The sequence below is a fragment of the Meriones unguiculatus genome, chromosome 7 (assembly GCF_030254825.1).
Source record: "Meriones unguiculatus strain TT.TT164.6M chromosome 7, Bangor_MerUng_6.1, whole genome shotgun sequence".
Taxonomy (NCBI): domain Eukaryota; kingdom Metazoa; phylum Chordata; class Mammalia; order Rodentia; family Muridae; genus Meriones; species Meriones unguiculatus.
In genome coordinates this window covers 12,152,067-12,224,155 of record NC_083355.1, presented here as the reverse complement: position 1 = coordinate 12,224,155, position 72,089 = coordinate 12,152,067, and the positions used below count along the sequence as shown (strand labels likewise).

At 44.1% G+C, this 72,089-nt stretch overlaps 1 protein-coding gene across 1 annotated transcript; it reads right to left on the bottom strand.

Annotated features, from left to right (window-relative positions):
* Positions 1-24,441: 24,441 nt before the first annotated feature.
* LOC110561937 (uncharacterized) lies at positions 24,442-54,499 on the bottom strand. Its single transcript, XM_021658530.2, has 5 exons — positions 54,302-54,499; positions 44,246-44,442; positions 29,461-29,594; positions 26,196-26,369; positions 24,442-24,685 (listed from the first exon to the last, which is right to left on the bottom strand). Exons 1-5 carry the CDS (start codon positions 54,367-54,369, stop codon positions 24,455-24,457), a joined length of 804 nt encoding a protein of 267 aa, XP_021514205.1. The 5' UTR covers positions 54,370-54,499; the 3' UTR covers positions 24,442-24,454.
* Positions 54,500-72,089: the final 17,590 nt, after the last annotated feature.

Genomic DNA, 72,089 nt, shown 5'->3' with positions numbered 1-72,089 from the left:
ACGCGTGAACTGGGCTGACTGCACAGTAAATCATGTTCGAAGTATTGCTGAATATCGCGGTCTATTTTGTTGGAAAAGAAACAGAAATATCTCTCACTTTCCACCTCGTTACTGTTTAGTCTGAAAACTGATCTGTTGTTTCTCTGGGCTGGAAGCGCTGGCTGTGGTAATTACGTGCCGCTTTTTGAATACCCTATTATTGCAATTTAAAATATTTTTATATGCTTTGTAACAGTATCATGTACAGTTTTATTATGGTTTGGTGCTGCGTCTGGTGGGGGAAAATGTGCCTAAAATTCTCACAATTTTGGAATGAAACTAGATGTAGCAAAAATGCTCTAGGAGCGACCAGATAGTGTTTGTGACGAACTGTAATGGCTTTTCAGAAGAACAGATAGTGAAGAAAATCAAGGGCACTGGAGGTTAAAAAAAAAAAATCAAACAGTACTTTACAGAGTGTAGGAAAGACTTAGGTTTAAATTTTTTTTTTTTGAAATTAAACAAAATAATGGCAAAAGTAGAAAATGGACAGCTACGTTCTAGGAACAGTTTTGCTTGTAGCCGTGTGTGTTCATAGAGTTTGTAATGCCGAAAAGCCAAATATTCCATATGTCCCTGTGGCGTAATGGGCCATGAGGTATGTGAGGCCAAGAAATGAGTTTCTTGTACAGAACGCGGCTGGAGAGGAGCATGTCGGCATATGGCTCTGCTGGGAGCAGAGGACGAGGGAGGATCCCTGGTGGCACAGGGGAGAGGAGCGAAGACTGCCCGCTGATGCAGGGGGCCGCCGTGGAAAGTCTGCAGCCTCTGCTAAGTTCTAGCATTTGCCTTGGTTAAGCGTGGAGAAGCCACTGCCAGTTGTCACGAGGGTGGTTGCCTAATTCGTTCTTTCTCTTGCTGTAATTGGATACCTGCACCCACTCACACTTGCTTAGCATCTGGCGAGGGTTTTCCTGATGTATCCTGCCGCGGTGGAGGGTACCACATGGTGAGACACAGTAAAGAGGCGAGCTTCAGTCTCTTCCCTGGCATGCAGATCTACACCACGAGACTCCTACCCTCTCCTCTATTCCTCTCCCAGAGATACGCAACACATTTTATGCTAGGAGCTTGGTTTCTTGCTTTGGATATCTTACAACTGTAGGAGCATGTATATGTTCTGTGTCAGACTATCAGACTTTCCCTGGGGAGATACAACACACACACACACACACACACACACACACACACACACACTCAGAGAAAGAGATAGGAGGGAAAGAGAGAACTCTGTTTACTCCAGAATGGAATACATGTTTACACCAAAGTTCAATTTGGTGAATAAACGGAGTTTTTTTTTTTAATTAAAATTTTTTAATATTAGTTACAATTTATTTACTTTGTACCCCAGCTGTAGCCCCATCCCTCATCCTCTGCCAATCCCACCCTCCCTTCCTTATCTCCTCCCTGCCCCTCTCTAAGTCCACTGATAGGGGAGGTTCTCCTCCCCTTCCATCTGACCCTAGCTTATCAGGTCTCTTCAGGACTGGCTGCAATGTCCTCCTCTGTGGCCTAGCAAGGCTGCTCCTCCCTCGGTGGGGGCAGGGGTGGAGTCAAAGAGCCAGCCACTGAATTCATGTCAGAAACAGTCCCTGTTCCCCTTACTAGGATACCTACTTGGATACTGAGCTGCCATGGGCTACATCTGAGCAGGGGTTCTAGGTTATATCCATACATGGTCCTTGGTTGGAGAAACAGTCTCAGAAAAGACCCCTGTGCCCAGATGTATTTGGTCCTTGTGGAGCTCCTGTCCTCTCAAGGTCATACTAACTCTCCCTTCTTTCATATGATTCCCTATATTCTGCCTAAGGTTTGGTTACTAGATCTATAAGGTAGGATAAACATACTAAATTCTGTATACCCGACGAAGATAAATAAGAAAGAGGACCCAGGGTAAAATGATCAATCCTCACTTAGAAAGACAAATGGAAAACATTGGAAGTAGGAAAAAACAACTAACAGGACAAGAGGCTACCACAGAGGGCCCTGTACACAAAGCGGCCCTCTGTGTATGTGAAAGACTCTGCCTAGCAGTGTATCAAAGGAGTTGAAGAGACTCATAAATGGAGTTTTTATTGGCATTATTAACAAGAGCATGGGTAAGGGGCCACTAACGGTGGCAGGAAGGACTTAAAAGCAGCCACACCACTGCCGACGTGACCACTCACGAAAGCTGAAACCCTGAAGCCCGCTGCACAGCTTGCTGGCATCTCCACGGTCTCTCTGTAGTTGGGGTGGTCAGTCTCTTCTTCCCCATCAGTCGTTTCTTCCTTTTTATAGGTGGGGAGATGGCCCAGTGGGTAGAGAGCTTGCCTTGTAAGCATTAGGACCTGAGCTCCATCCCCAGCACCATGCATGGTGGGGTGCACTTGCATTCCCAGTGCTGGGGGGAGGTGGAGACCGGAGGGTGCTTGAGGCTTTCTGGGCTGCACCTCTAATCTAACTGGTGAGCGCCAGGTCCCAGTGAGATGCTGTCTCAGCAAACAAGGTGGACACGCTCTGAGGAACAGGATTCAGCTTGGCTTCTGGCTTCCAGGTGTAGGTGCACACACAGGTATCCGCACCCTTACACACATAAGCACGTACATGCACACTCGTGCACACGCACGCACATTCACTCGTGCACACTCCCAGTATGTGAACTTTTAGGGGATGCATCCAAACTGTGAGAACAGATGGTGCTGTTGCTGGGATTTTAGGGGCTCAGCAGAGCCGAGGGGTTATTGAATCGAATGGTGGATGAGAAAGTCGCCAGCACCTTTAGAGCTAAGATGAACCTAATCCCTGAGATCCAAAAGAGGCACGCTCAGGAAACTGCTGCCAATGTGAGGTGTCCCTCAAGCCCAACTGCCTTCCCTGAGCTGGCAGCGACAGCTTCTTGTAGTCAGTTTCTGGACCACCAGAACTCCGGGAAAGCTGCTTGAACTGTCTGTCTTGGAGAAATGAAAATGCTTTTCTTCGTAAACTTGGGTTTGTTGTGACAGACCGCCACAGCTGTTTTCAAAATCAACAATCAGTTTGTTAGGTTATTCTTATGGCCTGTGTTGGGGTAATCACTTCTGGAAAGCATCTGTTCTATAATTAGAAAATGAAGATTTTGTCACTTCAATAGAGGGTAATTACTTCCAGGCATCAGGGGGAGAATTTTAATATTGTCATGAGAATTCAGTGGGATTACTCACAGGGAATTTTTTTTTCCTTCTAACTTTTTCTAAAGTGACTGGGAGAGCATGGGGAAAAAATCCATACATACTTGCATCTTATAGGATGCAATAGAGTGTATTATAACACCCAAATATGAATGAGTTTTTTCATACAAACAACTCCTCTGAGTTCGGCCTAACCAGTTCAAAGCAATTTTATTCTGCAAAAGAGTGAGGGGATCCTAGAGTACCAAAGGTCTTTTCTGGCAAGTTCAGTCAGTACTGGGGAGCCTCCTCGCTTCTCCTTCCTTATGTGGCCTGGAAGTTCTTTCTGTTGGTGACAACACAGCTTGCCTTCATTTCTTCATTCACACTGTCCTCTTCTATTTGTGATGTCAGTATCTAAATTGTCCTGTTCTTATAGAGACAGCAGTCATTATACTGGGACCTCTGCAGCTCAGTGTGGCCCTGTGTGAAGTTTTTATGTATAAAGGCCCTACTTCTAAACCGTTAACACTCACAGGAACTACTCTATCTAGTACACCTATCTCAGTTTCCTGAAGCTCAAATACTCCAGAAGGGGTTCATTTTATACCACTGAACTGATTCTTCATCCAAGGACCCCTTCATCAGTGACTGGTACTGTTGTCATCCCAGCTGCCCAAGCCTTAAGCCCAGGAGCCTCTCTTAACTCTTTCATTGCTTCCCATCTCTAACCCAACGTCAAGTTCTGCAAACAGGACTTACATGTCTGCCTTAGCATCCAGCCCAGAGTTCATCACCAAGGTCATACCATCTATCTTCCAGATGTCTGTAGCAGTCTCACAGTTGGTCCCGATCCTTACCTGGGAAGCAAGGTATCCTCAGAGGTGACCTCATCACACCCTATTCCCTTGCTCAGACCACTGTCTGACACAGTGGCTGCCACCCACAAAAAAGGCCTGTGTCAGGAATGGCCACCAGAGAGAGGGGACAAGTTTCTCTGTCTTAGATGTGCCAGTGTTCTGTGACACCCCCTCTGCCTGCTCCCAAGGTCGTCACAGCTCATTTCCACATCTATTCACAGTCTCCTGTGTCTGTGAGTTCAGAACAGCCCCACGTGTCACAGAGTGAAAGCTCCTGGTGTAGCCCTCAGATTCCTATTCCTACTGAAATGCTTGACGCCATCCCCGTTGTGGACAATGACGCTGAATCCAGTCTGTGGCGGGGGAAGCCTGGAGAGTGTAACCTCCTCTGTTCCACTTCAGACAAGAGGCCCCTTGAGTTCACCCTTTGCTTGTTTGCCTGCATCACCTGACACTGGGGCATGGTGGAGTGTGCCAGGATTCTATTTCATCCCGGGAAAACATCTTCACATTCACTAAGTCTGCTGCCCGCAATAACCACCTTTGGAGTCAACCTGCCTGTAGCTCAGAAGATACAGGTCCTGCATTCTGAAGCACATGAGCTGAACTCTCAGTTGTGATGGTATCAGTAGCCCTCTGCTTTCTGGGTAAAGAAGACTCTCCTATCTCAACATGGAGGTGGAGGCATGAGTAATACAGGTTTATCTTATTTATAATTAATTGTAGCTATTATTTTATAAATATAATTAACTATAGTTAATTCATTTAGTCAAGCATTATGCATGGGATGGAGAGATAGCTTGGAAGTAAAGAACCTATTTTGGTTTGCAGAGGACCCAAATTTGGCTCTTAGCCCATATATCAGGCAGCTGACAACCACCTATAACTCTAGTGTCAGGGCATTCAATGGCCTCTGTTGGCCTTTGTAGGCACCTGCAATGTGCAAGCACGAATTCACAGACAAACACATCTCTATGTAATTAAAAAGAAAATATCTCAAAAACCAGTAATTAAAAGTATGTTCTGTAATCCACACTATTATTAAGACAGCAAAAATACATGAAAATATCTTCTGAGTAGGGGAGGTGGTCCTATACAATTTAACAGGACTATAAAACATTACATGAAGATAGCTCCTGTAAAGGAAGGTAAATCGGGGCAAGGAGGTAGAATGATGGGGCATCGCTCCCAATGCGGTGTCCAGGAAACCTTCCTGAACAGGTAACGTTTGAAATGACATCTGAAGGAAGTGAGGGAGGGAGACTGGTTTCCATTCCAAGAAGTTGGGAGCAGCAGGGACAAAGGCTTGAGGGCAGCAGAAAGTTCAGAGTGTGCTTAGGCAACGAGGAAGGAGGCCAGGACACCTGTAGCGCACAGAAAGGGAGAGGAAAGGCAGAGGAGTATATGGACAGTCAACCAAGGGAGCCCCCAGGCTATCGAAGGGCTTTTTCTGCTTTGTTGTTATTACCATATGTACATGCATGAGCATGTGGGTGCATGTGTGTAACACCTACATGTGTATGTGCATGCATGTGGAGACCAGAAGAGGACGGTGAGTGTCTCCATCTATTATTTCCAGCCTGAGAAATGGCCTCTCACTGAAATGGGCGCTTTCCATTTTGGCTAGAGTATCTGGCCATTGAGCACTCAGGACCTACCTGTTTCTACCCAGCCTGCTGGGGTCTCAGGCACACAAAGCTATGCCCAGCTTTTCGCACAGGTGTTGGCGATGCTAACTCGGTTCCTTATGCTTGTAGAGTACATGCCCTTACCCATCACCCAGCTTTTATGAAGGGCTTTGGAATTTATTTTTAAGAAGCCGAGAAGCCACTGGACAGTTCGGAGGAGATGTCTGTCTAGGGCATGGCAGAGAAGACCCCAGGAGGGTAAGGAGAGCAACAGGGAGACCAGAGAGGAAGCTGTTGACGTAAGTGTAATCCTGAAAACTGGCTCCGAAAAAGAAAACTATTTTCTAGTGTTTTTGAAGGAAATTTTCAATAAACCTTTGTATAAAGTGAAAACCATTTTTTCCTTAACATGTAACATACCAGACACTTGCCACACAAGGCTTGCAGCTTTCTGTATGTATTCACTCATTCAATCCCCACAACAGCCAAAGAAGGAACTTTAAAAATTTTATCATTTGTTTAAATTTTATCATTTGCTTGCATGTATGTCTGTACCTATGTTGTGCAGTGCCCTCAAAGGCCAGAAGAGGGCATCAGATGTTCTAGAACTTGGGTGACAGACAGTTGTGAGCTGCCATGTGGGTGCTGGGTATAGAACCTGCAAGATTGGCAGAGCTTTTAACCACTGAGCAATCTCTCCAGCCCGAGAACTGGACCTTCGGCAGCAACATAGAACAGTGAAAACAGAGAAGGTAGATGAGTTGTCCCAACTTGCAAAGCTGCTAAGTGGGAGAGCCAGCATTTGAATGATGCAGAGAATGCCGACATGAAAGCATTGAACCTCTACTCTAAGTTTCACACATGCTCGGCTCACCGACTTATCTGTGCTAAGCTGTAGGCATTATTGTTTCCATGTTGTATTAGAAAACTGAGATCAGAACAGGCAAATAACCAACAAATCAAATGCAACCTATGAAAGAACAAATTAAAACCTTCTGCTGGGCTGAGAATGCAGTTCAGTTGGTAGACTGTTTGCCTGCATGAAGCCTCAAGTGTCATCTGTCAAACCTCATAGTGTTGGTATGATGATAAGCAACTTTAACCTCAGCACTGAGGAAGCAGGGGCAGGAAGGTCAGAAACTCAGTGTCATCACAAGCTAGGTGTGATTCCTAGCACCGTAAAACCTCAGGGCGAGGTACTTGTACCATATTTTGCGTTCCCATCAGCCTTAGACTGTCCAGTGGCTGCCTATGCTTTTCTGTCCCATCTTTCCACAATTCTATTTTCTTTCATTTGTTCCTTATTCTTTCTACCCCATCCCCCATGTTCTCTGGAATTTCCAGGCATTACCCCCCAATTCCCCTATGCACTCTATCTCTCTATAGACTGCATTTATGTGATTATACTTACCTAATCAAAAACATTTTCCATGCTTACCCAAATAGCCACCGGACTCTAACAAGTTCCATATTTCACAGGGAGCTTACAGACTATATATGTACAGGACTCTTCATCATTCCCCTCAAATATATTCTTTTCTTTATTCTGCTTTTTTAGAAATGGAGCTGTAATCTATATACACATTTGTCATTCAATGAGTTAATATTTTAGCCTAGCTAAGCCTTGTGTCTAGACATAACTCTCTACTATGAAGGGTGGCACTTGCAAGGGGTCTAATGTGGGGGAGTGTATGGTTAGCCATATCAGGCTACGCTCCAGGTCTCTGTTGTTCAGACTTCGGTCAAACTCCAAGACTTTGCTAAGTAACATAGCAATACTAGACATGCTAATAGCTAGTTGATTTGCTTTGACGATCAGAAGTGACCTCTCAGTAGAGAAATGAAAGAATCCAGGTTTTGTGTGTTGACTGTTTTATGGCCACCTCTTATTCTTGGTGACCAGTATGCAAACTTACAAGATTCATAGCTTTTGACCTTAGTGGTATATCTGAGGTCAGGTGGCCACGTGGCCATTGTCCACATCCGACTTTGAACCGTTTTCTTATTGTTTGAACTAAGCAAGAGTTACTGAATCTTGCTTATGGAATGTTCTGTCTTGACAAAACCTTAGCTCAAAGTTATATATTCAAGGTTCAAAAAGTCACCAGGCTTCTTTTAGGTCTACAGAAACAATTGTTTTGAGCTGGCTTATCAATAAATGGCTCTTAAATAAATATCTCTGCAATAGAACAGATGAAGTCTGAGACAGGCTCCTCAATATCCTAGGAATATTGAATTCAGTGCAGAGAAGACTTTGGCTAAGAAAAGCATGTGCCATTGCAATTAGGTTTGCCGATTAATGTTTATGACATTTCTGTCTCTTAAATTAGTGTCAGACATGATTCAGGGATGAGGAGGAACTTAAGAGCAGTGATCTTCCAGTTAAGGTCAGAGTCATCTGGTCTGAGGAAACAGCAATTAAAGGTCGAGTTCAACCTCATCACTGACACACTGACTTTCCATTCTGCATTTCTTTTGGTTTGAGACTAAAGTCAGTACTTAAGGGATTAAAAAAAAAATCACAAATGACACACAGAAGATTTTATTCCTGGGTAAATGACTTGACCAATCAAATGTTTAACTGTATAGTTTAATGTCTACATAGTAGCAAGTATGAGAGATGGTTAAATGAAGGAAGGTTTAGCCTCCTTGGGTCTTAGAATAAACTACTAGATTTTAGATATCTGTGGTTTGAATGAGAATGGCCTCCATAGGTTCACAGATTTGAATATTTTGTTTCCAGAGAGTGGCATTATTTGAAAACATTAGGGGGTGTGGCTTTGTTGGAGGAAGTGTGTCACTGGGGTGTGGACTTTGAAGTTTCAATAAAACCCATTCTAAGTCCAGAATCTCTCTCTTCTTGCTGCACTAGGATCTTGGATGTAGAACTCTCAGCCACCTCTCCAGTGCCATGTCTGCCTGTGTGCCGCCATGCTCTCTGCCATGATAAAAATGGGCTAAACCTCTGAAATTGTAAGCAAGCCCCAATTAAACGCTTTCCTTTATAAGAGTTGGTCTTGGTGTCTCTTTGAAGTAGTAGAACACTGGACTAACGCAGTACCTTTATGAACAACAAAAATCTCTCTCTCTCTCGCACTTCTGGAGACTAAAGTGTAAGATGAAGTTGGGGTCTGGTGAAGGCCATCAAGGCTGCAGCCATCAGTGGGCTTCTCCTCAAGAAAGCTCTCATTATGTGACAAAAATCAACATAAGGAAAGAGGGGTTTATTCTGGCTCACAGTTTGAGGTGGAGTCCATCATTGTGGGGGAAGGCACGGCAGTAGCACGAGGCAGCAGATCACGTGGCATCTGTAGTCAGGACCCAGAGAGCAATGAATGATGGTGCTTAGCTTGCTTAACCTGGGACTCTAGCTCAGAAGAATGTGTTTTTGTGCTGAGTCTAAATCCCATCAAGTTGACAATGAAATTTAACCATCACGGGCACTATACCCATCCACAAGGTCTCTACTCTCACTAACGAATTACTTCCCAGAGACCCCACCTCTTAATTCCATCACACCAGGGATAAGGGTTCTGGCCTACAAATTTCACAAGGATACAAATATATGATTGATCACACCAAATTAACCAAATTATCCTGCAGCTTATGAATATATGCTGTCTGTAGTTCCAGGAGGCAATGAAAGGTTTCCCATCTGGAAGGAAAGGAGATGAAGGGACGGGTGGTGCTGTTTTGATGACTCAGAAAGGGCAGCACACTCTCTTGAAGGCTACAGCTGTTTCCTTTCTATGTGTGAGACCCTCCACCTTAAAAAAAACAAAAAAACCCAAAACACAGCAGCTCAGGGAGGAGAGACCTGACATGGGGTCCAGCCTGGAGGCAAGCCAGCTGGGTGTCTCTGTCTGAGACAGTGACGAACCTGTGGACTCCTTTCCATCCCTGTCTGTGTGGCAGGCTGACATCTTTATGTACGACCGGATGAGTCTCTGGAAATGCCAAGTTTCTTCCTGTGCAGTTGTCCCCGCTGCCAAACAGCCGTTCCCAGAGCCTGGAGCGCAGACCTTCTTTTCTAATGTTTAAAAGTTTTTATTAGCCCCGATAAATTATGTATAATAACAGGTTTCATTTTATTTCCATACATGAATATTTTGGTCACATTTACTCCCCCTGTTACTTTTGCCCTCTGCCACTCCTGCTGGTGCCCCTCCACTTCCCAATTCTAGACTACCTTTCAGAGATAAACTCCAAATCCCAGGGAGGCCTTGCAACTTGTTCCTCTACTTTGTAAAAGAAGCAACGAAATTTTAAGCCTGAGGTGACTGGGCTGTTAGTGCCAAAGCTGAGACTAGAACCACAGAGTCTTTCAGTCTCCTCCCTAGACTGGCCACCGCCTTCTGGCTTCTTAGCCTGGCGTTCCCTGATGAACGTCCTACTGATTTCATAGCAGGATTCATTGACTAGTAATGTACACTTCCCACTCAAGTGTTTCCAGAATCTTCCTTGTAGACGTGAGGAGAGAAGGCGCTCCATAGACTAGTTATGGTATGGAGGCAAGAAGGCATTCTCAAAGGAACTAGGTTGCACTTAGAGGTCAAAGGACACAGGCCCAAAACTTCTCTTCCTCTCATTCCTCCTTGTGGAAGGTCCTTAGGATTAAGTCCGAGTTTGAGGTGTCAACATGGAGTCTAAATGGACCTATATTACAGCTGGGTGTCAATAACTCTATAACTCTATGGTGGGTTTCAGGTAACAAAACCATGGCCATGGAAGCTCTGACCGAGGGAAGGGACTCTTCCAAGTTGTTAGCGAGGCTGGGGATGTTTGGGGGATGCCTGAACCTGTTTTCAAACAACAAACCAATAGCAACCACAACATGCCACCAGACCATTTTTCTGTAGAGAGCAGTGACCGGAACTGAAACCTTTGTGTCTTCCACTTAATGTTTCTGAACAGCCTCCCTACCTTGGTCTTGCCTGCCTCCTCCTTGGGTCTCAGCCCAAGGTGTGCCTTTCTGTCTGGCTTGGTTGTCTGGGTGTTGCAGGTGCTGGAATTCCTTTTGGCATTCTCCTATCCTGTATGAGTCACACTCCTCATTGCCATACTCATTATTTGCTTGTGTCCTAACATGGATGGGAAGATTCAGAAGTCTGAGGTTTTGTCTTTCTGCATATTCCTGTGTCTCTACCACTCAACACAGTGCATTGGGAAGAGCAGGACTTTAAGTGGTAATGGAAAACAAAAACAAAAACAAAACAACAAAAGAAACCTTACTTTATTCCTTTTGGCTGAGGAGATGAGGCCTCCATATATCTGTGGGATCCAGGAATTCACAGTCTTGAACACAGTTAACTTGCTCCTGTGGTCTGGAGACACAGTGCAGTTGGCAGAGGGCTTTCCCAGCATGCAATGAAGGCCTGGGTTCAACCCAGAGCAGCACACAGTCTAGGTATGCTGCCCCGTGTTTGTAATTCCAGCACGAAGGAGGTGAAGGCAGAAGAATCAGAAGAGCCAGGTCATCCTCCATTATATAGCAAGAAGTCAAGGCCATCCTGAGCTACATGAGTTCTTTAGTGAAAAAAAAAATTAAAATTCAGTGTTGCTTCTGAGGTACAAAAGCTGCTCATGTTTATTATCTGACAGGATTCCCCAGTCTTGTTCCATTTATTGTCAACCAGCATTGGTTCGAGCTCACTGCTGTCTTGGCTCTAAACTGTCAAGCTCACCTTGCCCATAACTCCCTTGTTCACAACATCAATACATAAATCAGTGAGCGATCTGTGTGAGTGATACCCCACCATATTATGTCAAAAAGTCCTTTAGGGGCACAAAAGTCCTTGTGTTCACAGATAAACACCAGGGAAAGTGGAAATGTTAAACGCACAGGGCTGTATCTTCAAAGAAAAGTGTGTACAAGAAGGCTGGAAATGACTGCGGCTGGTGACCTCTTTGCTGTCTGTGTGGCTAGGCCACACCTGGCGCCTCCAGACTCTCATGTTTATCTCAGTCATGCTCCACAGACCCTTATCTTCAGCATTGCTTCTCAGTCAGTAGAGATATGTTTATGAGATATGTCACATGTACTTTACAAATGGAAGTAGAAATGGCGACCTTTGTCCTATCCGTATGACCAAGACTATACCAGATCCTCCCATAGACCCTTAAAAGATGTCACATGCCGTAAATCTAGAACTCATCTTTATGGGAGAGGTCACATGTACTTTATGAAAAGCTTCAGTGTAGTCATGCCTTAAGCTTTATTGGGCACATAGGATTGAGCTAATTATTAGCAGAAAACTCCACCCCCCCAATTATGCTGTACTTAAGTGCCTAAAATAAACTGCCTAGTATCAGATTCTCAAAGTCTGAACCAACACTGGCTATTGAATGGTGTTGAACTTTGCTTTCTTCTTATTCACAAGGCCAGCACTCTGCTGGCCTTGGTGGTAGTGGAGACCACGGAAAAACCCACCTCCCAATTTCCAATGGTTGAGATTCTTTGTTCTGGTCAGTTTTCCATGCTCTGGAGATTTCACACTTTGCTACATTGAGAACAGTGGTGACTTGATTTCTGAAATGTTTAGAACGTCAGCATCCTGGGTATATAGGAAGAGAACAGAATCAAGACCTAGATTCTTCTAAGGGGATAAAAACCTCATGACTACTGCAGCTTAATGCATTTTACTTTAACCCAGATGTCCCCACAATGGATTTCTTTTTTTCCTTATGCAAATACACATTGGGTATTTCCCTAACCTTTCTGTCATTGTTAAGCTATAATGCTACAGTTATATCCACAGTGGGCAGGTATATCTGAAGAGGAAGACAGACAGGTGACCGGCCATAGACTACAGAAGAGAGCCACACATCACGGCTCCCAAGAGGGTGTGGGGAGCTCAGGGCAAGCAGGAGCAAGGCTAGGTTGAGCTGGTGCTTTTCATGGCAGACCAGTCAAATTATATCTCTTGCGCTGAGATCCTCATTAAAGGTCTGCACCTTGGAGACATTTTGGCCTACCAAGGTGCATCATTAAGGCAGGCTGGGCATAATAACAGTAATTCCAATGAGTTTAAAGAGCGGTCTAAATTAGAACACGCATTCATGTCTCTCCGGGAGAGTCTATTGGATAAAGGAAGTTCACTGAAGGAATCATTAGCATAATAACCAGGTGAAGGTGAGCATGGCCAGTCATCATGCATAAGAGCTAAGAATACACAGTACATCCCATGAATTTGGTTCTTGTGTCTTCTCCAACATCATTTCCTTACGGAAAAGTTCTCACATCCACTGGTCTACCTGGTGATTCAGTAATGCGATGTCAGGACTTCTCTGTAAGGCTGCCTTGTCTCTACTGGCATGAGTGCGTTCATAAGTAAATCTTTGCATTTGCTAAATGTGCTAGTTATGTGGCTCTCTGCTAGAGATGATTCTCTTGAAATATCTTGGAAGGAGGGTGGGTCATTTCCCCCATCATTAGCTGAGTTTCACTGCAATCTTTCACTCACTAGGGTAACAGTATGATAGCTTCTTGGAGAAGGGGTGGGGCGAGTTATTTTCCTGTACCATATAATACAGAACAGAGGAAACGCATTGGCATGAGTGTGGGAGTTTGGCTAACTTATGGTAAAAAATAAACATGGTTTCCTGTCTGACTCCTATTTTCACTCTCTCTTTACTCATCTCATTCTTATTTTTTTTTCTGAGTGGCTGGCAGGTACTTCCTGTCAGGACTAACATTTATATTCAGGCAATGAAGGTATCATTTAAGAACTAAAAATACCAGCCCCTGAAATTTTCCAAAAATTCTCACCTTTCACTCAGCATCTTTTCTTAAAACAATACTTTTAATTTGACCTAACTCATTGTTATTTGTGTCGAATAAAGCACTGTAATTTTGAAGCCTTACTGTCCAATAGTATGTCTCGTTAGTTTGAAGAGCTGTCATATCTATAGAACATTCAGCTGTCTATTGCCCATCCATCATCTGTCATTCATCACCCATCCATCCATCCATCCATCCATCCATCCATCCATCCATCCATCCCTCCATCCAAAGAAGGGGTAGTGTTCTATACTGAGGGGACAGTGGGAGCATTGGGCCCCAACGAACAGCAAGATCAACATTCCAAAGCAGGTGGTGGTAGTGGTGGTGGAGGGAGTATATTACTAACTGAAGCATAGTGAGAAACGGGAAGGGGAGGTAGGAGGTGGAAGAGGATACAGAAGGGAAGAGGGAGAAGACTTGGGGATACAGTCATGGAAATTTGTATAGACCATGGGTGAAGAATCCTGATGACTTTTTAAGTATGATGGGACCATGATAGTGGGCTCTAACACAAAGGGTGACACAGTGCTATTTATAGTTCATAAGCATTCTTCTGCCTGCTATTTTGGAAAGTAACCTTAGGAGGCAAAAACAACAATGACAACAACAAACAAACAAAAAACCCAGAGGCTACAGGTTCCAAAAGACATGGAGAGAGCAGGGGAAATATTCAGGCTATGAAACAACAACCACCACAACAAAAAGACACAGAGAGGAGGAAAGAGAGTTATTACTTATGGTGCCTGGGTATATGGCTAGAGTAATTAGTATGGACATTGCTAGCTAGAACAGAAAACACTGATGGCATGATCAGACTTTATACACACACATATGCGTGTACACACACACACACACACACACATATACACACACTCATATTACTTCCATGAATCCTTGGAGGGAAGGCAAAGGATATGCAAGACTCGCACTGGCTTGCAGAATATATTCAAAGCTGTTAGACCACAAAAGTTTACCTTGAAGGAAGTATGGGCAAGGGATATCTCTCTAGCAGCAGCTAGAGATTGGTAAGAAGGGGAGGGGCCAGCAGAGAAGGTGTCTTTGTCAGCTTGGTTTTGGGTTGGCGGACTTGGGAAAGTCATCAGTGAGTCAATAGACAGTCCTTATTGAGTTGTGAAAGACTGAATTCTCACACCAGAAATCAACATTGGGAGCTACGTTGTCTGCCAAGGCATGTCAGATAGATGGGTTACTTTGTACAATTTGTGAATTGCTTAGAGTAGGTTGAAACTTTGGGAAGAAAAATAAGATTTAAATTTTTATTTTATTTTATTTTTGTATGTGAGTATGTACGTATGAATGCATATTTGTGTGTCTGTGCATTTGTATGTCTGTGTTCATGCTTGGAGGTCAGAAGAGGATGTCCTCTACCATGATGTACTAACATCTTTAAAAGTTTTAATTTATTTTTAATGGTTTGTGTGTATGTGTGCTTGTGTAAGTTTATGTGTATTAGGCCTGTGGAGGCCAGAAGCTGGCACTGGGTTACCACCCTGCCATGGACATTGCTATATGTGTTGAACCATCTCCTGTATCCATGTGATGTAAGGAATGCTCCCTAAATATTGGTTAATAAAGTTGTTGATAGCATGGGCTGGGCAGAAGAGATGTAGGTGGAGTTTAGGTTCCTGGGCTTGGGGTCAGGAGGAGGACAGACCATGAGGAGGAGGAGAGGGAGCAGAAGATGTAGCAGAAGAGAAGATGGGGATGGAGAGGAGAGAGAAGAAAGAATGAGCTTGGAGTCCGGACATGATGGACTAGGAGCATGAGGTCAAGGGAAGTGTGCCATAAGGACAGACTGATGGAGCAGAAGCCACCCAGGAGTCATCAGATTGGTAAGTGATTGATGTTTATGTGGGTTTTAAGGGTAGGATTAGAATAGCTCAAATATCTTCCCAGCTCTAATACTTTAAGGCTTATTATGAATTTAACAAGTTTCTGTGCCTTTTATTTGGATACCAGCTGGTTTACGAATAACTGCCAAGAGGACCAGGCCTGGCCACCTCCCCCAAAATTCACCAGTCCCAGGAACTAGGCCACAGGTCACCAATTCCAGGAACAAGACAATAAAATTCCCTACCCAAGCAATAGCCTGGAAGTAACCACAAGAATGGGAAGTTATCTTATCTCTGGATGGGGCATCTGTGCTGGGTAGCCCACCACCTTATAGTAGAACATCCTATCACAGAATACCTGACATTCCTGAAGCCTGTAGATAGCTCGCTCAGTGTTAGTTATGTTAGTTAGCCAATCACTTTGTAACAAGCTTGCCCTTGCTGAATGTCACCCAGTCATGTAACTGCTAAGCTGGAATTTCCTGAACATTTCTGTAATCCTAAATAAGAACCCCTCTCTCCTGATCTCAAGGCTCTACACTCAAGAACCACTGCATTGGTGATAGTGTGGGCCCAAGCTCAAGCTTATAATAAAGACCCTACTACGTTTGCATCGGAATCGGCTCCTTGGTGGTCTTTGGGGTCCACGAGACTTGAGCATAACACTGCTGCTATAACAACTTCCTGCATTTAATTAATGTACATACAAAATAACTAATATATTATGCAAGAACTGGAGTTACAGATAGTTGTAAGCCAACAACTGGATGCTGAGAACCAAACTCTGTCCCCCTGATAAAAGCAGTAAGTACTCCTAACCACTGAACTATCTCTCTAGTTCTAACTCTCTACCTATTCCTTTTGAGGCAGGGTCTCTCTCCCTGTACCCAAGGCTCATGTTTTCTAGTCTAGACTGAAAGTTAGCAAGCTGTAATGATCCTCCTGTCTCTGCCCATCTCCCTTAAATCTGGGTTTATAGGCCTTTATGGGGGTGCCTAACTTGTTATGCTGGTCCTCAGGATTGTGGAGCAAGTGTTCTCAGCTGTGGAACTGTCTCTCCAGTTCTGAAGAAGATTTCTAACATTTTCTAGTGTTCCTGTGACAAAATACTTGACCAAAGATAACTTGCTGGCAATAAAAAAGTGGGTGTTGTGCTATATAATGGTATTTATTATTAGCCTGATAATTATTGCGGTGGTACTATCTAACCCGCTATCACAAATAATAAGACACAGATACCTGTTAGATTTTATAATTGCCTCTTTACCTTGGGCCAGGAAGATATTTCTGTCTATGCTATCTCAATAACCTCAGTATCCACCTCCCAGCCCCCACCCAATGCCATCTGCCTTAACTATCCTTATCTGGGCTACCTTCCATTCATAATCTTATGAATTCTTGATTATATTTGTGTGTTTTTTTTTTTCTTCCATCCATACCATCCTTGGAGTCCTTCATCCCAACCTAAGTAGTTTCTCCATGGATTCTCCATGCTAACCCACTGTGGCATCCTCCTTCCTCCTCTCTACCCTTCTGTCTGTTTCCTGTGATTCTCTTGAACCCAAAGCCAGGGAGCCTTAGCCACACCTACTCCATTTTGCCCTGCCCAGGTTTTAAGCCTGTAATCAACCAATCAGGTATAATGTCTTAGGCAGGTTTACACAACAAGGTGAGGCTTATCCAGGCAGTAACCAGATCTTCAGGGCCAGTAATTAGCATAAAAATAAAAGCATCAGACCAATCCCCAACAGATAACTTAAAGGAGTTAGTTTAGCTCACAGTTTGAGGGTACAGTCTGCATTCACAGAAGCTTGGGGATACCAGCCATATCACATCTGCTCTTAGAAAATGGAGAGAGATGAACACTGGTCCTTGTTTTCTCCTTTTTATTTGGCACAGGACCACAGCCCGTGAAATGGTGCCACATTTTAAGGCAGGTCTTCTTACCCACATTAAACCAATCCCCAAGTTCCCTTACAGACTTGTCAAATGTTTGTCTTCTAAGCAATTATAGTTCCTGTCAGGTTGACAATATTAGCCTTCAAACCTAGTAAGCTATCCTGGGAAAATCAGCTTTATGGAAGTCAAGGTGTTGCTAATCCTATTGTTTACCCAATTAGTCAGTGCGGGGTTTTAAAGGTGTCAACATGCTGGATTCCAGTCCTGTTTCTGTCATCTCCTGGCTTGGGACCTTAGGCAAGTTACTTAACCTTCCTCAGCCTCACTTCTCTAACACGCCATTTTGAGTTATTAGCAGTGATCTCACTGACTGTGAGTGCATACGTGCACATAAGGAGCAGTAGAGACAACAGAGGAGAGAGCTTGGGGCTCTGAACCGTTCATCTAGCTGTGATAGTGACCAGCAGCACCTTCCTCTTCTGAGATGGTATTTTTCTGCCTCACAGTGTACAATCTTTACTGTTTTATGGTTTCCTTCATATTGCAGGGTTTTTTTTTTGTTTGTTTGTTTTTCAGTCTTTCTGTCCTGCCTTTCTATTTCATATCTGTATCTTGTGTGTGGGGATGGGTGGGTGGGGGTTTCTTTCTCTTTTTAGCCAAAGATAACACTGAATTTCTTTGATTCTCCTGACTTCACAAGTGTGCCATCATGCTTTGCTCTGGTTGGTGCTGTGATTAAACTGAGGACTTCACAATGCATTGCAAGTACACTGATAACTGAGCTATGTCCCCAGCCCTGCATCTTTTTGTTTTTACAACTGTAATCAATAACCAAGAAATATGTTCACCTGTTGTGTCAGGCACTGGAAACATTGCACTTTTCCTTAAATATACCAACTTACCATCCATCCATCCATCCATCCATCCATCCATCCACCCACCCACACATGCACCCATGCATGTAGTCATCCATCCATCCATCCATCCATCCATCCATCCATCCATCCATCCATCCATCCATCTTTCCATCCCTCTATCTATTCAACCATTCTTCTCCGTGGTGTTTCTTAGTCTCCACTGATCTTCTACAATAAATATAACATTGATTTTATGTAGTCTTGTGACTCCTATACGTTGTAGGTGTGTATTATTTGCTTCCTTAAATGTCTATAATTTCTTGAGAAAAAGGAGAACATCTACTACATGAGAAAAACACAGGACAAAACAGAGAGCCAAACTCAATGAGCATACAATGTACTCATGTTAAAATAAAAAATGATTTGGCCAGCCTGGCTGGGGAATTCTTTCTAGGATAGCCCTCTCCCTGATTCGCTGCCAGATGGCTGGCTGCAGCATGGCCATTTTCTGACTGAGATTTCTAAGATGGGCAGAAATGCTTCAATTACACAAATCACACATTGCTGCCTAAGGAAAATGACTGCCAATTTCAGGGGAGTCTGCTGACGTTTCAGTTTCGTTTGTTGCAGGTTTCAAACATCCCATTTGCCCTCACCCATGGAAGCATTCACTTTCAAGTCACCCTGTGCTGTGTCTGACACCTTCCTCCACCCCTAGCAACGGCAGCTGTCACAGTGCACAGCCACACCCAATGTCTTGCTGCCTGAGTGCCATTTCCCCCAAATACTTACTATCAAGACACTTAATGAGTAGCCTTTGGGGACCTGGCATTGAAATTCGATGGAGGAATACAATGATGAATAATCCATGATCATCATTGGCAAAGAAATTAGAGCCCTCAACGTGGAAACAGACAACCCTAAATGATCATGATAAATAAGAGGACAAAACAGAGAATAACTGTTTTTATATGTAAGTTTTGAGAAGCTTCATGGTGGTGATGGGGAGCAGGGGTCCTCAAGGAGGCATGGAAATGAAGGACAGTTGGGGAAGAGGGAATGTTGTCTGCAAACACATGGTAGCCAATGGTGTAAAGGCAAATGTGGGTAGGAGCCAGAGAGTGAAAGACAACAGTGGAAAGAAAGAGATGAAGCTGGAGCTAGTGAAAATGCGACCTTTGTGGTACACCAAGGGTTTGGGCTCACTGCAAAACATGGGGCCGTTGAGGCCGTTGTTTTTATTTTTATTTATTTATTTTTTTGTGAAGTTCAGATTACAGGGTAGCCCAGCTGCAACTCTGGGACTCAACCAGATAAAACTGACCTAGGAGAAAGAAAGGAAGAAAGAAAGAAAGAAAGAAAGAAAGAAAGAAAGAAAGAAAGAAAGAAGAAAAAAAAAGAAGAAAGAAGAAACAATCCTCAAATATGCAAACGTTAGACATTTTCTGAACATATGGCAGTGTTTAGCGCTAGTCAGCAAGAAATAGGAACAAAACAAAACAAAGTCCCAACTGTGAACAAGGCTGCTTTTTTCTCTCTGTTTTGTTTGGCTTCTAAACTATGTGGCTGCCTGAGAACCAGGCTTGGTTATCCAGGGCAAGCCTGGCCTGAAAACACCTGTATTGATTAAATGGTAGAAGTACAGGCTCCCTGCAACTTCTGTCTGTGTGGTTCCTGGGTTCCCATGTCTCAGGATACCCTTGGGACAACTGTCCCACCTCAGAGCTGGGATACCTTCCCAACCCTCGGAGTTGTGAGTTTCCCGGACAGTCCCACCCAATCAGGAAGGCCAACAACCCACAGCAACAACACTCCCAACATCCACCCCTTTGCTTAAGCCAGAAGCCAGTTCAGAAACATTTTTAGTGCTACCGGTGCTAGCCACTCCTACATCTGGTAGGACAAGTTTGCCTAAACCTGTCTCTGACATCTTGCCCTCTCCCCATAACATTGGCATGCTAACAGGGACCTCTTGTCTCCAGTGCTCTCACATTCCACGAGATATGTTAGGGTCGTTCTTTATCATACAAGGTTACATAAGCCCATTTCCCTCCAAGTATATAATTGTACTTTGGGCACCATAGCCCTCCCCTCTTCTCATCCTTTCTGTTAGTCCCCTTTGTTCCTCGGACAGACTTTTCATCCCTAAATACATGATTTTGTGGATCTGTTAAGTCTCAGATGCGCAAATGAGAGAAAGCATATGATATCAGTCTTCTGGACTTAATTTGCATAACCATCTTCTCTTAGATCCCTTTTCTTTAAGGCTGAAAAACACTTGAGGTCTGTATATAACAACACCTTATTTCCGTCCATTCATTTGCTGGTGAACATTTAGGTTAGAGAGCTAAGTTAGTGCCCTTCTTTTGATAGGCAGAACCCCACCATGCCCCCTCTGTGCTTAAAGTCTTCCCCTGGGCTCCTGCTGTCCTGTGGATAATGGGTGGCATCTTTATCTTGACCTCTGGCCACATTCCTCCTTATCTGGAGTTAATTTTCCTCATTTCATCAATTCCTGGTCTAGCCTCCTTGGCCCCACTTCATTGTGTTTTCCATGACTCATCTTGCTTTCAATTTATTTTTGTTATGTATTTTTAGTTAAAAAAAAACCTTAGAAATAGAATTACATAATTTTCCTCTCCCTTTCCTTTCCTCCTCCCGTTTCTCCACTCATATCTGCACCTGTTCAGAAATTCACTGCCTCCTCTTCTTTAACCATTGCTGTTACATACACATATATACAAATAAACAGATTCAGCCTGCTCAATGTTGCCTGCATGTATATGTTTCTAGAGTTGACTGCTTTGTATTGAATAACCAATTAAGAGGCTCATCCTTAGGGAAGACTAATTCTTCGCCTCTTGGAAATTGCTAATTGCCTCTAGCTATTCATCTAGGAGTGGGACCCTGTGATATTTTCTGCATCCACATTAGAATGGCAGCTGGCATTGGAATTGTTCAGGTAGCTCTGCTGTTGAGTTATCGTGAGTATAGTTTGCCCGTCCTAGCTAGAGGGCACAATCTCACAGCAGAACTTAAAATCATAAGCCAAATATAACATAAAGGTTACCCTCTTAACCCTTTGAAACATATTTTGTTAACTGTGAGAATTTCACATGTACATAAGATGTCTTTCAATAATATTATCTCCCACTCTCCCTCCTATTTCCTCCCAGGCCCACCCCCACCTTTTCACACTCTTTCAGTTTTAAGTCCTCTTACAAGACTACAACAACCCATCTAGTCCAATTTGTGCTGTCTAAAAATAGTAAAATAGATTCATTGGCAATTGTGAAGGGAACCGACAATTCTTTTTGGCCTTGGGCATATGGTCAAAGTGTTGGAAATCTATCCTGTGTCTCTCATGTTTTTGTTTCATTCCATTAGAATTGTTCAGAGCTTTAAGCCATCTTGGCTTCTGGGTAGAGGGCTACACTTTGTTTAAAAGAAATCATACAAGTAAGCCCCACCCCCGATTCCTACATGGGGCAGAACTATGTGTGGGAAATCACTCTTCTCTTAAGCAGGTAGAGGAGTGAGTGGTTCGTGCCAACGGGAGAGACAGGAGCCTTCACACCAGCAGCCGGGTCTCGCACAGAATGTGCAGAATGGTTTCTTTGTACAGAGGCCAAGCTAAGTTGCCTGCAGGCAGGGAAATAAGGTCGTGGCTGGGACATTCTCAGCGGATGTCCACTCTAGGCCCTTCTAGGAAAGACCTGGATAAACTCTTGGCTTCTTTTGCCAACAGTGTGATCTCTGAGCGGGTAGAGGAGGAAACATAGAAGGCTTCTGTTTGAGGCTTCAGTCAGGAGGGAGGCACTGGTTGGGAACACAAGGAAGAGGGGTGCTTTAGGGAAGGACGCCCCACAGGCCATGCGGGACAGCAGAGTGCTGAGTACTCAGGGGCAGCGACCACGCCTCGTAGGTCCAGCAGCTGGGTCTGCCACTTACTGGCTCTGTGCTTTTATGTTGCTGACCTTTGTTTTCTCCTCCGTAAAATGGGGATAATGCTATCCCCTCGTTCATAGCATGGTTACAGAATTAAGTGGATCAATACACTTAGTATAAGGGAAGTGTTCAGCTAATGTTGGTACTAGTGACGCTTGACTTCACACTTGTAAATAGGAAGCTTAGATGGACACAGTCAGGGACTTACACTTAAGGGAGGCAAAAATAGGCTAAACTGAGTGTAAATGACATATTTTCATTCTAATTTTAAAATTCAGAGCTAAGACATTTAGAAACTGCAGAGAGGAGCTTGCCTTAGGACAATGTGGCAAGCGTCTAGAAAGGGTGAGAGAGTCAGTATTTTTGGCTATGAGCCGTGGAGTCTTCTTGGCAACTAGTTACGTGAGGAGTAGCCCTGTCACATCAATACAATGTGTTAACAAATGGGTAGGTCTGTGCTCTGACAAAACTTTATTTATAAAACAGCTGTGCATTCTTGTTGCTAAACCCTCGGGCTAAGGGGAATGAGAAACACACACATACATATGCCTGTTGATGATGCTTTTGAGAAGTAAAGCAAGAAGACACATGAATCCACAGAGCTGTAAAGGAACTATATCAAAAAGGAGGGGGCTGTGGTGTCCTCCACCTCATGTGATTCAGAAATAAACACATCATAGTGCTCTCTCTCTCTCTTTCTGTGTGTGTTTGTGTTAGATTCCTAAAGCTTTTCAGCCCTAAAGCTAACCACCAAGGTCTATTCCGTTCGGCCACTTCCTTATGCCTGACTAAAACTCTAAGATCTAGCTATCAAAACATCAAGGTCCAGCAATCGAAATTCATTATTTAGCTGCACTGACTACCAAGTCTTTGTCTGATCCAGAGGCAGGCCACTCCTCCTTCCCACCCCCATCCCTCCGTGATAATAAATCCCCTCTGTTCGGAGAATTTGGTCTCTGAAGGTGTTCTGTGCTGACTCCCAGGCCCCTTCAAGAACCAATCCACTGAGACTTCTACAAGGCTCCTTAACTGATCAGGATGTTAATGATTCTGAAAGGTTGCAATGTTGCAGTCTAGAGCGTAATTACAATTTTTCTTGGGCTATCTTTAGCCCCTTAGTAGCAATTTTTTTGCCCACCTCTCTGACCTAACATCCTTGTGACTGGCAAATTAAACCTGTTGGAATTTATTAAGAGAACACAAGATTCTCCCAACAGAGAGGCTGAGAATGCTGTCAGATGGCGTCTGTGGCCTATAGTGGAGATCTCTCCATTTTGCTTTAAGCTGCCCACACGACATCTCAAAAATGGATTTGAAGTGGTCCTCATTTACTATTTCCAAATTGTTACCAGTTAGAGTATAAAATATGTGGAAATGTGAATTTGTGTTTCTTGGCTATAGTTTCTTATATTAGTTTCTAAAATAAACTATTTCTCTCTTTTTCTCTCTCTCTTTTTGAGGCAAGGTATTTGCTTTTATGTCCATGTGGTCTAGAGTTTTACTGATTACCTGGAAGTGAAACCGATGATCCAGAACCTGGTGACCCTTTGAGAAATGTTGGTTAATGATGCCATAAGACAACTCAGTGTAAACCATGGAAACAGACCTTGGCGCAAGCACAGCCTTAGTTTTGTCAGTGAGGATAAGGCATTAACAGGTGATCTAAAATTTCTAGGTTCAAGCACACACTGTCTCCAAATACTGAAATTCATGGTAATTACTCTTAAAAATACTTTTGCATTGTTTCTATTATGAACATATATCACTTTTAAACATTCAAAGGAAACGGAAGCCATTTAGAGTGGAAGAGTTCATTTAGGAGAACAGTGTTAATTTTGGTGTTTATAAATCGTCAAAGACTTGTTTTCATTCAGCTTAAACAGACATCTGTCTTTATAATGGTCTGATTTATGAACCACTGAATGTCCCAGATCTTAATTGCTTTCCCTTCAGCCATGTTCCCTTCTTTTCATGATACTAGATCTCGTCTCCCAATACATTCCCAATATGATTTTCATTAGCTTCCTTTGTAGTTAGGGTAGAGATGAGCCATCCCATCCCAGCCAAGGAAGAACTTTCTATGAACCGGGGAAGAACAGACTCTCTTTCTCTCTCTCTCTCATAGCCTAAGTACAGTATTCAGTACACTCTGTGATCAGCTACATTGTGAGAAACTAAACCCACATCTGATATCCCAGGTGGAATAGCAGACGGTGGAAAGAGCAGGACGTGGGGCATGGGATGGCAGCCTTCTCCTCCCTTACTTTTCAAGCTTCTGAGGAAAGCTGGGTCTGGTTGTGCCTTTTACACTTTCCACATAGGGCATGGTACGATCGTTTCTTAGACTATCTAAACACCGTCATAGGTGAGGCCGGCTCAACAGTCTAGGATCCCTGGATGCCAGTTGTTTTCATGTAAAACCTTGCAGCAACAAAGGACCACAATGCAGTTTTGCAATTTTATTTCATGTCATTATATTTTGTTGCCTTAACTATCGGGGGGAATAAAGGCGTTTTAATATGGCTCACTGGTTTCTCTTTTTCTTGATGGTTGTCATTCTTTCCCAAGCTCAGCTCTTTGGGAGACAGGGGTAAATCCTGGAGATTCATGTCACTGAGGGATGAAGAACTTATTCTCTGCGAATGAGAACTCATGGGTAGGTCTCGAGGCAATACCAGCTTTCGCATTTCCTACGAGGGGAGAGGAATCAGGATGAGAAAAAGCATGGGGGTTGAGAGCACTGGGGTTGACATCGCCAAAGGGAGCTGCTAATGGGATTGCCCTGTAGAATCTCCCCAGGTTCAAACCCCGGCCTTGCCACGGAATACTAACAGCCGCAGACTGTTTTTCTACCTACATGTCATTTGTGAAGAGTGAGCATGATGCTCATTTGTCAGAGTGCATGAGAAACTGAGTTTCAGTGTCTCACCTGGGTGGTAGTTTGAGTGAGAAATGGCCTCAATGGGCTCACGTATTTGAACACTCTGAGTGGTGCAGTTTGGGGAGGCTGTGGAACTGTTTTGAGGGGGAGAAGTACATCACTTGAGGGGGAGGGTGGACTCTGAGAGTTTATGGCCTCACTCCACTTCCTGTTCTCTCTTTCTGCTCCCTGTGTGTGGAAAAATGTCCCCAGCCAGTTTCCTGTGGCCACCATGCTGCGGCATCCCTGCCAACGTGGTCTCTGCCCTCCGGAGCCATAAGCCCCAAGGAAACCCTTTCTTCCTTACGCTGTGTTTTGTCAACGCATGTTTATCACAGCAATGGAAAAGTCACTACCACAACATGACATGTAAGAACTTAACAGGCGGGCAATGTTCCTTCTAGCACAGGAGAGGTAGTCTCTTCCCACAGGGAAGGCATCCATTTCTAGGGACTTGTTCTGCATCAAGACCGTGTGTGTGTGTGTGTGTGTGTGTGTGTGTGTGTGTGTGTGTGTGTATGTGTGTGTGCATCCATGGGTACATAGAAGCCAGAAGAGGGTGGTAGATGTCCTGCTGAATTATTCTCTTGAGACAAAGTCTCTCATTGAACCCATAGCTCAACTGATATCACTAAGCTCCAGAGATCCTCCAGTTTCCTCCCCTTCCTGCCAATAATGCTAGCTTATAGGCATGGTGGGGCCATGCTCAGCTTTTTTATGCAGATGCTTGGGAATTTAAACTCAGGCCCTCATGCTTTCACAGCTCAGTGAGTCATCTTTATAGCCCCTGGAATCTACATTTCAATCAGTCTTTTCAAATAGTGCAGACACACACACACTCACATTTTTGGACCACAGGAATGTATAACAACTGCCCCCGCCTCCTTCCCCGTCTATTTCTTTCCTTGAAATTATCTCCTCTCTGAACATCAAAGCTGCAGCCACTGCCTTCTAATCTTCCCCTGGACTTCTCTGACAGGTCATTGTCCCCCAGGACACGAGAGGCAGATGTAGTAGCGGATGGGAGGATGAATCTCGACTCTTCACTCCCTCCTGTTCTGTGAGTTGGTGGTGAGCAAAAGCAGAAGGAGCAGATTCTCAGGAGAACAGATGCTTGCCATGCTAAGATACTGAGCTCTGGGGTTTAGTTGTGAGTCTTTGTTACTCAGCATTACTGGGGTCAGAACTGACTAACACACTCCTGAAAAGGACAAAGGACCCACTGAGGTTTGGCACAGGTGCCCAACCCCCCCCCCACAACGACTTAATCTGAAACTCACCGTGGTAGCCAGAGCCTGGAAAGGAGAGAAGATCTGCCCAAATGGATAGCATTTGTGCACGTTGATGTCACCGAAGCGGCTGCGCCGTTCCTTCCAGCCTGCCAGTCTCTTCTCTGTCTTCATGTCCAGAAGGTGCCGGAAAGGACCCTGCTGGGGTAGACGGGCCATCCTAGCCTGCAAAGAACAAGTTACCATGGACACGTCGTAAGACGAGCTGCACCCTACAGCAGGCAGCTCTTGTTTGTGCTCTTGTGGATGAGATGGACTTTCATTGACTTTTGCCTTCTGCTGACTTGAGAGATGGAGAAAAGAGCCATGCCCTCCACTTCTTGCCAGGAGTCTAGTGCCGGGCACCGGGAGCATTGACTGAGCTCCATCGCAAACTGTACCAATTTGCTATGGGACCTTGACTCTTCACCCAGCTCCACGAGGACTATTATCAATGTTTTTTACTCCAACTCTTGATGTGGCATAACTAGATGAAAAGTGACATATTGGGCTCAGTTTTACAGTAAAGTGTTTGCTGCACCTGCGTGAGGCTCTGAGTTTGGATACCCAGCACTCAAGTAAAAAGCTGGATATGCAGTCACATGGTATGCAGTCCTGGTGCTGCATCACCATGCCAACAAACCCAGGGCATATCTGTGGACCATTTTCTTTTTTTAATTAATTTTTTTTTTACTAATTACAATTTATTCACTTTGTATCCCAGTTGTAGCCCTGTCCCTCATCCCCTCCCAATCCTGCCCTCCCTCCTTCTTCTTCTATACCCCTTCCCCAGTCCACTGATAGGGGAGGTCCTCCTCCCCTTCCCTCTGACCCTAGCCTATCAGGTCTCATCAGGACTGGCTGCATTGTCTTCCTCTGTGGCCTGGTCAGAGAGCCTGCCACTGAGTTCATGTCAGAGACAGCCCCTGTTCCCCTTACTAGGGAACCTGTGGGCCATTTTCTACATTAGATGGAGTGGGAAGATCCACCCTAAATGTGGGTGATAGTGTTCTGTGGGCTGGGATCCTGGACTGAATAAAAAGCACGGTATCAAAGAAGCACCGTTGCTTCATACTTTTGCAACCAAGCTTTCCTCCCCATAGTAGACTATACCCTGAACTGTGAGCCAACATAACACCCTTCCCCCACAACTTGATTGTACCAGCTATTTTGCCACAGTAATTAAAAAAAATAACTCATATGCTTTGCCTCCACACTTTTTCTAGTTTCTGGCTATATTAACCTCATCTCAATTCTCTCTTCTTGCCTTACCCATTTGGACTATCAACAGTTCCCAAATTCTTCTGGAACAACGGGAGATTCCCTTGTGCAATTAATACCTCCTCTTGATCTGTCCACAGGCGGCCAGTGGGGGAGTATCTCCTCACCGGGAGACTTTTCCCAGGAACACTTGGCTCCCTTGTTAATGGAGGAATCCCAGAAATTACTATCTTTATCCACATCTTGAATTCTTTTTGTTTCCACAAAGCCAGGGATATGGCCAGTAACCGAGATTGGTGGCTGATGGCTTTGTGCTGCTGGCAGCTGAGTGTCCCCCTCCTTCCAACTAGGCATCTGACAGGGTGAGGATGTGCTGGGGAATGGGAGGCTGGACTCACCACAGGAACTTGGTTCCAGCGAGGGAGTTAAACCACATCCTGTCTCCCACATGGCAGAAACTAAGACCATGTTTTGTTTCTTCCAACACTGACCAAAAAAAAAAAAAAAAAAGACTGTGCATGGCGAGTGAGATAGCCACCCCAGAAGCAGGACACAGGAGCAGACAAACGTCAGAGGCCAATAGGACCTTAGAGATCAAGCCTTCTTCCTTCCCGGATGGGGAAACTGAGAGGCAAGGTGAAAGGGACTTCTCTAGGTCCCGTCTCCTTCTCCAGCATCAGATTTAAGTGTCTACATGTAGCTTCGGGGTAGAGACTCTTTCAAAGGAAGGATGTTCTCAGGGTTTGCCCGCTTGTTGACAACGGACAGAGATCAACCTCGTCAGCCCTGATGAGAGCTGACCTCTTGCGGAGCTCTCTCCGCAGTGAAAACTGAGTGAGCCTTCCGTCTCTCACCACCTCCAGCTCTGCTGTTTCCCCCAACTTGTCATGTTGACTTTCTTTAGAAGACTCACCATCACCACCATCACCATCATCCTCATCACTACCAGCACCACCGTCACCACCATCACCATCACTACCAGCACCCTGTTACCACCATTGTCACCCTCATTGCCACCATCATTCACCATCGTTGTATTTTTTAGTACAGGACCCAAGTTTACATCTTCTCTGATGACATCCTACTCATCCTTTGCTTCCATTGTTCTCTTGCCTTCTTCCTTACTCCCATCTTCTAAGGCCCTGATTTTGTATTCCTATCACCTCTGCTGGAAAACCATTCTGAACTCTTAACTGAGTTAGCTTCCCTCAGGACTCTCACAGCACTCTCTCAAAGGGTCTGTTACCGTGTGATACCGCTAATGTCTCTCTGTTTGAATCTGTTCCAATCAGACCATAAGGTCCTTGTGAGCAGGACCTGTGTTTTACCCACCTATATACATGGCTTACACATCGGGTAGGAAGTTCCCCACAGAAATTTGTCACCCAGGTGAGTAATTGTATTTGGATTTTTTTGAATATATATTATATATTTCTATATTATCTAAATAGATACATTATGTAAATATATGTATATAAAGATAATATATAAAATATGTATTATTATATATATTTCTGGAATATATATGTATATATGTGTGTGTGAGTGTGTATGTGTGTATTAGGGATAAAGATTCAAAATAATTTTGAAGTGTTAGAGAAACACGTTTCCCACAAAATGAAATGAACCTATTACCTTTGGGAAAGACAGTTAACCCATCAATGGCAGGAAGGACAAGAGGGCTTCTGGGGCATCAAGAGGTAAAGACCTTAAGCAGTAGATACACACACACACACACACACACACACACACACACACACAGCAGCAGCAGCAGCAGCAGCAGCAGCAGTAGCAGCAACAGCAGCAACAGCAGCAACTCAGGACATGGAGGCAGAACCGAGGAACCCCAGGGTGGAAAATGCCTCCAGGAACTTCAGAGAACTGTGCACTCTGGAGAGATTTTTTTCTTTTGTGATGCTTACACTTCATTTTCACACTCGCACACTGGTGGATGGGTGACAGGGTGGGGGTGGGGATCCTGGTGTGAGTCAAAATCACTCACTCCTGCCTGATGCATTCCCACCCCAAACCCCTGCTCCTCCTTTCCTCAGCTCACCCTTCTGTGGGGATACATCTTCTCAGTCTGCATTGGGTAAGGAGAGAGAGGACTCACGTCGTATATTCGGAAACTCTTTGCTGTAGGAGAGGATGATCCACGATTTCGTCCTGTGGCTTTGCTGTCACTCTCTCCTGAGGGGATTAGAGGTGGATTTATAGGTCCCAGGGGGGTTGGCAGCTTCCAATCTGTTTCAAATAAGCAGGAAGAGAAAGGCTGTATTCCAGGATCCCTGATCTGGTGCCTCCTCCTCTCCTAGCATGAACGGGGTTAAGTCTGTGGTGTGTGACCACAAGAGCATGGCAAGAGGGGACAACACACCATCCACCAAGAGCCGAGAATGAGAATGGCAGCTGTGGTGGGGATGTGTGCCGGCCAATCTCTGTTGTCAGCCTAGCTATGCGAAATCACTAGCCAGTTGGCACTAAGGTGAGGGATTGTCTTGATCACGTAATTTCAAACAGAAAGACTGACCCTACATGTGGGTGACAGCCTCTGGTAGCAGTCCATATGAACACGGTAGAAAGAAACGGCTCTCTACCTGCCTGCTCGCACACTCACTGGCAGGTTCACCTAGCTGGTTTGGTCTGATATCCTTCATCGATATCAGAACCAACTTCTTTGGGATTCTGACTTGGACAGAAGAGCAGTAGCTTTTCGGGGACCCTTCCAGGCCTTCAGCGCCCTGTTGGGACTGCTGAGACATGAACACCCGCTGCACTCTTGCCATCTCCAGTGTGAGGCAGCCATTGTTGGACGGAAAGGAACCACGTCCTTTAGCCAAGCTAATAAACCCCTCTTTAATGCAGGTACTGCTCCTTTAGAGAACTCTGGCTAACAAAGGGTGCCCTGTGCGTCCTAGGTGATGCCTGGAGACTCCTTTGTGGAAGCTCTGAAAGTGTGCCTCATCAGGAAGCTGCTCTGCTGCAGCTCTGCTCTGTGAGCTGAGTGGATTCAGGGGGGAGTTACCTGGAGAGAGGACATCACTGGGGCTCAAGCATGGTTGTTCAATCAGGTCAGTTAAGGAGCCGATTGTGTAAACCCTTCCCTTTGCTGCGTGGATGCAGAATTCTCCTACTGTAATGCAGATGCTGGTAACCCTTCTTCTCAAAGGCCAGATGGTAAACACCCTAGGATTCGTGGGCCACATGGCTTTGTTTTGTTGTGTTGTGTTTTCAGCTACACAGCATGTCTATTGGAGCATAGATACGGCTTTGGTTGGGCCTAGGTAGGCGGTTCAGTCGGAAATGTGTTTGTTGTGCAATCATAGGAACCCAAGTTTGATCCCAGAATCTGCATTTAAAAAGCCAGGTGTGGTGGTGGTGACAGTCTGTTATCCCAGTGATGGGAAGGCAGAGACAGGGGGGATTCTTGGGGCTCACAGGCCAGCTAGACTAGATGTATGGGTGAGCTCTGGGTTCAGTGAGAGACTCCATCAAAATAAGGTCAGGAGTGACTGACGAAGATGCACTGGCCTTTACACCCATGCTTATGTGAGCACACAGACACACACAGACCCATAGACACACACACACACACACACACACACACACACGCACACATGCACACACGTCCATGCACATAGCTGTGCTTCTAGAAGACTTTTCTTGTAGATAGAAATATTTGATCTTAATATAGTGTGTGTGTGTGTGTGTGTGTGCAGGTGCCTGTGTGTGTGGATATGCATAGAGGACTACTTTGGCTGTGATTCCTCAGGTATTATCCATCAATTAGGCTAGGGTGGCTGGCCAGCAACATCTAGGAATACACTAGTCTCTGCCTCTGCAGTGCTGGGATTATAGAGGCGTGCTGCTGTTCCTGACCTTTTACATGAGTGCTGGGAAGGCAGGTTCCAGTCCTCTTGTTTTCGAAGCAAACATTTTACCTACTGAGCCCTCCCTCCAGCCCCAGCTCCTTCACATTAAAGACAGAATCAAGGATGCTAAATCCTAGAGTGAATGCTCTCATTGTCATGATCCATACTCAACCCTTCTCATGCTGGCCAGCTTTGAATTTCCTAGATGTATTTTAGCCCCAAAGGACGAAGGAGGGGATTATCTATTCTCCCACTCATGAGCACCAATGGGTGAGGAAGGTCATTTCATCCCTTAGATTTTCGCTCAGTGTTTCCTCTGTTGGGCCAGCCCTGCTCTCAGCTGTTGCTCATTAATTTCCTTTTCCTCCACGGAAGGAGCTGCTGGTGTAGAGGGCCAGGGCTGCCGTGTGCTTCACTGGCCAGGGCTGCCATGTGCCATGTCTTTCCTCAATACCTTCTACAGGCTGAGTGGAGGCCTTGCATTTCTCAAAGGATTCAAAATCAGAGAAAGCAAGCTTCAACAGAGCAGTTCCCCTTAGATGCCAAAGTAGGTATAAAAACAGGACTCAGAATCGGTCTTCCTGGGTCTGCTAAAACATTTGAGGCTCTGGAATGCCGGCAGCGGTCTTTTTCTTTTACCCTTCCTTTGGGTCTATGTTCCTGGGTGTTCACAAGTGTGCAGGTGCATGGGGGGGATGGCGGTCACTCTTAGGGGTTGTTGCTCGGGTACCGTCTACCTTTGTGTTTAGGCGAGGCTGTCTGGCCTATGAACTCCAAAAGTCCATCCTCCTCCTCCTGCTAGTGTTGGAATTTTAGATGCATGCTGCCATGGATTACACAGGTGCTGGGGATCAGACTCAGGTCCTCACGCTTGCATAGCACACACTTGGTTGACAGGCGTCTCTCCAGCTCTGAGCATTTTCATTGGCGGGAGTGAGGTGATGGTTGGGCCACCATGGTTTAGTGGGCTGCCTGGTATTTAACGGATTCGCAATAAATGTCTGAGAAACAAGGACATGGGGTGAAGACCGTGAAGAGGGTTGTCTGAGCAGAAACTCGGCTTTCCTTCCAGCAGCTTGGCCTCCTGTGCTGCCTCTCGGGACTTTGCAGAAGTGTGTGCTATGGCTGGTACCAGAGTATACATGGCTTTCCATGTAAAATGCCTTCCACTGGCTCACCGTTATCTTAAGAGTGGCATCCAGCCTCTTGGGGCTTTGCTAAAGCCTCCTCAGGCAGTAGATACTGGCACCGCTTGGACTCAGAGACTCTCCCTTCAGCAGGCAACAGGGTCAAGACCTCCCAGATCGGGATGTACTTTTGAGTGAAGGGATGAAGGGGCAGAGGAAGTGGTGGACGCCGTGTTGCTCTTTGTTTTTGTGAGATAACCAGGACATATGGGTGATTTTAAAATTCCTTCTTTATTAATGATTTTTAGGGGGATCAGGGGAAGGGGAGGGATGAGGGAAAGATGCGGAGAGGCCATTCTCTGGAAGTGATTAAACCCCGGAGATAACACACACTCATAGAAAACTGGAAAATTTTGAAAGATTTGTTTATAACCTCAAAATTAATCCCATGCCCTTGGTGCTGAAAATACTTCTCTTTGGGCACAGAAAAGGCACCTCCCTGCTTAACTCTGAGCTCTTTAAAGTAAAAATATCTTTCTACCGAACTATTCTTTTCCTTCTTTAAAAAAGAAAAATAACACTAAATATTGAACTCAGGCCCTAATACACACTTGGCAAGTACTCTACCACTAGGCTGCACCCCCACCTCTTTTATTTATTTATTTATTTATTTATTTATTTATCTATCTATCTATCTATCTATTTATTTATTTATTTTGAGAAATTGCCTCACTGTGTAGTAAGGCTACAAAAAAAAAAAGTCATTAACATGCCTGCATAAGCTGCCATGCCCATGTATGTGGAGGCCAGAGGGCATTCCCGTGTGTCACCTCTGGCTCTCCATCACCTTTGAGGCAGGGTCTCTCATTTGCTTGGAGCTCACCAGTTAGGCTATGCTGGCTGGTCGGCAAGTGTTAGAGAACCTCCTGTCTGCACCTCCCCAGTGCTGGGGAGTCCCAGTGTGCACCACCACACCTAGCACTTTCTGAGGGGGATCTGGGGGAATTGAACTTGGGTCTTCATTCTCCCAAGGCAAGTTCTTTATGGGCTGAGCCATCTCCACAACCCTTTAGAGAGATTTTAGTGTTCAGGACAGGGGTACTGAACTCCCACTGGCTAGAGTAGCAACTCTTGGTCCTCTCACGGAGCCTCTCACGGAGCTTTCAAAAAGACCAGTGCCCAGGTTCACCCATGTCCATTGCACCTGAGTTTGGCTGAGTGGTGCTTTGGACAAGCTTCCAGGTGATTTCCAGCCAGGAAGCAGGAGGTCATATACTGCCCAGTTAGAATCAGACTCTGGCAGCCAACTAGATGGTACTCTGATTGCAAGCTAGGAGCTGACCAGGGACTTTTGAGGGTGGAGAGGATAACTCTATGGATTATAGTATTTGACTGGTGCGAACACTTCTTATTTGTGACAGTGGCTCCCACATGACAAGAAAACACTGTTTTGATTTTTTTTAAATATCAAAGTCATTTGGTTGTATTAAAGCTTTAATGGTTCTTGCCAACTTTTGCATCAGGGGAAAACTATTAATGCCAGAGAAACACTGCATTTTTTTAATGTTTTAATTTAATTTTGTTATTGTTACTCTCACTGCTGTTTCATGTAACCCAGGCTGGCCTCAAACTCTCCATGTCCCCGAGGTTGGCCTGGAGCATCTGACCCTCTTTTGTCTACCTACCAGGTGCTGAATGACAGGCATGCATTGCCACGCCTGGCTCGTGGTTTCTTTTAAAATAGAGTCTATGTTAATACTGTTGGATTCCCTAGCTCCTGGCATGGACCCTGCCCTGTGGCTTGAGTATTCAGAATGACCATATGAGACATGACCTGAATCTTCGTTATATAGGGTGTGACAGGTAGAATTCTAAGGTGCCTACAATTTTAATGCTCTATGGCGCATGTCCTAAACACTCCATCTCCTTGGATGTGACCTGGGCTGGTGAATGTGGTGAGCCAACATTCTAATGACTATCTACATGGCAAAGATGAAGGAATCTCCTAGTTAAAGACCCTAATAAGCTGACTCTAAAGTGATCAAGAAAGAGCTTATGGGGCCGGAGAAATGTCTCAGTGGCTAAGAGCACTTGTTGCTTTTCCGGAGGAAACAGCTTTGTTTCCTAGAACCCACACAGTAGCTAAGAACCATCTGGAACTCTAGTTCCAGAAGATCTGATGTCTTTTTCTGGTCTCAACAGGCATGGAACACATATGGTACACATGCCTACATGCAGGCAAAACACTTATACCCAGAATAAAAACAAACAAATAATGAGCTTATCTTGCAGGCCTGACCTAATTCAACGAGTCCCTTAGAAATGGCCTTGGGTTCAAAGCCTTCAAGAGACAAACTACCGGGGGATCTAAGTCTGCAAAGACCTTGCCAAGAACCCAGAGCCACAGTGGATGCCAAGGAAAGGAGTCAGCTAAGCTCTGCCCAGTTTCCTGACCCATAAAAACTGACATAATTGGCATATGTAGTTTTAATCCACCAGATGTGTGGTCATTTGCTTTGTGGAAAGAGGACTCTGATACAGCAGTGGAGAGATAATAACACAGAGAGGTTAAGGGACTTGGCTAGAGATGTGCATTGGAAGCTGATGGAGCTGGGAGGCAAGCCTCTACATTTCCTGCAGTATGTTGTTAACCACCACTCCGCCATCAGCCTCCAGGAGAAGGCTCATTGGCACCAACCCTCTTGTTTTTTTGGAAAATATAAACCAGGACAAACCAAGGCTGATTCTAAACCCTGCTGTTTCGTGAAATGAGTTGGAAGTAGAAGAAAGAGCTGCCAACTCAACACAGACCACACACACACACACACACACACACACACACACACACACACACACGGTAGCAGTGTCGGGGGAACTAAAGGATTTGGTTACTGTCTGGACTGTCTTTGCGGGATGCTGGTTGTTCCAGGAATTGAGAAGCAACATTTGTGAGCAGATGTGTTTCTATGGTTGAGTCTAACTGCTACCTCACGCAAGGCCATGGTTGTCCCACACAACACCACAGTATGAGGCACTGGAAAGCTGAGAGAGCTCTGCTCTGTGGCTGCCTGTGAGCTTGGAAAGGTCTCTTGGCTTAATGGATCTTTCTTTTTAATGAATCAGGAATAATAACACTTGGTCAGCTCTGATTCTCATCACCTGTTCTATCATTCTTGATCTTGACTATGTCATAAAGTGAGTGCTCTCTATATGAAGCCATTGCATTGCTTTGCAGTTGGGATAATCCTGTGACGTAGTTCTGGCTAGAGTGCAAGAAAAGTCTGGTGTGGGGAAGAGTGCCTTGGGAAGCTATTATTTTCTAGTACATAGCTAGAATAGGCCCATTTCATTTTCCAGTGTCTGTCTGTCCTTTTCCAGCCTTGAATGTGTATGTGATGTACCTCAGAGGTGAGCATCCATCTTGTGGATGTGAAGAAGAAAGCCACGGAAAGCTTGGGTCTCTGATGGCAACATGGAGACACCTGTCAGCCTTGTATACATTGTTCTAAGTATCTTGTCAAATTCAGCGAATATGTTTTCTCTTTCTGTTTGTGATGTGTTATTTTTTTAAAGAATTAAAAAAATGACAAAGTGCAAAGACTAGTTCATATATTTTGATAGTTGAACGGTTCCTCCTTAGAGCTTTACTGGATGTAAGAAAGAGACAAGCACCTCCCTTTCTCAGTACAGACTCCTGAAGGGTATCGATATAGTGTGGGGTGAGGTGTCAGTGCGCCCCAGATGGAATTCAACTGACTTACAAGTCACAGAACAAGCATTAACAAGTATGGCCTCGTCAGAGCCACAGCACACCCAAGAACATGTTGCCTTTTGTAAAAGGCTCTGAGAAGAAACAGCCTGTCTGCCAGCAAAGCAGTGTTCTAAGTCAGGAGATGAAGGAGCGGGAACAAGGAGATGGGTCATTCTCTCCCATCCCAGTCACAGCACAGTCTCTGAAGTCATCTCCAGTGTTGGCTGCAGGAGGCACCTGAGCAAATGTGGCTCATTAGTGGAGTATGGTGAAGAGGGTAGAGGAAAATAAAACTTATCTGTCCTTTAGTGCCACGGTCATAGAGGAGGAACCAACTGTCTTTAAGAAGGATGGACCCAGTTGGGGACATGCAGCTGTTTTAAAATTTCATGTATTATGGGGTGTGCTCATCTGGTTCTATACAAGTGGTATATGAGGCTGATAATGGAAACTCCTGGGAGGTGGGTTTGGATTTAGATTTAAGGAAAAACCTTATTCCTATATCCTCCATGAAGGACTATATTAGTTTTGCTCCTTGTCATTGTAACAGAACCTACCAGAGCTGAAGGGAGGAAGGACTTATTTTGGCTCACAGGTTTGAAGTGTACAGTCCACTATAGCGGGGAAGGCATGATGGAGTTCTGAGTTCAGGAGTGTGTGTCTGGCACGCCTCACATCTCAGGGACCAGGAAACAGAGAGAAACTGGTGTATGAAAACTCCAGTTTGTATCACAGAAGACAAGGCTCCCGAGATCAGAGGCAAATTACCCAACACCACACAGCATGCTTATGGAGGAGTGTTCACTCTCCCTGAGTCTTGGAGCTGTCTACCCGCCCTCCCCTTTTTTCCCAATGATCTGCTCCTTCCAGAAAAACAGTCATGCTCTGCTAAACGACCCAGCCTTAGAGTGAGCATGTTCCAACAGGATGTGCAATTACACAATATTGGTCTGAAAGACGAGTTTTTCCCCGAGTCTGGATAAATGGAAGCAGGCTCTTTTGATCTGCAGTTGCCAAAGTTTTCCTTGATACACTCAAGCAGAAACAATCTAAGCTAAGGTTATGGTTTCAGTTGCGTCCAATACCCAGCTCTGGGATGAGGGAGGACAGAAGACTCTTCAATCTGTCATCTCTGCCATTAGATCCCCAAAATTACTGTGGAAACTACACATTTCCAAGCAAACCCATTTCTTTTTCAATCATGCCTGACTCTGTCTCAGTCACACACACACACACACACACACACACACACACACACACACTCCAATTTCATTTGAAATACTAACATTTCTGTAGGTAACTCATCAGTCAACGAAAGCCAGTCTTATTTCTACAGCTCATTGGTCTTAGAGCCAGCAAGGCCACCCATATGAGTGGCCTTCTCCACTTGTCTTCCTCCACAGTATGTCAGACGTGGAAGATGAAGGGAGAGCAAGTTGGGAGACATGGAAACCTGCCTGACTCTGGCAAGAGCAACTGTAGGAAACTTGCTTTGTAATTTCCTGAACATTTTGGATCAGAAGTGGGAGGATACCCCCAGATGGAAGAAGATTCTAATTACTTTCATGTGGGAGAAAAATAAGAAACACACAGCTTTGAAAGGGGTATAGTGAGTGGATTCTGAACTCAGGCTCAAGGATAAAAGTTCCCCAAACACTCCTTTCCTAGGGTGGGAGTGACAGTTGCCTGAGAAGATTTATTGATCCAGATGGGACCACCTGTGGATAGGAAGGATGCTCAAACCCCCATCCACGGAACTGGTCTCTACAAAGACAGGGATGATGTAGAGACTGGATAATGCATTATCTTCAAGTCTTTGACCATTTTAATTGGTTTTATTCTCCAGAATGTTTTCAGTTCTCGAAACAGTGCCTGATGCACCGTGGGTGCTCAGCAAGTATTTGCTGAGTGAAACACAGAATGTGGCTTCCATCTGAAGCTCTGCCTGAAGTTCCCATCACTCAGTTGACTATTTAAATGATGCCCATAATAGAGGTAAGAAATCTAGAGGGACCTTGGTTTCTAAACAGAGTTGGAGATAAAGATTTACTGAGAAGGCAGAAAAGCTGTGAGAGAGTCAATAGATGTGCATGGTATCCTGGAAGACTGGGGAATCATGGGAGACTCTTAGAAGGAGACTAACAGGATATGGGTACAACCTCTGAAGTGAGCATCTTCTTTAAAGCGCTGATGATTTCTCACTTTCTTCACTTTAAAGCCAAAACATTTATTCCAAGATAAAGGGTCTCCCCTCCCTTTCCTTTCACCTTTGCCTCAAGCCATCACTCTTGTTTGCTTCCCTTACAGTTCTTCATGAGGACCATGAAATAAGGCAGGCTTTGCCAGTGATCTGTTTTCTAAGTTCTTCCTTATCAGTGTTCATGTGATCATAACTCTAATGGACTGGAATGTCACTGTAGGAGGAATTTTCTGGGGGCCAAAACTGTACCTTTTCAGAGAGCATTTAGCGTTCTCATAAAATAAAACCTATTCTAGACTCTGTGTGACTGGGCCACTGGAGGTCACTGGGAGAATTTGGCAAATACATTTTGTCAATCTCATTAGCTCTAATAGCTCCATATTCATGACCAGGAGGCCTCTGTTTTCCAGATTGTAAATGAGGGTCACAGACAGCTATGTACCTTAAAAACACCTTCTGGATTGTCCCTCTGTCCTTGCAGCCCACTTAGCAGACCCATCATGCATTTGCAGAGTTTGATGCTAGAGAAAGACATGAAAAGGTAAAGACAACTTGTCTCCCTCAAGCTCTCTCAGATTGGACCAGGTGGGTACCTTCGGGATCAAAATACCTCACCTTTGGTGCTAAAGTAATTCTGTGGGTAGGTAACAGTCTGAGAGGAAGGGAAAAAAAAAGAGGAGAAAGGAGAATCTGCCAGAAGAACTGGGGTGCAGATCACCTGGCAATTCAGTGGCGAGAGTGCTTGCCTAGGGTGCAGAAAGGCCCAGGTTTGCTCCTCAGTGTAAACTTGATCTGGTGGTACATAGCTGTCACCCCAGAAGTGGGAGCAGGAGGATCTGAAGTTCAAGGACATCCTTTGTTACATAGGGAATGAAAGGTTAGTCTGTGGAAGAGGACACTGTGTCCATAAATATGTAAGTGAATAAGAAAACAAACAAAAATAAATATAGAGCACTGTCTCAAAAATAAATACGTGAATAAAAATCCCCTTCATTAAAAAGAAAAAAAAAAAGAATTTGCAAGGGTAGAAAGGAAGGGCTGTGACGTGGCTCCATCTCAGCTGCCATTCTGTGCATCCATTGCAGTACCCCTACTGTGCCTCTGAGGATACCTGCTGTTGGCACTGGGTAAGGTTTGCTCTTCACACTTAAAGAGAACTCTCAAGGGCTAGTTGCTATTCTTTCTGTGGGACCGTTTCTGGGATTCAGGTATGAACCCCAGTGGATTTGGAGGCTCCCTTAAGCATGGAGTACTCAACTCTATACATGTAAAAGCAAACTAAGGGACAAAGAGATGTGGGCACCTTGCCAGAGCCAAAGTATCCCCAAAGCCCATGCTCCACATTCTTCCATCAGATCCTTTTCTTGAGAATTTGTTTTAATTAACTAAAAGCTTGGCCAGCTGTGAACTCTGTGGACCATATAAACAACCATCCTGGCAAGACATGCTCACTGGTACAACAGTGTCACTGACATGAGAGTTAATGCCCGCCTTGCAAAAACCTAGCACCGTTATCAGTACAGTCAAGAGATGAGGAAGCTTCACCCCTGTTAGCTAACTTTTATAGTACTGAAAGATGCTAATCATGATCCCGAGGAGAGATTAGACAACAGTCTTACAAGCTGTGAATTCTATGAGCTACAATAACTGGCCTGATAAGACATATCCGTTGGTGCAATAGTAACACGAATATCATAGGAGTGTCCAGCCACTTTCACATCGGATTTAAGTCCCACTTTACAAAATGAAACTCATACTGGTAAGCACCATTATCAGGCCAAGAACCTGTGTCTATACAAGTAATAGGCCCTCACAGAGAATGTACTACTACTATTCTACTAAGTGGACATAATATTAAACCAACTCGTAACGACTTAGCACCATATCCATAGATTATTGCATCTATAAACCCTCATCAGAGAAGTTTCTTTCTGTAGTAGATGGTGATCAACACATAAACTTATAACTGGTCAATGTTCACAGGATAAGAGTCTCTGGGGAACTCAGCCCTAAATGAACATCTATATTACATACCTCCTCCCAAGGCTCGAGGATCACTGTAGAAGAAGGGAGAGGAAGGTTCTAAGAGTGATAGGCAGTGGATGGTTAGATGGAAAGAGTGTTTTCCAGACACAACAGGAAAGTTTCACATCTGAGTCCACAGTAGCTGTGACGGAATGCATAAGACCTGTGCAAACCCCAAACAGAAAAAAAAAAAAAATCTCTGCATGGAATGGGGAGGTGTACAAAATCCCACCCCTAGCTCAGGAGCTATTGGCAATCCATAGCTTCTGGAAAGAGTTAGTTCTCTTTAAGGATGTGACCTCAGGCAAGTTGACCATGCTCCATTGGGTGACTGCACACCAAAGAGTAGATAGACCACACAAATTGCCTCAATGGATTATTTTTTTAAGAGGACACACATTTGGGAATAGTAAATCTGGGAAGAGTTAGGGAGAGAAGTGGGGATGAACATGATGAAGTGAAGATACACTATATGAGATACACAAATAATAAAATTACATTTAAAGATAATATATTGGCAAACATTTCTATTCTTATGTTTGTTGTTCATGTTAGATATTTTGTCATAACAATGAAAAAAATTAAGTGTAAAAAGAGCTTTTATTCAACTGTTGTTGTTTCAGAGGATTATTGCTTCTGTCTGCTATTCTAGGCCTCGTCCTGGAAGCTTCTAGCCTCTGTACAATCTAACCTAGGGCTAGAATGTTTTCAGCCTCTGAGACTTACCACTTAAAAAGCTCACCCTTTATGGTGTGAACCTAACCAAGCAAGTCAAAGACTTGTATGAAAAAAATTTCAAGTCTCTGAAGAAAGAATTAGAAGAAGATATCAGAAGATGGAAAGATCTCCCATGCTCATGGCTTGGCAGGATTAATATAGTAAAAATGGCCATTTTGCCAAAAGAAATCTACAGATTCAATGAAACCCATCAAATTACCAACACAATTTTTTACAGACCTTGAAAGAAAAATTCTCACCTTCATATGGAACAATAAGAAACCCAGAATTGCTAAAACAATTCTCTACAGTAAAAGATCTTTGGGAGGTATCTCCATCTCTGATCTCAAGCTGTACTATAGAGCAACAATACTAAAAACTGCATGGTACTGGCATAGAAACAGGCTGGTGGATCAATGGAATCGAATAGAAGACCCTGACATAAACCCACACACTTATGGACACCTGATTTTTGACAAAGATGCCATTCAATGGAAAAAAAGACAGCATCTTCAACAAATGGTGCTGGTCTAACTGGATGGCTACATACAGAAAAATGCAAATAGATCCATACTTATCACCCTGCATGAAACTAAAGTCCAAGTAGATCAAAGACCTCAACATAAAACCAGACACACTAAACTGCTTAGAAGAAAAAGTGGGGAAGAACCTTGAACTCATTGGCACAGGAGACAACTTCCTGAACAGAACACCAACAGCACAGGCTCTAAGAGCAACAATCAATAAATAGGACCTCATGAAACTGAAAAGCTTCTATAAAGCAAAGGACACTGTTGTCAGAACAATATAACAGCCTACAGACAGGGAAAGGATCTTCACCAACCCTATATCTGACAGAGGACTAATATCCAGTATATATAAAGAACTAAAAAACTTAAACAGCAAAAAAAAAAAAAAAAAAAAAAAAAAAAATTCAAGTAATCCAATTTAAAAATGGAGTACAGAGCTAAAAAGAGAATTCTCAATAGAGGAATATCGAATGGCAGAGAAACACTTAAAGAAATGTTCAGCCTCATTAGCCATCAGGGAAATGCAAATCAAAACGACCCTAAGATTTCATCTTACACCCATCAGAATGGCTAAGATCAAAAACTCAAGAGACAAGGCACCTGGAGAGGTTGTGGAGAAAGGGGAACTCTCCTCCACTGCTGGTGGGAATGTAAACTTGTACAACAACTCTGGAAAGCAATCTGGTGCTTTCTCAGACAACTAGGAATAGTGCTTCCTCAAGATCCTGCTGTCTCAAGTACCCAATAAGGACATTTGCTCAACCATGTTTGTAGCAGCCTTATTTGTAATAGCCAGAAGCTGGAAACAGCCCAGATGCCCCTCAGTTTGAGGAATGAATACAGAAATTGTGGTACATCTACACAATGGAATATTACTCAGCAATAAAAAACAAGGAAATCATGAAATTTGCAGGTAAATGGTGGAATCTGGAAAAGATCATCCTGAGTGAGCTACCCCAGAAGCAGAAAGATGCACACGGTATATACTCACTCATATAGACATATAATATAGGATAAACCTACTAAAATCTGTACACCTAAAGAAACTAATCAAGAGGGAGGACTCTTGCTAAAATGGTCAATTCCTATCCAGAAAGGCAAAGAGGCTGGACATCAGACGATGGAGAAAAGAGGGAACAAGTCAGGAGCCTGACACAGAGGACCTCTGAAAGGCTCTGTCCTGCAGACTATCAATGCAGATGCTGAGATTTATGGGCAACCTTTGGGCAGAGTGCAGGGAATCTTAGGAAAGAAGTGGGAAACAGTAAGATCTGGAGAGGACAGGAACTCCACAAGGAGAGCAACAGAACCAAAAAATCTAAGCACTGGGGTCTTTCCTGAGACTGATACTCCAACCAAGAATAACCTAAGACCCCTGCACAGATGTAGCCCATGGCAGTTCAGTATCCAAGTGGGTTCCATTGTAATAGGAACAGGGACTGTCTCTGACATGAACCGATTGTCCTGCTCTTTAATTACCTCCCCCTGGGGGGGAAGAAGCATTACCAGGCCACAGAAGAAGACAATGCAGCCACTCCTGATGAGACCTAATTGACTAGGGTCAGAAGGAAGGAAAAGAAGACCTCCCCTATCAGTGGACTTGGGGGGGGGGCTGTATGCAAAGGGTGGAGGAAGGGAGGTATTGGGATGGGAGGAGGGAGGGAACCACAGGAGGGATACAAAGTGAATAAAGTGTAATTAATAAAGAATTTTTTTAAAAAGCTCACCCTTACTTGTTCTTACTGAACTCTGGGCTGGCTGGTTCAACTCAGGTGCTCTAGTTCAAATTCCTCTCTCAGATGATTTATTCAGAATGGCTTCTCTCTCTCTCAGCCCCTGAATTGCTCTGCTTGGCCTCAAACTAACTCCAGCCATCTGCTCTAATCTCCTGGCTCCTTCTCATTATCTGGCTCATTTCGTCTTTACCTGAGTTCTCTCTCTGCAACCTGTCTCTCTATTACTACTGTCCTGTAAAACTGCTTCCTCTCTCTCTGCATTGCCTCTTCAGTAGCAACCCTTTCCTCCCCTCCTGAGAGTTGGGTGTATCCTATTCTGTCAACTCTTTCTCTGCTTCATCCCTCTTTCTGCTACTCAGTTACACACCACTTTCAAACATGGGTGTTTCCTCCTACAAATTAACTTTCTCTTCATTGTTTGGAATTAAACATGTATTCTACCATGCCTGGACCGAAGCTTTTCTTTACATGAAACTTGCTCTATACCAGGCTGGCCTTGAACTCAGATCTGCTTACCTCTGTGTCCTGGATTAAAGGTATGTTTGCATTCTAGCCAGACCACACAGACCTAGAAGGTCTTTGGATGTGATCTCTTGTCAGAATAGCCATGTTCTGAATTAAAATTCCTCTACAACTAAGTAATATGAAAAGTAGAGTTTTTGAGCCAAAATTTCATCATGGATGGTAGTATTTCTGCAGACTTGCTATTACAACACACACACACACACACACACACACACACTACTACTACTACATATTATATGTGATTGGTCTTATCTTATGATAAGCAACTTTTCCCTTGTCCTAGACAGGGCCCCCACATCCAGAGTCCTGTTCCGCAAACCCCCATGCCTGCAAGTACCCAAAGGTAGGCTGCTCTTACCTTTCACATCTTTTCGTAGCTCTGTTTTGCTGAGAAAGGGTCCTTCCTCTGCAGCCTCATTTTCTCCCGCCTCTTTATTTTTGCTCCCAGCACTATGGTCGTGCTCTGTGTCCTGGAGCATTTGACCCTGGGGTACGTGGTGGCCTTCTGGAAGGTCTTCATGCTTTTTATTCTCCTTTTTCCTCTCCTGAGGAACCCTAAATGTGGAGAAAAGTAGGAGAATGAACCAATGACCTATAAATGATTCATCCAGTGTGTGGTCAAGTGAGGAAGAGATTAAACTGGGAGCCCTAACTTCATGAAAAGTTATTCAGTGTGGATGGAAAGATCTCCAAACATGGCTTCTTAGTGACTCCAAAGCATCCATCATCTCACTCAGCAAGTGTCCTACCATTTTTTCTGATCCAAGTCTGCTCACATCTCCATCCTTGTTACTCCTAGTGATGTTTCAGACTCCCGAGCCTTGCGTGACTTGGCTCAGGTTTCTTGCTCTGTCCAGAACGCAGCAATCTCCTTCCTTCTGCCCACTGTATTCCCGTTTTCAGTCTCCTGGGAATACCTGGGGTCACTTCCTTTGTATACTGTCCATGATTCCTCCCATTCCTATCTCCGTCTCTTCTCTGGGCATCAATGCCTTGTGAGCAAATTCACTTTCATAACAACCAGCCACACTTAATGCTCAGGTCACGTGTCTACTCTTTTATGAGATTGTAGGGTCCCTGAGGTTCTGCTTCTGCCTACTTTGAGCACAGGTATTTCTTTGTCATAGAGAGTTGTACTTGGCATGAGGTAGATAAACTATGTGATGGGCAGATGGGATCATATTGGGGGAGGGTAGAGAGAAACAAAATAAGTGATCCAAAATATTAACTACAGGAGAGAGAGAGAGAGAGTTGAGGTATGCGCGCGTGTGTGTGTGTGTGTGTGTGTGTATGTATTTGTGTGTGTGTGTGAGAGAGACAGAGACACACAGACAGAGAGAAAAAGAGAACTAAATTTAGGATTTAGAGTATTCTAGGCAAGTTTTCTACCCGCAAGCCTCACACTCACTATATATGTGAGGATAACCTCAAACCTTCAGTCTTCCTGACTTTACCTCCTAAGTGCTAGGATTATATGTATGTGCTTCCATGTCTATTACTGTGGTACTCAGCACTGAACCCAGGCTTATCTTGTTTGCTAGGCAAGCATTCTACTAAGAGAGCCAATTCCCAACCCCAAGCAGCATTTTTAATCGCTATTTTCATTTTTGATACTGGAGTTTTGCTAACTTATCCAGGCAATTGAACTTGGAATCATCTTCCTTTAGTCCCCTGAGTAGCTGAGATTACAGGCCTGAACCACCAGGCATGGCTTGCATTATGCTTTCTTGATCAACCCCAAATCCACAGTCATGACCAGAAAAGTCAAAGGAATGCATTTCTGTCTGAGAAGATTGTGTCTGGGATTGGTGGAGGGTGCCCTGGGGTTGAGTCAGAGTGTCTTAGCACTGGCAAATGGTGTCTGGGGGTTGGATAGGCTGTTCTAGGAGTGGGTCAAGGTGTTCTGGGATTGACTCAGACTGTCTTGGGATTGGTCAAGGATGTCTGGGTGGGGCTAGGCTTGCCCGGGATTAGAGTTTTTTAGGATTGAGTCGGGGTGTTCCCTAATTGGGCCAAGGCTCAGAAGTTTTCTTTGATGTTTTGAGGTTAGTCCATCTGCAGGAATAATAAATGACAATATATTTCTTGGATTTAATTATTCGCTTTTCTGCCCAACCAAGGAAACTAAATTTGAACACCATCATCCTGGATGTGGTCAACAGGATTTAGAAATAACAGACTTCTGGATAGTCCCTTCTGTCCACATCTGTCTCTGGACTATCCATGGATACTGGACAGGAATGTGACCGTTTTCTCCAGCATGCAGATATAAACATCTGTACCACTTTTCTTTTATGAGTTTGAACTTGGTTTCTGACATTGCGGTTTGCAAAGCCTATGTTCCCTTCTGATGTGTCTCTTGTTTCTCTCCAAAGACCCGGTTTAGGCAATCCTGTATGCACAGTGGTGGGAGGCTAGGTATTTTTTTTTCCAAAGGAAAAACAGAATTGTTAAGCTTAGAAAAACATATGCTCTGTGCTCTCTCGATAGACTCCTCAACATTTCTAGCAAGCTGTGACATTTGAACTGACAACCCTGAGGCCTATTTTGGCACATTAAGGAAATCTACACTCAATAAACAAGTGATCACGCATTTCTCCAGTGGCCCCTTCCGAAAGCGCTCCATGCACCGCGAGATTCTTGTCTACAAAGCTACGGTGAAGCATTGGCAATCTACCTTATTAGGCACATATGCAAATGTATTTGAACCCACAGGACTCAATTAAGTCAGGCCTTGTCAAGAGGAATGGAGTCATCCAGGAGCTTCTGGGGAGCTGGGAGGCTCTTCCAGAGAGCAGCTACTGACACTTAAAAATTATGCTCATAAAATATTGATGAGAAAATAATAATTTCCCAAAGTCCCAAAATCCAGTAACTAAGAGGTTGTGGCCAGATTTTCATCTCTCTGGAATTAAACATGTTTATTACCACTCTTTCCAATGTAATCAGAAAACATCTTCTGGAATCTTAACAATAAGCTTTTAAAAATTATTATTATTATTACAAGTTGATGTGGCTGCTTTCTTGTACATTGTATGTACAAAGAAGTGATATTTCTTTATTTTTCTAATGCATGCTTTATTGAAGATGGCTCTATGCGATAACATTTATTTTACCTACTTATTTTTTTTTTTTGTAATTATCTGTTCTGCCCCCACGATCTATGCCAGATGCTAAAAGTACAGCAGGACCAAGTCAGTAAACAAGCAAGCAAACAAACAAAAAAAACCAGGAAGGTAACTGTAGTTTATGGAAGGTTCCAGAAATCAGTACAGAAACTTCAGAGGGAGAAGCTGAAATCAGATGGTTGGAAAAGACCTTTTGGCAACAGGATTTAGAATAGAGACCCTGGAGCTCAAGGCAGCCCCCCAGATGGAAACTGGGGATTGCACAGCACACACAGGGGAAACAAAGTCTTTGAAGCAGAGTTTGAGAGCATTTGAGATACAGAGAGAAGCCATGTGGTCTGAGGGGCTGAGATGGGAAGTAGCATGAGATGGGGCTAAAGAGAGGCCAGAGCCAAGCACACAGGCCTTATGGGTAATAGCTATGATCTTAGATCTTATTCTGAAAGCGATGGAAACCAAGGGGAAAGTGCCATGGCTGAATTTGCATTTTATGAAGATTAATCTGGTCGATCTTTGAAGAGCAGATTGAAGAGCAGATTGAAGAGGAGAAGGATGAGACAGGAAGGAAGAGGTGGGGAGATTCAGTAGAGTGCACAGGACCAGTGTCACACGAGTTGGAGAAGGGAGGATGGATGATGGCTTTGGAGGTAGCACTGATGAAACTTCCTGACGCGTTGGACTGAGGGGTCCAGGGAAAGAAAGACTCAAGGGAGAGATGAGTGGATTTCTTCACATATGTGTGTGCTCATGTGTATGTTCTGGTGTGCAAGTCTCTGTGTATACATGTATGTCTAGAAGCCAGAGGACAACTTCCTATGCCAGCTTCAGGGATTCTACCCAGTTCCTTTGAGACAGGGTCTCTTGCTGGCTGGTAACTTGCCAGTTCAGCTAGACTGGCTGACCAGTGAGTCCTAGGGATCCTGCTATTTTGAACGTTCCAGTATTGGGATTGTTGGCAAATGTCACTACACCCAGAATTTTTATGTGGGTTCTGGTGACCAAACTCAGACCTTCATGTTTGCATGGAAAGCACTTTAACCACTGAGACACCTCCCCAGCCCCATTGCCAGTGTTTGGAAATGAGCAGTGGGGGTTGTTGGTGTTACTGGCTAATGGAGAAATCTTAGAAAAGAAGGGTTTTCACAGGAAGGTGAGCTCAGAAGTTAGAGAAACCTGTTGCTAGTGAAGACTTGAAACCTTTTGGCAACACGCCGTTTGAATGTCAAGTTTTGTCATTCATTGCTGGGACTCTCAAAACAATGCAGAAGTATTCAAAGAACAGGCCATAGAGTTTGAGACCCCTAATCGGGGGCATTAGAGGGTCCAAGGATTGACCATATTTAGCAAATAATGTAGCAGGTGGAAGTGTGCAATCACAGGTGTCTTCTTCTTGCAGCTTGCCTGGTCAGATCTTGTTACTGCTTTTGAACTAAACATGCTTGAGGGCATGCAGGTACAGCAAGAGTGAAAGCTGTGCTGAAAAAGATGCACAGATCATCTAGAAAGAAAAAGAATGGTGATTCAAAAGAGAAGAAAGTGAGCTGGCGAGATGGCTCAGTGCATAAAGGTGCTTGCTGCTAAGTCTCAGGACCTGAGCTTGAATCCTGGGAACCATATGGTGGAAGGAGAGAGCAGATTCTCTCCTCCTCTTTCCCCTCCTCCTCTCCCTCTCTCTCCACCTCTCTCTCCCCACCAAATAAAAAAAGTAATAAAAGGTAATAAGTAAAAGGCAGAGAGTGCTTGATATTCATAGATGACACAATCCACATATATAGCATTGTTCTTGGAGATTCAGGACACGTAGTTCAGATTTTTAAAAAAAACCCTACTCTTCAAAGTGAACATTTTCTTTCTAAACCAAGTATTGAAACAAAAGGCAAAAGCTCTGAAGCCCTTCATAGCATTCTTCATTGGAGCTGCTTCTGATTAGATTTCACAGGCCTGTTTGCTTTTCCGCCAGGCTGACCACTTCCGAGGACTCACTGTCCTGTGCTCCCCTTGCTTATCTCTGCTTCTGTTTGCTGTTCCGACAGTGCTCTCGGTGCTTCTAGGAAGCACAATAATTGGATAGTCGGTTAGCGGTTGGCAGAGCAGAATGCATAATTTTGGGGAGTACAGAGAGCAAGGCACCTGACCTGGAAGAATGGCTTGTTGTGAGGGGTTTCTGGCTTGTGCATTTAGAATCTCAGTGCTGTGCAGGGCTCTGCTCTCTATGATTGATGTAATACACATAAGTCTGGGAGTGAGCCTGGGTTCAGTGCTTAGCTCTGCTGCTTCCTACTTTGTAACTTTAGGCTTGTGAATTCATGCCTTTGAACCCATGTTGTCATTATCAAAGTGTGGATAATTATAGATACGCAAATTGCAGGGATGTGGAGAAGGGTGGTTGCTGTAAAGCACGCAAAGCGCTTAGCATACTACTTAATTCATGCTGGGAACCACCAGGTCTATTATGTCCATCATATTATCATGACTGAGCTTGCAAACATGGCTGTCAGTTTGACAGGAAATACATTCTAGGTTTGGAACCCTGGAAGGACTATCGGTAGCCCTGATGTCATGCGTGGAGGCTGTAGAAGCGATGGTTGAGACACTCTACTACAGGCCAGCAACAGTTGTAAACTGCAGACTCCTGGTATGTTGTACTCATTCAGTTTTCAAGTTCAATTACAAACTTGAACAATTAAGGGTGGATGGGCATGGACAGTTGGGTGTATTACCGGCATGGCATGAAGTGTGCTTGTTAATACCAGCACCCAGGAGAGTCAGGAGACTGAGCCAGGAATAGCCTGAGTTTGAGGCTATAGTTGGGCACCCTAGGAAGATGCTATCAGAGAGAGGTTGGGGTGGGGTGGATGGGGGAGCTTGAGAGATAACTTAGTTGGTAAAGTGCTTGCCTTGCAAGCCCGAGAGAACCTGAGTTTGATTCCAAGTGAGGCAGATCCCTGAGGCTCTCTGGTCAGCCACCCTACCCTACTTGGCAAGTTCCAGGCTGGTGTTCCATAAATAAAAATAAATGGCACCTGAAGGATGGTACTAGAGACTGTCCTCTGGCCTCCAAAGGTACATAAGCACATGTGAGTGTAATCCTCATGTACACAGAGACATACACACACATACACATACAAATAAGGAAAATTTCAATGGCCAAGTGGGCCCTCTTGTATACAGTGTAGACTGTTAGAGCCAGAACACAGCCACACCCCCATCTCCAGCAGCCACTCTCAGCCATGACTCTGAAGGCCATTTCCCCCATGTTTCTCTTCTACCCTCAGCTCCATACCTGACTCAGACAATCTGCTGTCAGTCTTAGACCAGTTTGTAGTCATATTCCTTCAGAATCTCCTTGGCTCTTGAGCTTTTTTTAGCCTTGGTTGTCCTATCTGTAACCTGGGGATGGTAATGTTGTCCCCTGCCCCCAGAAGGCTCTTATGATGGTAGCATTAACATAAACAGGTCTGCCAGGAGGAAACCGAGGCTACCATTCTTGCCATCAGAAAGCTCTGCTATGTGGTGGGCATCAAAGCGAACTTCCTAACGACCTCATCGTTAAGAGTTCTTGGAGAAGTGGGGACAGCATTCTCCCGTGGGAGGAAGCCCACTATGCCTGGGCTGGATAGTCTAGTCAACACAGAGGGAGGTGCTGGCAACTTTGCGAGTTTGGAAGTGGTTTTGACAAGATTTCCTGGTGGTTCAATGGGGTAAGACAGTGAGGAATTAAGGAGGGGAGGCAGAGATGGGGCAGAAGGTAAAGTGCTTGCCAGGAGGCATGAGGGTCTGAGTTTGGATCTTCCCTATAGTCCCACAGATGGGGGTAAGTGGATCTCCAGAGCCCACTGGCCAGCCTATTCTCAGTGAATCTGATAAGGGTTCAGTGAGAAGCTATCTTTAAAAATCAGGTGGAGAATTAAAAAAACAAAACAAAATAAACAAAACAAAACAAAACAACAACAACAACCCAGAGTGGACATCTGACATTGGCTTTTGGCCTCCACATGTATATATGGGTACATACACCTGCGTGTGGACACACAACTAAACCTGCACACATGTATACAACACAACACACATACACACATGCACTCACGCACACAGATTCCCTTAAGTTTCACGCACATGACTGGGTACATGGAGCTGCTATTTGCTGAGGTATGCTGGGTGGTTGTAATGCACTGTTTAACCCCCAGACAATTCTCTCCACATCCAAGGGTTCTGCAAGCATAGGTTCAAATGGCTGTGGATGGAAAGACTTCAGAGGAAAAGGAAATGTGTCGGCCCTGTACACGGGCAGACTTACGTTCCATGCCCTTATCTCCTAAACACTGATTTCCATTGTATCAGGGTGATTGAGTGTGTACTGGTGGTATGAAAATGCTACCCTAGGTGTTCTCCCCTGTTTTTAAATCATTCTTTGATGATTTCATATGTGCATTCAAATGTTTTGATCATACCAACTCCCATATCCACCCCCTCCCTGCTCCATCTCTACCCAGATCCCCCACCACACTCCTCTCCCAACTTTATGATTACCCATTGAATCTAGTCAGTACTGTCCTTGTATGCATTGGTGTTGGGCCATCCACTAGACCTTGGGCAACCCAGCAAAGGCCACTTCCCTGAGGAAAAGTGACCCTTTCTCTCCTAGCAGGCTTCAACTGCCAAAGCTTCTCAGCTGTCTTCATGAGCCCCTCTCCCTCTATGTTAGAACACTGGTGGGCTTGATCTTATGTAGATCTTATGCCAGTAGCCATGGCTGCTGTGACCTTGTGAATACAATGGCTCTGATGTGTCCAGAGACATCACTTCTCAGAAGCCCTCCCTAATCTCTAACTCTTACCACCTTTCTGTCCCCTCTTATGAAATATTTCCTGAGCTACATGGGGGGGGGGCTGCTAAGATATCTTATTCAGGTAGACTGACCAATATCACAGTTATTCAGCCTGGCTTCTGTAATGATTGTCATACTCACAAAAATGAAGTGCTACACCATATGTATGAGGGTCTTGAGCATCTATGCATGAAACAGTCTCCCTCAGACAACTGTACATACATAGATGAACACTGGCTTGTCTCTAGCAACCAGCTAAGTTAGGTCAATGGTCCACTCCAGTGGGAGATTAAAAGAAAACAGGGCAATGATGCCAGTATTTAATCTCCTTCCCTGAGAAGAGGGCTTAAGTCCTTAAGACCTTAACTGAAGGTTTTCATTCTTTGCATATTCTCTCCTGAGTTTCATGCCCATTTCCTGAGTTCATCAGACCTTGGACCTTGGACTGGTAGCAATTACATGGTCAATCAGTTTCTTACAGAATTCCTACATTTCTATGGTATCTTGTTTTGATTTATCTTAACTTGTCTTCTTCCTCAAATTTCCCTTTCCTTCTCTTCTCACTTTCTTCTTCCTTTCCATATCCTTATCCTTTCTTCCTTCCTTACTCCTCTTTTTTTTTCATGGCCCTGCTTGTCTTTGAACCCATGATCCCATTTGCCTCAACTTCCCAAGTACTAGGATTATAAGTGGATTACAGCTGTGCCCTATCCCAACTGGTATGAATTATCCTATTTTGAGTAAATGAAAAGTGATGAAGTGTCCAGACAGATTGGAGAAAAATTAGGATGATGAAAGTAGAAAGTGAAAAGAAAAGGAGTCAAGTTTAATGTTCTAAATCTCAAGATGATATTTTCAGTTCATGGAAAGTTATCATTCCAGAAACAAGCCTCTATGAGAAAGAAAATGGTTTTCCAAACATCTAAAGGACTTAAATATGTAAGGAGTCCAGCTAGATCATGTGGGATCAATGCCACCTTATAGAGCAAGCAGAGAATGACTAATGGGAGGATTACAGGAAGAAGAAATGGAAACCATTAGCCAGGAAGGAGAGAGGAAGCAGAGAGATTCTGAGAGGGTACAACTGGTCATTGAGGAATGACTATGAGATTCCCCACTCTACCAGATGTAAGCAAACTTGGGACAGGGATTGATGACACATTAGAAACTCAAGGACCCCAGATGAGGGGGAGACAACTCCTCCTAGCATCCCTACCATGTCCACCATGGCCAAGAGCATTTTCTCATGGTCTGGGTCTCCTATTTCAGTAATAGGTCACCAATGTGCTGGGGACAACACTGTCTTGACACAGGCTTGGGACAATGTCCAGGAAGCAAGAGGGCACAGAGGGCAAGAGCCCTAGTGATGTGACAACCACATCACTTTGGGACTTTGGGCTTCAGCAGCAGATGGCAGCAGGAAACTCCACAAAAGACTGGGGCATCAGCTAAACTCCAGCAAACACTAGTCAGATACCTAGGGAAAAGGGCAATCTGTAGCCAGGGACACCAAAGGCTCCAAGGACCTTCGCCACAGGACATTTCTACTTTCTTCTCCAGCTGGTACAGTAGGGAGCTTGCAATCTTTTCTCGGTGACTGGTCATACCTACCCAAAATCACTCTTCTACTTTTTTCACTAAGAAGCACTTTTTAGCTCCTTTTCCTATCATCTGGAAATTTCCTTTAGTTGTTTATTCCTCTGCTTGTGTTTAGAAAAGAGGAATGGCCAAAGGGGCTTCTGAGAGGGAACGTTTCATCCTTTGAATTTAGTGGTTATTTTCTTGATGAAATTGAGTTTTTCTCAGAGTGACCTGTTTCTAACAGGGGCAGCAGAAATAAACCTCTGTTGACAATTTCCATTCTTCTCTGCCCTTCGGATAGATGGAGGCTCCAGAGGAGGAGAATAATGACTTTAAAAAGAAATAATGAAGCAGGTGTTGTGGCACATGCCTCTAATTCCAGTGTTCATGAGGCAGAGGCAGGAGAATCTTTGTTAGTTCTAGGCTGTTCTGGTCTACATCATGAATTCTAGGCTAGATAAAACTACGTAGTGAGACATCATCTACAAAACAATTATAATGAATTTCATCTTCTTAGAAAATGTCTGAGTGTTTTGTGTTGGTTCTTTTTTTGGATTCTCCCACAAGGTTGATTCCTTCATGGACCTTCATTTTGAGCCATGGAGTCATATAATAAGTGTGACAACTAGCTTTTCTCTAACATAATCACTGCTTTTACTTATCAAGTAATTTTCAATACAATGGCATTAAGAGAAATTAATATAAAGAGAAAAGTACCTATCTACAAAACAAAAGCATCCTTTTAGGAATGTGTTATCTTTGCCTGTGTTAAAGATATTGGCTGACTGACCAAACACCTGCCTCATGAAGTCTGTGATACCCAGATCCTTTCCTCAACCCTGTCAACACAAAGGGAAAGAGAGAGAGGTGCACTTACCTGATGTTGTCGGGTGACAGAAAGCTTTGGCTCGTTTGGGTGCTCTTCCAATTATTGAAATGGGACATTTTTAGGATGGTGTCAAGACTCAACAATGGTGGCAGGGGTTTTAGTATTTCCTTAATTCTTAGCCGTTGCCTTTATACAAAACCCCAGGATTTGTGGGGATTTCTCTCCATCCTTTCTCTGGCATCCTAGATCCTGACTCCAAGGCCCTGGACTCCTTTGGAATGTTGACATTATGATGTTATGGGAAGGATGTTGGCACCGTCAGCCCTGGGATTCCACAGAGCAGGCACTAGAAAACAGCTGTCAGCTCTGTGCAACTGCTGCACATTCCCCACCCCGTGTTCCACAGCCCGTGACATCTGAGGGAAGTGTTTTCCTGGGTTGACTGAAGAATGGATGTGCCACTAACGCACAGCCCTGCTTTTGTTTGCACACTCTTCTGAGTCAGAAGCATGTGATGTTCTGAAGACTGTTTCCTGTTCACATCTGAGAGGGGAGAAGGCCTCTGTGTCAACAGCAATGACAATCAGAGCTAATCTTCAACCTTGGTTGTGGAAACCACTACCTAGCTTTCACTGTGCTACCAGAGGGGATCACACAAATCACATCAAATGTGCATAGTTCATAATTTCCTTCATGGTTTCCTTTCCCACCCATAAAGAATGTAAAACCATGTTTAAGTTTCCATATGTGTAAGACTGTGTTTGTCTACTTCTCAATTTCTCTATCTCACTGTCTTCTCCCCACCCTTTCCCTCCTCTTGCTCGTTGCTCCTCATCTTCCCTTCTCTCTGTCTCCCTTCTTCTCCTAATGCCTTCTCTTTTAGATCATACCTCTTTTCTTTCTTCTCCCTTCCCTTCTCTCTATTGTCTCTGCTCCCTTTCTGGAATTCAGTTCTTACCTTGCTATATATTATGGTCAGAGATTATAATCTATGTGGCTTTAAAAATATCCATCGAAATGTCCTTGATAGTCTGGAATGTGCTCAGTCTTTGAGAATATTTCTTAGATAATTGGAAGGAATGCAGATTATCTAAGAGTTGACAGAAGGTTCTGCAGATGTGAACATGTCCAAGTGGCTTATGTTTAACTTCCAACATCATTATTAATTTCTGATGACTTAATCAATTTGCAGTAATTAGATACTAACATTACAATTGAAAACATTCACAGTTTTGCACTTCTGTTGGCTTTTACTTTCAACATATTGCTGTTTTTGTAGACAAAACAGACACATATGCTGGCTTGGGTATGGTTCAAACCAATGTTTTAAGCCTATGCTATTGGCTTACACTACTTTGCTCTTCTTCAAATTTGTTGATTTTCTGGTATGTTATGGGACAGTTTTCCATCTCACTAAATATGTTATAGTCTGAAATTTATTTAATGTGATTTTCAATGATTAAAGTATCTAAATTTTTATTAGTATTTTTAAAGTAGAATTTTTCTTTGTTCTAATTACATTTTTGGGGGTTGATCTTTTTGTTTTTCTATTTGTGTGTGTGCTTTGCTTCAATTCTTTATTTCCATATCCCTTTAGATTGTTCCTAATCTCTTCCATGTGTTTCCTCCTTCAGACTATTCTTTTAGAAGTTATTTATTCATTCTATTTAATACTTATTTCAATGGAACCTTACTCTAATATGCTAAGCAAGCACCCTACCAACTAAATTCCATCTCAGCTATTTCCTCAGATTAACAGGAGCTTAAATTTTGAGCATTTTAATGGCAAGGAAGTGCCAAGGTTAAGCCAATGTCTATTTAGTTTAATTCCCCCCCCATCAGGTTATTACCATTGCTTATTATAACCATTGTTATAGTTCATTGGTGAACCTGTACAAACCTAGACAAACCTGGGAAAGGGGAGGAGTCTGCCTCCACCAGATTAGTCTATGATCATGTCTTGGGGTACCATTTTTCTTGATTGCTGATTGATGCAGAAAGACCCATCCCCCTGTGGGTGGTGCTAGTCCCCGGCAGGTGAGTTTAGGCTATATAAGTAAGGTAACTGAGAAAGACAGAGGAAGCAACCTAGCAAGCAGTCTTCCTCTGTGGTGTCTGCTCCACGCTCCCGCCTCGGGCCTCTTGCCCTGGCTTGTCTCTTGATGATAGACTGTAATCTGGAAGGTGCAATAAGCCTTTTCCTCCTCAAGCTGCTTCCGGCCATGGTGTTTACCTCAGCCACAGAAGCCGAACCAGAACAACCATGTACTTAACGTATTAGAAGTGTGCTTCTGGAACTCATTTCTACTTCCCCTCTGATTGTAACCCAGTTCACAGACAAAATCACACAGACGGAAAAGAATGCTCCAACAACCTCATAACTATCTGGGAGAAGCAACGAAGAAGGTGAAATTCATCAAACCAAGAACACCTTTATGGATCCAGGCCAAAAAAGATTAAGAACCCCTAAGCTTGTAACATGTTTCTTCTACTTTATATGCTTGTTCATTAAGAAAAACTTCATGAAAACACTGAGACACTCTAATACATATTATTTGTATTAATAAATAAATAATAATAATACATATTTATTATTTGTATGGTTTTTCTTTTTCCCTTGTGTTAACACACATGTATTTCCTCTGACTAAGTCACCTATTATGTGTCCTGTGATATATTGTTCTTTTTAGCCAATGGGTAGATTTATTTATTCTTTATTTATTAAGAGACAGGGTCTTACTGTGTAGCCCAGGCTGGGCTAGATCCCATAGCAGCAGTTGGATTCCGATACTGGACAGTAATCCAGATACTGGAGAAAAGGGTCAATAAGCAAAATAAGACATTGCCATTTTGTGTGTGTGTATGGGATAGAGACTTGTGGAACATTAGTCATCCACAGTCAAAATCGTTTTGTTAGTTTGAAAGGGTAGGTGGAAAGACAAAACAGGAAATGCAATAAAAGTTGATTAAAGTATTATCTGTGTTCACCTGTACACAAAAATTGGATAGAATTTCCTAGATTGTGTATTACTATATCTTTATCGCTTTAGTTTTTTTTTTCTAAAATGACAGTGTACTGCTTGTGTTTTAAGACACCCTGAAGTTGAGCCACTTGCGTGCTTTCTGAATGTGTTTTCTGTCCATCTGTAATTAAGGGAGTCCACAGTTGAAGCTGACCATCTTTTTGCCTTCACATTTTTGGTAGAAAGCCAATCAGACAGATAACCTTTGTCTAACAGAAAGCCTTTCCAAGAGTTCTAAAGCTTCTTGGTACTTAGAAAGAACTTCACAGTTCTCAACAACCCCCAGGGTAGGATTTTTTCAGAGAAAGGCAGGCTATTTTTCCCAAGGCCCTTAGGGAACAAACTGTATTTTGTATTCTGTTTATTGGGGGGAGGGAGGGAGAGTTGTATCAAAGAGTCCACAGGGAGTGGAAACCAGACACTCTGCTTAATAGTGTAGGGTATCCAAAACACCTACTTCTTTGACCTTTCTTGTTCTTTTTCTTTCTTTCTTTTTTTTAATAAAAAAACAAAAAACAAAAAAAAGAGCATGTCTGGTTGCATGCGGGTTGATGCCCCAGGTCCCGCCTCTGAGAAAAAGATATCGGACGGGTCTGATGCTCTTTGGGTGGATGACATCTAAATGAACATTGGTACAAAGTCCCAATTTATTTCTAATATCAGAGATCAGACCTCTACTCTTGCCTGATGCGTCTAAAACAAAAAGGGGGAACTGTAGAGAGCTGCAGAATGCTATGCCTTAAAGATGGAGCTGGTTTCCACCTTCCACCTTCCCGATGGTGAGTGCTCTCTGTCACGAACAGTTCCCATTTGGCTAAGGCTGAGGATCTGGCTTGCTTCCACGTATGTGGACCTATCTGCATTGCCCACGTGGCACGCCTGGGTTGGCTACCCAGAGGCTATTTAAGCTGTGGGCTGGCTTTCCCCAGGGTCCAAGGATTGTTCAAGGTTCCTGAATAAACTGTGCATTGAAAAAAAAAAAAAAAAACAAAACAAAACCAAAAATCAGGATTGTCCTGAGAAGCTACTCTCAGGACAATAAATAATAAATAGTTGGTTGCAATTATTTATCTCCATTCTCTTTATTTTCAAAAGCATGCCAGGTCAGAGAAAGCAATCCTATGAAATGTCTTGCCAAGTCCTTTGTGACTGACTGCTGGTGGGTTAGATACTTCAGCTATGGGCCAGACCTAACCTGTGCTGATCTTGCAACTGCAAACCGAGACATAAATACTGAAAGAGGAAGAAATAGTACCAAACTGACTCTTAGTGGCTTGTCATTATACCCATGTGCACCCCTCAACTCTCATCAGGGAAGCTTCTGTTTGCAGGAGAGCGCCACTAACGTGGAGACCCACAACTGGACCCAATGCAGAGAATAATTGTGGCGTGCTCATCTTTAAAGGACCCTTCTCTATTACACGGCCTCCTCCCAAGACTTAGGGATCCTGACAGACTTTGGGGTGTATGTGTGTGTGTAAGAGATAGAGATAGAGGACTATAAGTAATGGTGTTTATTGGACACAGCAGTGAAGCTGTCCATGTGACCTCACAGTGACCATGACAACATGTACAAGTTCTGAGAAAGTGCAAGTCAGACCAAATCCCAGCATGAAGAGGGGAGGTGGGGAGGAATTCCCACTCCTAGAAGAGGAGCTATTGGCGAAGGACAGCTGCTGGGAGAGGGAGAGTCAGTTTACTTTAAGGGAATTGGACCACTCTTCAGTGGAAGACCTCACATCCAAAATGATGGATGAGAGAGAGAGAGAGAGAGAGAGAGAGAACACAAAGTATGATGGGTAGGTGAGGGTGTGGGGTTGGTCTTCAAGGAGCTGGAGGCTCAGAGGGTAAATAGGATGAAAGCAATTCGTGGAATTCTCACAGAACTAATAAAACAACAGTAAAAATCAAACCCTGAAGCAGAGGCTGGGGGATGGTTTAGACAGTGTGAGGACCTGACCTCAGAGCTCCAGCACCCGGTTAAAAAGCCAGTTGCAACAGCACGTACCTACAATCCCCGTGCTGAGGAGGAAAGGACTGGAACATCCCCAGAGCTGACCGGTCCTCTAGGGGTGAGCTGCAGGCTCAAGAAAAGAACTTGTCTCCAAAATTAAGGTAGAGAAACCACAAAGGAAATGCTACCTCTTGTACACATTCAACATGCAGGACCAGAGATGGGGGCAGGAAACCACCAGGAAGAGACTTACAGCTTCCCTTCACACGCCAGCAGCCCAAGAACACCAAGGCTGCAGAGACCAGTGACTGTCACTCATCTTTTCTGCACACAGCACCTCATGGCTCGGCAGAATCTGAGACCTCCTTAGCACAGCTATGCCCGTGATTCACTCCATAAGTAAGTGTTGCCTTCAACTTCAAACAGAGAAGCTTCTTTTGGCAGTTACCTGCATCAGACCACAAGGTCTATACAAGCCCAGTCAGTATTCCAGCAGACAGAGCTAATCAGACTCAGCGGTTTACAGAAACCACAAACAAGAGGACCTGAAGGTGGGAGGGAAACGCGTTGGGGGATGAAAGTGAGTGCTCAGCCCTAAGTGGGATGAAGACGGGGTGGAAAGAACATCAGAGCAGAAGGATAGGGCGGAGTATCGTGGGATGCTGCCTTCGGGATGTGCCATGACTGCCTCACGCATGAACTCACTGAAGTTGTGGTTACCAGTATGAGAGCACAAGAGCTACACAAGAGCAGTCAGTATTCCAGTGGGCAGAACCAATCAGACTGAGTGGCTTACTTAAACTTAAATGGGAGCACATGAAGGTGGGAGGGAAAAAAACAATTTAGGGGACAAGGGGTTTATTTTAGCTCAGTTTCTGAAAAGAGTCCATCAAAGGGAAACAAAGGCAGAAATTTCAAACAGCTGGTTACAGCCACATTCACAGTCGAAGGCAGAGAGGAATGAATGCAGCCAAGCTTGCTTGCTTGCTTCCTAGCTTGATTTCTCCATTCTTACACAGCTCAACACCACATAGTGGAATTGTCCACAGTGGGCTGGGCCTTCCCCCAATTAACTTAAGACAGTTCCCCCCACAGCCAGGCCCAGAGCCAATCCCAATGTAGACAGCTCCCTCATTAGAACCCTCTTCACAGGTGATCCTAGGCTTTGAGAACTTGATAAAGTTAACCCTCACAGGTGGCGTTTGGGGCTTTTGAAAGGAGAAGTTGGTGATGGATATCATCAATGTACACATAGACAAAATTTCCAAAGAACAAAAGAAAGATTTTTATAAAAATCAACAACAAATTAAGGTGTAGAGTAATTGAAGAGGACACCTGACATTGACCTTTGCTACACACACACACACACACACACACACACATACACACACACACACATTCACACAAACATATACACAGGCATATATGCATTCCCAATGTCCCATAGCAGAGCAATTAGCTGTTGTGCAGAGGGACTGAAGGACCTCCTGGAAAAGGCTTGGGGACTTGCAAGTGCATCAGTGAGGAGAGACACGAAGTCATGTGGTGGAGACCAGGGCACGTAAAACAGGCACAGAGAGAAGCTGCCTGCCTTCTGGAGAGTGTCCTCACTTCTACTCCCGCCCACCCCAGGGTTAGTGGTGTGCCTGACAGGCTCCGGGCAGTACCTGTGCTTCCTACAGCTTCATTCCCATTTTTGTGGGCCAGCTCTGGTGACTTCCTTGTCCTGCAAACAAACACTCTGGGGGGGGGGGGAGGCTTTCACAAGTTGCTCCCCGATGCCCCAGGGAGCCCCTTTATTACCAATGCGTTTGCTGGCTTACTTGAGTTTATTGGAAGTTTGCTTTGGGTTGACAGCAGCAGGGAGGGGAGAAGAGCCTCGGTGTCAGCTGTGTGATTGGCACTCGCTTCCCACCGTTGTTAATGATGATGGGCTCCGGTCCCGTAAAAGCATCTCAGTGCCGGGTGGAGGAAGTCATCCTCCCAGACTTCCCATCCTGAATCTCAATTTCTCAGAGAGGACCAGGGTCAAGACATGCCCTTTAGATGCAGGGCACAGAGGCTCCGAGAAGAGAGTAACAATGAGGTCACATGATTCCATTTCCATTTCTAAATGTTTGCTATGAAATACGAAAACAAGAGATTTCTTTTTTTTTTATATTTTTTATTTTTTATTTTTTTTTTATCAGTTACATTTTATTAACTCTGTATCCCAGCCGTGTCCCGATCCCTCATTCCCTCCCAGTCCCTCCCTCCCTCCCTCATCTCCACCGTGCCCTTTTCCAAGTCCACTGATAGGGGGGACCTCCTCCCCATTCATCTGATCCTGTTTTATCAGGTATCTTCAGGACTGGCTGCAAAGCCCTCCTCTGTGGCCTAACAGGACTGCTCCTCCCTTCGGGGGTGGGAAGACCAAAGAGCCAGTCATTGAGTTCCTAAAACAAGAGATTTCAACCCGAGAAACCACAGCTTATTTATTGCCCTGGGACCCAGCAATTTCCTCTGACTCAGTCTGGATGTCATCTGAGGCCACAGAAATCACTGCATTTTATGTAAAAATTCCTTTTTTTTTTTTTTTTAACTAAAGAATAGAAATAGCTCCCAGTTAATAATAAAAAGAAACCTGGATTGTTGGTCTCTTGATTCCAAGCTCACCATTCCACTTACGAAGCCAGCCAAGTGCCCTTCGTAGTTAGACGTCAGGGATATGATCTTCTATGAGACACTCGTTTTAAGTGATCACACACAAATTGTTGTATTTTGTTGTGTACATGCATGTTTGTGCTTGGTTGCAAATACGTGTGTGCAGGTTTTCCCCAATCAGTTCTGGCCCTAGTTAGCTGTCTATTGCTATGGTAGACAACATGACCAGAGGAAACGTGTACAGAAGAAAGTGGATTTGGGACTTTAAAGTTCGTAACGGTTAAAGTCCATAATGGCAGGACAGCAGGCAGCAGACATGGAGCTGGGAGCTGGGAGCTGAGAGCTCCCATCTCGATGCCGCAGACTGAGAGAGCAAACTGACAACGATGCAAGTCTTTAAGCGCTTGCCTTCCATCCCTACAGTAAAGGCCACACCTCCTAAGCCTCCCCAAACAGGGCCGCTGATGGAGGACCAAGCAATCTAGTGCCAAAGACTGTGGGGGACATTTGTTATTCAAGCCAGTACATCTGTCCACCTTATTTCCTCAAGACAGAAGACTAGTCCCTCACCGAACCTGAAGCTCACAGGTTAGTTTAGCCTGGCTGCCCTACAAGCTGAGACTCATGCCTCCGCCTCCCCAGCTCCGGGATTACAGGTGCATGAGGCTGCACTTGACTCTTTGCACGGCTGCCAAGGATCGTTGTTCCTGTGTGATAAACACTTTACTGGCTGAGCTATTTCCCAGGCCCACAAATTAAATTTTTTAAATTTGACACAACATGTTTTGATATATATTTGCCCTCTCCCAACTCCTCGTAGGTTCATCCCACCTCCCTACCCACTCAAGTTCATGTTCTCTCTTTCTTTTTCTGTCTCTGTGTCCCTACCAACAAAACAAACAAACATACAAACAAACAAACAAACAAAAAACCCACAAAAACCAAAACCAAACAAAAAGGAGAAGAGAAAACCAATACGAACAAAACAAAACAAACAAAACAAAACAAAAAAATCCCAAAGACAAAAAGCACATACACACACATACACACACACAAACACAGACCGAACTAAGATGGTGCTTCACGAGGATTCAGTGGCCAGAATACACCCGGCTGCAACATGACTGCTTGTAAGCAGTACTGTCTCACAGGCTTAATGGAGAATGAAATGAGTTGAGATTTGCTAAGCTGTTAGAAGTTATATACAAGCATTTGATAAAATAAAAATCTTCTGGATTCCAAATTGCGACTGTCTATGAGTAACAGCACACTTGGAAAAGCCAGGCACCAAGCGCTTGACATCACAGTTGGCATCTGCTGTGGGTATTAGCTTCTGGGTCTGTTCGGCTGCAAATGTTTGCCTTTCTGTGCCAGGCTTCCCCCATGGGGGGCCTGCCACCATTCAACTGGGTCCTACTGTAGCTAATGGCACCATATTAATCTAAGACTGCAAGGCGGTCTTCAGGGTTGCTGGGGCAGATCTGTTTGCCATTGGGCTGGTTGTCAAGCACACAGTGGGGGCTACAGAAACAGGCAGCAGTACTCTAATCAGCATTGCTCCTCATCATTGATGAGAGTTGTGTGCGTTTCTCCTTTGATCTCTTCTCTTGCGGTAGGATAGTAGAGGGTTACCCCCTTCATAGAGAGCAAGAGGACTCGCTGGGGTACCCTGGAAGACATGACCCAGAGATTCCAAGGTTTTTCTAGAAGCGGTGAAAGGGAGTCTGAACTTTCTAGGGAGGGTGGGTGGAGATAGCGCCTGAGACACATTCTCTGGGAATGTCACTGGGCTGCCATCCTTCTCAGTAGGATCAAGAGTTAGAGAATCAACAGTTAAGGGAACATGCCGCTCTTGCAGAGGACCAGAGAGACATTCCACGCACCCATTCAGTGACTCACAACTGGCTGTAAGGCAGATCCAGGAGCTCTTCCGATCTTGATGAGCATGGCATGCTCATGGCAGACACGCATATATACGGTTAAATGCTCATTACACTAAAGAAATAAATAAAAGAGTAAGGAAAGCAATCATAACACAGGCCTGGTGGTGCCCACTCCCACCTCACCCATCATCAAGTTCTGTTGTCACTCAGCATCAGTTTTCCATGTTCCCAAAGCCTTCTGTGTATGTGTGTGCACATACACACATCTATGAATCCAGGGCATGAGTGTGACCAGATTCCTTAGGAACCCACACAAGCTCTCGGAGCCCAAACTCCCCTGCAGAATCTCTGCATTTATCTTGCACCGTATCGCTCTAAGAGTAATTGAGACAGACTATGATTCATTAGCTCAAGAGTGAAATAAAATTAGAGCCAGGAAGATTACCTAGGCTGCCTCCATCACATGTACGGCAGGAACTTTCCAGCTTTAGTTTCATCCTTTCTGGCACAATGTTCTTGCTGTTTCTGAATCAGGCTTCTCTGAGCTCATCCAAGAAAAAGTGCCAATATCATGTAATGCCCAAGGAAAAATGAGTGCAGAGGCGGACTGAAACCTCTCCTTATTCTTTAAAGAGAATTAAGAGAAGGTTAGTTACTCTGACTTGGGAGAAAATACTCAAATAAAAACAGAGACAGAATGTTCATTATTGAACGGTCTTTCAACTTTTTTTTCTGTGTGATAAACATTTTCTGAGGATAAACATTTAAAGGCTGTGCTATGGCATTTCTATGAAAAGGAGGATTTTAATGGCTCAGGATGCAATGGCCATCTACCTGCGATCCCAGGGTCTAGCTTGCCTTCTGTTGATGTGATTAAACACCAGGACCAAACGAAACTTGTAGAATCAAAGAGTTTATTTGACTTACACCTCCTGACCACAGTCCATCCGGGAGAGAAGCCGAGGTAGGGACCCAAGCAGGATAGGAGACTGGAGCTAGGAACTGAAGCAGAGAATGGAGAAATGTTGCTTGCTGGCTTGCTCCCTGTGGCTTGCACAACCTGCTCTCTTATAGAACCTAGAGCCACCTGCTCTGTGGCTTTTGTCTCCCATAGACCCTCTCAACAGGGTATGGATAGATTTATTTTTTTACTAATGTATCTGTGTGAGAGCACACATGTCTGCATGTGCACACACATGCTGCGGTACACATGTGGAGGTCACAGGACAGCCCATCAGAGTTGGTTATCTTCTACCGTGAGAGTTCCAGGAGCCGGACTCACACTCCCAGCCTTGGCAGCAAGTGTCTTCAATTACTGAGCCACCCTACCAGCTCTGGATAGGCCTTTTCTTCACTTCCCATCACCTGTATCTCCTCACAGGATTTTGAGTCTCTAAGGGAGTGTGTGGAATTGCATGTTCAGTAAGTGCCGGGTCCTCCAGTCTTCTGCTTCTTGCACTCACAGAGCAGACCTGACTAAACCCTCATCCAGTTCTGGTTGATGCTATGCACAGCCAAAAAGCTCCTGTTATGAGTGAAATGTAGGGTGGGGGCCCTTTAAGAGAATGAGACGGTGTGTGCCTCCCAGAGGCAGGAGATTGCTCACCAGCTTTCCACTTCAGCAGTTGACACACCCTAGTTACCTGTGAGCTGTGTCATCAGTAATCTGTTACTAATAAAAGGTAGGACGAGCTGTCTTAAAAAACAAACAAACATAAATATGAGTGGATTCAAAACGACCTTCTATAGCAACCCTTTAGATTTTTCTTTATGAGCTCTGGAGTATAGTTTCTACTGTTTTTGTTTTTGTTTTTGTTTTTGTTTTCCTTTGCGTCTACCCAGGACCAGCATATTTCTATAAAAGAATGTGTTGCTTCATTTCTTTTGAGACGTTAATGAGAGAGGTGGTGATGTGTGCATGTGTGTGACAAAGAGCTCCCTTGCTCTGACCCTGTGCCTTTCTCGTGAATGTCAGAATGATTATTAACTGTAACGTCATCAGTGTCGACATTACTGTAGACACTGCCTATTGGGAGGGGGTGAGGAAAGCAATAGAAGAGAGTGAAGTTATTGCATAGGGCTGGCCTAAGCTATGTTTGGGGGGTGTAGGAGCATGCCAGTACTAAGAGGATTTGAGTCAAGTTGCCTAAGAGTGTGGGAAATGTTATGATTTGCCCAGTATCATAAACAGAGTCGTGGGGAGGGGAGAGGACAGCAGTATTGTAGAATAGGCAGGTAAAGCCCTTGGAGGCCATTCAAAGGAAGATGGTATCATATGGGTGGTCTCTGTGCAGAATGGGGAGCCTTCTAAGTTACTTGGAGTGGGTACAGGAAGAAAATAGTTATAAGAATTCTAAATGACTCTTGGGTGTGTCTTTCCATCACTTGAAAGCTTTTAAATATCATTTCTAAACATAGTATGAGAGCTAACTCTATAATTGCATATAATAATACTTAAAAATAAATATCACTTTATTACATATAAATATATTATACATTATTATTATTATTATTATTATTATTATTATTATTATTATTATTTTGGTGGTGGCAGGGTCTCTATCCCAGTGAGGCCTCGACTTTGCTATGTGGTCAAGGATGACCTTGAACTTCTGATCCCCTGGCTTTACCTCCTGAGGGCTGAGAGTAGAGGTGTATGTCATCATGCCTGACATGTTATGCCAGGGACTGAAATGAGGGCACCAGGTATGTCAGAAAAGAATTCTACCAACTGTGACCTTATCAGTCAGGGTCCACCCATAATCTCTGTGTGCTTCACATCTGCTGAAAATCAATTCCTGAAGAGCTTCATAAAATAAGCTCCCCTGACTTGGTCAAATGAGGGAGAATAAGAGGAATGGAACCCAGAGGGAGACACTGTGGTGTATATAGGGAGGCCAAATACAAGAAAAACAGAGTTCTGGAGTATTTGAAACAGGAAGTTGCCAGGGAGAATTCAAATCAATTCTCCACTATTACTTGCTCCTAATTATTTTGTCATTATCTTTAATTTCTTGTGATGGGGACAGAGTCCTTGGAAGTAGGAACTGCATGTGACACAAAATGGGTGGCCATGAGTGTAAGGACATGTTTTTAGAGTGTCTATGTCAGCAGGTCTAGGGGGACAAAGGTACAAAGGAGGAGAGGAGAGTCACCAAGAGAGCATTGGATGGCAGGTCCCAACCTGTGAGCAAGTGTTTTCTAAAGTGTCCTCACTCAGTAGTGCAGACATTTGATGACCAAAGGCCCCAGGAGAGATAAAATGACTGAGGGAGTTGGAGGAATAAATGAGTGGTTTAAGAATAGAAGATGTGAAAGAGAGGCAATTAGATTGGCCTCCAGTGTGTGTTGTCATTATGGTTCGAGTAAGAAATGTCTCCGATGGGCACATATGTTTGAGCATGTCACGGCCCCCAACTGGTGGTGCTGTTTGGGGAGGTTATGTAACCTTTAGGAGAAAGAGCCTTGTTGGAGGAAGTATGGCATTGGGCTTTGGGTGTTTATGGATTTGCCTGATTTTCTGTTCTGTCTCTGCCTCTCCCTAAGCATATGTGGGTGAAAAATGTGATCAGCTAGCTTCCTGCTCCTTCAACCATGTTTTTTTTTTTTTTTTTTTTTTTTTTTTTTTTTTACTGCTGCAATGTCCTCTCTGCCATGCTGAACTCTATCCCTCTGGAACTGTAAGATAAAATAAATCCTTTTCTTCTTTAAGTTGCTTTTGGTCACAGGAAGGTAATCACTATACCATCCTAGTGACTGATTCTACACTTTAACTTAAAATGCCCAGAGGGTTGGTTAAAGACATTGTTCAAGATGTTTCTGTGAGGGAGTATTTGGATATTGCTGACATTGAAATCCATGTCTTAGGCTTGGACTACAGCAGATTTTCTTCTATAATATCGAAGGGCTGCATTCTATCTGTCGAAGTCTGACAACCCTGAACAGAAGGAAGTTTTGCCTGTGACTTCATCTGTAGCCTTGGCACTCTATGGTTTGTTTGCAGACTCATGGCTATCAGACTTCCTGGTTAGATTTTGGGCTTACAAAGCCACCAGTATGTCGTGGACCAATTCTTTAAAAAACCAAACCAAACCAAACCAAACCAAACCCAAATCCTCTTATCTCTTGACACCTATTGGCTTATCTTCTGGAGAACAATGACAATGTCACTGAGCAGTGTCAGTTCATGGATGAGCACACTTCAAGGTCTAACGGCTACTCAAAGCAGAGAGAATATTCAAATCCAAGTCTCTCTAATTCCAGGTCTATGTTTTTTCCATCCTCACACACTCTTTGGAGTTCATGAAAAGACTCTGGAAAGGTGAAAAGCTGTATTCATGACTTGTTGCTATGAGACTCCCAATGGTAACTTGACTGGGGGATCTTGATGGTGAACCAAGGAACTGCAGCCCTACTGTGCTGGGCTGTGTTAGTCAAAGCTAGCCTTCAGGGCTCAGCAGACTCAAGCTGGGGTCTTGGTTATCTCAGACTGGCTAGGAACTGGATGGTCTGATTTCTGTGAGCCCTTCAGCCTCAGTGGAAGGACAGGCCAGGTTTGCCTCCTGTCAGAGGGCTGGGAAATTCATAGAACAAGCTCATTATCCTGCCAAGCAGGCGCCTCACCTTTCCTTTCCTTCTCACTGTTCCTTGAGTCAGACCCCGCTACTATCCCTTTCTGTCTAAATGTGGGACCTGAAAAGTTCAGACATGGAAGGGAGGCAGGAAACTCCAGGTCCTTGACAGAGGCGAGTAGTTACTAATGACTGAGGGATCATGAAGCTTTTTCATTAGTTAATTGAGGGTAGGTTCTCACATACCTAGTTTGTAGTTTGTAGTTTGTCACATACATAGTCAGGTTTGCCTCAAATTCAATGTAACTGAGGATGACCTTGAACTCTTGATCTCCTTGTCTCTACCCCCCAACTATTGAGATTGTAGCCATGTATCAGCACTTCTGGCTAATGCATTTCCTACATGCTAGGCAAGCACTCTTTTAATTGAGCTATACCCTCAGTCTTCCTTCCCAAGCTTCCCCCATTAGCACAGAAGAAGAAGGCCTGGTATGAGGGACTTTTCTTACAGTTTCCTTCTCCTGTTGGGCAGCTTGGAGTCCCAGGACTGCAAACCAGCAGATTTTTCCAATTGCTTTGAGCAGCAGAGGGAGTCCCAAATGTCACATGCTTGAACTCCTTCACTTCTTGAAGGGAGGGCCAGCTGCTGACAGATAGCAGCCAGGAGGGTGGAGGAGTCTGTTGGTACATGGGAAAAACAAATCCCTTCACAGTAACTGGTTTGTGGTTCCTTGGGGCCCTAAAAGGAGGAGATGGGAAGCAGAGTAGCTGGTTTTATTTTTTGAAGGGACTCTATAATTTGACAGCAAATATTCAGTATGCCAAAAGTTATACATCCCAGGAAATACTAAACATATTAATCCTTATCAACTACTACACACATAACCCCAAATCTCTGATGGAATGTCTGTTTTCGGTAATCACTATTTCTCTAGCTTCATTCAGAACCTTGCAGAAAAAGCAATACCTTTTAAGTAAATTAAAATTAACCCAAATCTAGCATGCCTGTTATGATAAAAAAAATGGCTAGATAATGAAACAAAATCAAACTCAGTGTAAACTGAGATGTATTTAGCACAGGGAGGCTCAAAGACTATAGAGATAAAAGCATGAGAAGAGACATGCCCAAAAGGGAAGTCAAAAGAAAGTATAAAGTTAAAACTTAGACAAAGAAATTAAAGGCATCAACCAACTTCCACCTTCTGCCACCCTCCCCAAACAACACACAAGCACAAAAACACTAAATAAAAGAAGATCCTTTATAATCTCACGGACAATCATATTTAAGCCTTAAGAAGGTCCTGTGGCCCATGGGGCCATGAAGAGTACTTTTCTTTCCTCGTGTGTACATGTAAGGACCTGGATTTAATCCCCAGTACTGCAAACAACAAACAAGGGGGGAAAAACATCTCAAAATAGAGATTGTTAAAGAAAGAAAAACAGGCTGATGTCTGTCACGAACATGACTGGCACATGTCTTTATAAACAAAGTTTGGTTAGAACACAGGCGTGGCCATTTGCTCACTTACATTCCACTACTGTGTTCACATTACCAGGGCAGAATCCAGTGGTTGTGACAGAGACTGCCTGCCACATAAAGCCTAATGAACTTGTAACGTTGCCTTTTGTAGAACCAGTTGACTGGTCAGCTCTACAGCTGTGGAGCAGCTCTCTCCCTCAGCCCTGTTCAGGTTTATGAACACCCACATGTTCCTAAGTCAGTTTGGGTCCATGTAGACACTGTACAAATGCATGTATAGACATAAACATCCATGAAGATATAGAGACAATACACACATGGACACACTGAATCCAGACAGAGACGGACGCCTCCAGCTTTCTGCTCTTTTTACACGGGTCATGAAGGCAGGCGTTGCTCGCTGTCTCACACCTGGACATCTTCCCTCGCTTGTTCGTCTACTTAGGCCTCTAAGAGATTTGCCAACTCATTTTATTGCCATACTTTCTCTTCTTTACCCACAAAGTTTAATTCTAGCTGATGACAATGAGCTGGGAAATGTTTCCAGTCTATTTTCCAGAAAGGGCTCATGTAGAATTTGTGTGAATTCTTCCTTAGGTGTTCACAGATATCTCTTGAAAAATCTTCTACAAGTTCTGTGTAAAATGAACGTGGCCGATCTACAAACATTTGACCCACCTTTGCACATGGGAGATTCTAGGACACATGGGACAGTTTGAAGCCAAGAGCAATCAGAAAAGATTCAAACGAAGCAAAGCAAAGCAGAGCAACACAGTGATGCAACGCAACAGAGCACAGCACAACACAAAACAACACTCTTTCTCTGGAAGTGCAAGGAGGCAGCCACAGCAGTTTGAACCCCTGGGGCCAAGATTCTGAGGAGAAGGAAGAGCTTTGAGGTGAGCGCTGTATTTGGTTTCTTCCCCTCAGGAAATTTGGCAACCACACCACAGTTCTCAGAAACAAAATGAGGTTGCCTGCAGTTTGCGGCTATTCTGCTGGCAGGGGATGGATGGTGAGTTCAGGAGGATCACCAAGGGAACCGGGACTGGAGACGCCCCGGTGTCCCAGGGAAAGTAAACTGCAGGAAAGTGTGCCTCATGTTCTCGGTGTAGTTCCCTTTGAAGTAGTTGCTGACTTCTGACCTCTGTGTCCTAAAACCCAGTTCTATTTTTCCTCATTCTTTTGTTAGTTCTTTGAGAATTTTGTACAATGCTTTTTGATCACATTCACCCCTGTCCCTTACCCTTCAAAGACCATTCGTTCTTTCTTCACAGCCACTAAAATTTTTGCCTTTAAAAAAAAAAAAAGAAAAAACTAAGTACAGTTTGTGTTGCTAATATACTCTCCGGTTAGGGAGACTGGTCTATCTGTCTCAGGGGGTCACACCGTCAAAGAAAAGTGACTCTACTTCTCCCAGAGGCTACCATCTTCCAATGGGTCCTTAGGCAGGGGAGGAACTTCATGCCCGCATCCTTACTCCATGCTGGAATTCTGTTTGGCTTGAGCTGGCCCGGGTCTGGGGCATGCTGTTTCAACGGATGTGAGTTCGTTTATACAGCTGTCCTGCTATTTCCCAGAAAACACTGCTCCCTTGTAGTCAGTCATCTGCCACTTCTGGCTCTTATAGTCTTTCTGTACCCTCTTCAACCCAAATACTAAGCAGAAGAGGGTAGCAGGGGATGAGAAGCTACATGGAGGTTGCGGGACAATTAAACACTGGCTTGGGGAGTCTGAAGGCTTGATAAGCTTCCTAGGGAGGGTCTGATAAGTAGTATTATGGGTAGGCTTTGGTGGGCATCCCAGGGAAGATCTGTTAAACATCCTATGGAGGGTATCATAAGGTCCCTGTTCTTTCAGGTCAATCCCCTACCAGGATCCAGGGGAACCAGATCCTCACCTGCTCTCACAAAGCCTGAAGACAGTTGTGTGACCTTTGTTTCTTATGGAGGTGACTTAAGTAAGCCACATTTTCTTAATCATCTTTGGAGGAAAATAAAATCTCCTTCTGGTGTGTGTGTGTGTGCTCACATATAACAATTAAGGTAAATTTTCCACAACTGAGCTGCATCTCCAGCCTGGGACTGTTTTTTTTTTTTTTTTTTTTTTTTTAAATGTGCAGTTCCTGACAGTCAAGTAAAAACTTGCCCAGACATGCCCAGAAACAGGGCCAACTGACCTGATATTAAAAAGAAAACCAGACGGCAGTGAGGTGCAGATGATAAAATAAGTATGTTAAATATGTTTAAAATAGATTGCAATCTGGAGAATTTCGGTATGGA

Excerpts from the sequence above, each read along its gene's own strand:
- LOC110561937 (XM_021658530.2), bottom strand. The coding sequence starts at position 54,369 with ATGTCCCATTTCAATAATTGGAAGAGCACCCAAACGAGCCAAAGCTTT. Across the intron at positions 26,370-29,460 it reads AGATGTATCCCCACAGAAGG|GCTAGGATGGCCCGTCTACC; the intron begins GTGAGCTGAGGA and ends TGTTCTTTGCAG. Across the intron at positions 24,686-26,195 it reads TCCAGGCTCTGGCTACCACG|GAAATGCGAAAGCTGGTATT; the intron begins GTGAGTTTCAGA and ends CTCCCCTCGTAG.